Genomic DNA, 72,089 nt, shown 5'->3' with positions numbered 1-72,089 from the left:
AAAGAATTCACTAAAACGTACCTAATCACAAGTACAATCAATAAGCATAACACAAATACAATAACTGAGACAGAGAATAGAAACGTACTGGCAACCACATCTGGAGCTGACTTGGCCTCCTCGGCCGTGAGCTGGAAGGCGTGACCCTGAGCCTTCGGAGGCTCCACCTTGACTGGCCTCCCATCTCCAATCCTCGCAGCAGCTGGCGCAGAACCCTGCGCCGGCTTGGCGGCGAGCTGCGGACAGTTGGTCTTCACATGACCAACCTGATGACAATGGTAACAAATCCTCATATCTGCGGGAGGGGCGGACTGACGGAAGTCCCTGGCATAGTGCCCCTCCTTGCCATATTTGTAGCACCCACCTCCTATTCTACAAACTCCCAAATGAACCCTGCCACACTTTCCACAAGTGCGACTCTGCTGACCCCCAGACCGTGTATCAGCTGTCTTAGACCGCTTAGGCGCCGACTGAGACTATGTCGGTGCCTGACACTGCTCCTTCAACTGCAACTCTATTTCCAACTCACGCCGCCTCGCGGCTTCCTGAAGGTCCAGGAGGATATCACATCGCTGTGTAGACACGAACTATCGAATATCAGTCTTGAGGATACTCAGATAGCGAGTCATCTGAGACTACTCTGAAGCAAACTCCAGGCAAAACATAGCCCTCTGCATTAACATACGGGTAATCTCCATCACAGACTCCCCATCCTGTCTTAAGGTCAGAATCTTCTACGCAAGCCGCTCCCGCTCAACGCATGGAACGTAGCGGGTGCGGAACATATCTCTGAACTGCTCCCAAGTAATAGCAGCCCGCTGATCATCAGTATACAACCCAGTCATCAGCCTCCACCAGTCCTTTGCCCCAAGCCTCAGCAGGTTTAGGGCATACCTGACCTTTTGGTCAACAGGACATGAGCACGTGAAGAAACAACCCTCCACGTCAGATAACCACCTCATAGCCCTAATCGCATCCTGTGTACCATCAAACGTCGAGGGCTTCGTATTATCAAAGTCCCGATACTGGAAAGCCCTGCCGGCTCCTCCTCCAACCCTTACCGCAGTTACAACCGAAGTGGCGGCAGCGACATCTGTCTCTACTAGAGCTGCATATCGCTCATCAAAATACTCAACCATCGCGGTCTTAATTGACCTAAACATCTCTGGCAGCTACGCTCGGAACACAGCAGCAATCTCGTCGTGCATGATCTCCCAGATCCTGGCATCCAACTCCTCTGTCCCTATCTGAACCACGGGCTCAGGTGCTACAGGCATCTCCAACCCTTCGTCTCCCGATCCCGATCCTGATCCGGATCCCGAAGCAACACGTCTCGTCACCACCATAATGAAATATATACAAGTCATCAGATAAATAACATAATATCGGGAGACCAAAACCCAAAAACCCTAAGGGTTTTGATTTCCTTGCTACGCATATGGGTCCTGTTCTTTCAGTAGTACGAGCCCATACTACCTTCCACACCTACCCATATTTGTCTCAAGTATCACCACAACGCCCTAACAATATCATCAACATAGGAAATGCGCTTAACCCTCATTTCTAGGGGAATACCAAATACCTCGCATCTACACTCACCACTTATCACAACTCACACATCCATAAAACTTCCATCATCCCATGCAGTGCTAATGCATGCTAGCTGCACATAACGCTGGACCCAATAGACTTTCGAATATCCGATCCTACCCAAAGGCCGAATAAAATTCTTAGGCTATAAGGTCTTTATTATGCACACCCATGATGCATACACTAAACATCTACAATTATGATGTCAATTCCACATACAAGAAACCCTAGGCTAATAGGCATCATGCAATCAGGCAAATCTATCACGTGATTCCTGAAGATCCCTAGCCTAGCACTAGCATAATGTTCTAACATGTCAGAATATCAAATAACTGCATGGTATTTTGGGGTTTACTTGCAGGCTCCGGCTGATCGTACCCTCTACATCCTCCATCCTTTATTTTGAAAACCATTTTAAAACTTACTTCCCGAAAATCTCCTTGATTTGAGACTGGATTCACACGAGTGCTCCTCTAATTCACTCAAACCAAGGCTTTGATACCAACTTGTAACAGCCATAAATTTTACGCCAAATTTAAACTTTTTCAATCATAAATAAAAACCACATAGCATTGTTTACAAAATGTTTTCAAATCATTTTCCATCAGAGTGTCCCAAAAATCATAACATAAGGATGAGGAGCGATACGGTCATGCCTTCGCCTTTCTATGATCTCCTGAAGTACCTGAAACAAAAGACTGAAAATTGTAAGCCCGAGGGCTTAGTGAACTACCCCCAAAATACCAATACCATAACAGTAATAATCAATCAATCAACATGCATACTGGGCCATCTGCCTGACTGGACCGCCCTACCGGGCCTACAGTCTGTCTGAATCTATCCGGAGCCTTCGGTATGACTAGTCCGCCACATGGGCCTACAGTCTCCCTAGTCCGCTCATAGGGTGTATTGGCCTTCAACACAAAGCAGGACTGCCTCAACCCAGCCACAAGCGAATAACCATGTGCGCATACCATCATATACATGCATATACAAACATCAAACATATCTGTCACACTGATCATCAATCACAGAATTCTCTTGTAACTAGAGTACCAACCTAGCAGGTCACTAACACACCAATCTCTACGGATCATAAGAGCATAGTATAGTGTCTACCTCAATTCTGATCTAACAGATCATAACCACATGCAACATACCATAACAATAACAACGAAAGGGGCCAGCCTTGGTACCGTAGACCCTATCAATATAGTGAGGATAACTCACCTTGCAGATGTCGACTCGAAAGGCAAACTCCAACTCTCGGCTCACTTGACACAGGCCCCACCACCTATCGTCATAGCACAACATACTCATAAGTCCTTAACCTTATAAGGTACTCCATAACCCACTAGTCAACCCCTAGTCAAAGTCAAAGTCCTCAGTCAAGGTCAACAGTCCATGTTGACCTTAACTCGCCGAGTACCCTTGGCTACTCGCCGAGTTCTCTAAAGTACATTCCAACTCGCCGAGTCATCGGAGTGACTCGTCGAGTTCCTTTGATTCTCGATCAAACTTAAGGTCACCCATTGAGTTCCCTCCTTGCAACTCGATGGATACACACTCATACATATCCCAGAGAAAACTCATCCAACTCGCCGATTTGTTCTTCAACTCGTTGAGTCTTATGGCGATCTTCATCGGAATCGCCGAGTTGTTCATCAACTCGTCGAGCTCACGACCATCTTCATGTGACTCGCCGAGTCCATTCAGTCCTTTTTCCATACATACTTGATTTGAGCCATGCAACGGCTCTAACTCATAGATCCAAGCTTCTAGGGCATGCTTATCACGTAAAGTTGCAAACTTTACGTGCATGCATGACCATAAAGGCTCTAAATGTCCATTCTAAGTTCTTAATGGAACTTCATGCTTAAGAGGGACCTTAATCACAACCAAGACTGTGACTTTATGCTTCTAGAATCCAAGGAGGGTCCAGATCTGAAGTTACAACTTTAGATCTCGCCCATATCTTATCCTACCAACTTGAAAATCCATAAAAAGCCCAAGAAACTCAACAAAAGGGAAGAAAGGAAGTAAAAATGGCACTTTGATACATCTAAAGGATGCTAGCTGAGGTAAATCCTGTTTCCCACTCCTTCCTTGCTTTAGTTTCCTTTGAACTCTTAGCTTTCTTCCTCCAAGATCCTCTTTTCCAAGCTTCAACACCACACCAAGGCACACACGCACGAATTAGGGTTTTAAGGGGGCTCTCAAAGACTGTAAAGAGGCCAAATGAGGCTAAGGCTCCTTTAAATAGAGGTGAAAACCCCGGGATTTAGGGTTTCCACTGCCAGCTCCTACTCGTCGAGTCCCAGCATGGACTCATCGAGTAGGTCACTTAACACGCGATCCCACCCCGCTACTACTCGATGAGTAGGTCAACAACCTCGTCGAGTAGAGCTGAACCCAATAAATCTTATTTAAGCAATACCTGAGAATCGAGGCGTTACATGAACAAGTTGGTAAATGAAGACAATGCAAATGTGACGGGTGAAGGATTTTATTCAAATCAAAGAACTATCGAAAACGTTTTGAACAAAAATATGAAAGTTTTTCAACATCAAAATAAAACGAAAATGTATTTTGGCAGTAAAAACAGAAAAGTTTGTTATTGTAAATAGAAATAAAGAAAAATTTGTCAAATCTTTGCCTAATGATCTAAAACATCAAAAGGAAAAAACACAAACTTTCAAAAGAGAAGTGGAAAAATTGGCTTCTGAAAAAGGAAATTCGCAATCAAAATCGCAAAATAAAGCGTATTGGAAAATATGAAAAAGTTTTTTCACAATAAAAAGGTTTTTATATAGGAATCTCATGCATCTTAAAGAAGTTTTTGCAAAATGCAAAGAATTTACAAAATAAATATTTCCAAAAGAAAAATGATTTTCGACAAGGTCAAAACTACGGTCAAAATGATTTTCAACAAGGACAAAACCATGTTTAAATTAACCTTTGACAAGGTAACAACAATTTCCAAAAACAAAATAGTTTTCAAGGAAATGTTCAAAATCATGGAAAAAGGGAGCTATGCTTAAAACCGGAAAAATTTTCAACAAGATTCACGTTTTGGTTATCAAAACCGATATCAAAATCATTTTCAACACCAATCTCAAAAATCATCTCCCAGAAGACATTTTGAGAAAATAGAAATCAATGGAGGGGAAAATGTACCTTTTAAACCTAAAAATCCAAAATTTCAAAATCCAGATTCAAAGCAAATGATGAAAGCTTCATTCGTCAAAGGCAGAAATGATATCAAGAATATCAACCATTAGTTTGAAGGAAAGGGAAAACAATACCGATCACAAAAGTACTCTCAAGAGCAAATTTAAAATGCCTATAAGAAGTATTTGAATGAGTCAATGAGTGGAAGCACTTCGTCTCAAGAATCTACACCAAGAGTGGGAAAATGGAAAGAAGTTAAAAGGGGTAAATTGATGTTTCTCAGAAAAAGGTTGAAAAAGAGAAAATCAAAGTTGAAACTTCTTCATTACATGATTATATATCGATATCTAAAGTTGATGAAGTTGAATTAATTGAAAACTTAAAATCAAAAGTTCGTAATTGGGTTTTAAGTTCCTCTTTGCACAATATGCTTCAAACTGATGTCCAAGGACCCAAAAGGTGTTGGAGACCTAAATTTTTCTAACTAACTACAGGTACTATTTGACGAGCAATATAATGAAAATTGGTATATCAATAGTGGATGCTCGTGTCACATGACAGGGAAGAAAGATAATTTAAGAGATTTTCGAAAGTTAAAAAATGTTAGAGTAGTCAAGTTTGGAAATAATCAAAAGTGTAAAGTCAAAGAATATGGAAAAGTGGCGAATGAAAAATTCATAGTGAATCGAGTCGCTTATGTTGAAGGATTGAAACATAATATGATTAGTGTTTCACAACGTGTTGTTAGAACATAAAATTGGGTTCTTTTCGATAAGGAAGGTAGTACAATCTCAAACAAGGAAACGAAGGAGATTTTGTTGAATTCAAAACGAAAGGGAGGCATGTTCACTTTTGACATGAAACCAATAGTGGGCATACCCTATGTGTGTGTAACATCCTTATTTTCAAGGCTAAAAATTTCGTTTTTAATTAAGTAACTTATAAAATAGTTTACCAAAACATTGTCAATATCATATCAATCCATAAAACCATAATAACATGACTCAAAATCATATCATCAAATAGTAATAAAATCATAGTACAATCCTAAGAATCACGTAGTGCAGAAATCTGGTGTGGGTGTGATGTGCAGTTACCGCGTCGGCTCCTTCCCCTTCGTTGAAGAGTTACCTGAAACAAAACTGAAAACTGTAAGCACGAAGCTTAGTGAGTTCCCCCCATCATACCACATACCATACATAACACATATTGCTAGGCATATTTGGGGGCGCGATCTACCCTGCTGAGCATACCAGGGTGCTCAACCTACCCTTACTAGGCATACCGAGGTGCCTAACCTACCCCTGTCAATCATACTGGGGTGTCCAACCTACCCTTCCGGTTTATCTCAACCGGTTACGGGGACTATTTCACCCCTACCACTACCGTATAAAAGCATAACATAACATATTGTCAGGCATACCGAGGTGCCTAACCTACCCCTCAGCTCTAATGTCCAGACACGGGGACTACTCCCCTTGCTTTACTAACACATAGCGTCATATCACATAACATAACAAATAGCGACATACCAGATGATTATCACAAAGACAATCATCTCAACTACAACTCATACTAGTGGGCCGGCCTTGGTGCCTTAGACCCACTTCTACTGGAAGGTAACTCACCTGGATGTCGTGTAGTGTCTGCACTGTCCTCGGTATGGAAATCAATTTGTCTCAACTCCTCGATTCCTACACAACAACCTTCCTTGATTACTATTTCGTACTCATAAACCCTTACAAGGGTTAACCCAAGTCCAAGTCAAAGTCAAGGTAAAAAATGGCACCAAAAGCTCAAAGTTACTCAAAATCGATTAGCGTTTCGTGAGGGTGATTTGAGGGTGCTTGTAACACCTGGTTCCTGGCATGTATTTTAATCTAAGTATTTTTGCATTTTTAGCTGGGACTTGGCGAGTTGTAGGCCCGAATCGCCGAGTAGAGTCGAGATATTGAGCACGTTTAAGTTGGCGACTCGACGAGTCCACCAGTCTGGAAGAAACCCTAGATCTAAGGGTTTTGCATCCTATTTAAACCATGTTATGAGCCCCAAACTCGCCTCCTTCACCCTCAGAACGTCATTTAGCAAACCCTAGCCATTATTTGGACATTTTTAGCATATCTTGTGTATCTTTTGAAGTTTGGAGAAAAGAAAGAAGGAAGGACTAAAAGGGAAGGTGAGAAGCAAAGATCTAGAGTCCAATCCAGAGTTTGTTGAGGTATAATCTGAATCTCTTCTGTTTCTATGTTGATATTCCATTAGAAATCCCATTTAGGCCATTTTTATCCACTTCCTAGCTTGATTGTAGTAGAGAAATCGTATTGAGTTGAATAGCCAGTGGATCTAGCTGGGTTTGAGCTTCAAAAGCTCAGATCTACCACCTTTATCGAGCCATTTTGCATGAAAACCCTAGATCTACTCTTTTAAGTGCTTTTAAGCCTTTAAATCCCTTTTCATGCATATGTACACGTAAAGTTGGAAACTTTACGTGGTAAACAAGCCTTAGAAACCCAGATCTATAAATTGTATGCAGTGGTTTTGAGCATAATCGATTATACAAAAGTTGCATGCAACCGACTCGGCGAGTCGAGTCGCGAGTCCTCGAGTTTTCCCCCTTCTATGTATTATGCCGAGTGGAACCAGTGAGTTTTAGGTGGACTCAGTGAGTCGGAGATCGGACTCATTCATGGAGGGGCTCGGCAATTCAATGCCCTAACTCGGCAAGTCCAAGGCAATCTTCATATCTCAAGAATAGACTCGATGAGTGGTTCATACAACTCGGCGAGTCCCAGTTGGAGTGTTCATATTATGAAGGAAAACTCGACGAGTTGTTCATACAACTCGGCGAGTCGGATGCAGTTTGACTAAGTGTTTGTATCAAAGATGAACTCGTCGAGTCAATGCCAAACTCGACGAGTAGTAGTGCGCAGAATTGTGAAATGTGAGTAGGGACTCGACGAGTTGGTGGCCCAACTCGACGAGTTAGGTCAACTGCATGTTGACTTTGACCAAGAGGTGACTTTGACTAGGGGTAAAATAGTCATTTTACCCTCAGTATAGTTATCAGTATTTGATTGAGTGTACTTATGGAAATTGTAGCCGGGGTGAAGTCGGAGCAGCAGCAGACAGATTCCCGAGCAGTTCATTCAGCAGCTAGACTACGAGGTGAGTTTCCTTCCAGTAAGGATTGGGTCTACGGCCATAATGTCGGCCCGTTTATTTAGCAGTAGTTCCGGACCTCGGACCGATGCGGTAGTTAGATTGCTTGATGTCTTTGTGATTCAAGCATGTTTCTGTTATGTGTTTCGGACTTCGGTCCGATGCAGTATGCAGTATATGTGCTTATGCTAGTTGATATGTTTATGCTATGCCATGTTATGCTCAGTCAGTTCCGGACTTCGGTCCGATGCAGTTAGTTCCGGGCTTCGGTCCGATGCAGGGGACAAGGTCCTAGTTAGTTCCGGAATTCGGTCCGATGCAGTTTCTGGGCTTGGGTCCGATGCAGAGGGCAAGGCCCTGGTTAGTTCCGAACTTTGGTCCAATGCAGTTTCCGGACATCGGTCCGATACAGTGGGCAAGGCCCAGTATGTGTTTATATGTTATTGTATGGTATGTGGTAGTTTGGGGGAGCTCACTAAGCTTCGTGCTTATAGTTTCAGTTTTGGTTTCAGGTACTTCCGCAAGTAAAGGGAAGAGCTCAGGATGATGGCATCGCACACACCACAACTTCAGTTTTGTCCTGGGAGTTGATTTAGTTTTTCATTGACATGATTTGATACAGTCTTGATACAGTTTTCTTGTGATACTTTGTTATGGTTTTGAGATATTGACGTATGGGTTTTATTTTATGGTATTGATCTAATGATTTTAGTAATGATTAAACAAAAAATTTTGGGTCGTATTTTGGGATGTTACAAGTTGGTATCAGAGCCTTGGTTTGAGGGATTCGGATACGCTTTCGGGTGTGTCTGAACTCAAACTAAGGAAAATGGTAAAATATTTTCAAAGGAAAAACATTTTCGAAAAAGATTTTGAAAAAGAACTTAGAAAGAAAAAGAGTTTTGATAAAGAGAAAAAGGTGTGGTGCGTGCGATCAGCCGACCTAAAGTAAGTACTCCCAAATTACCCATACAAGTTTATATTATCAGTTCCAGTTTCAGTAGAACAACATGCTAGTATAGGACTAAGGATCTAGGAGGATACCTTATGTGCCTGTTTTATGTGTTTCAGCTTGATGAGAATTGCATGCTAGTAGTGAGTAGACAGTAGTAGGATAGCCTGTGTAGGTTATGCCTGATAATATGAGCTTAGCATTGTATGCTAGTATAGTTTCTTGACTATGAGAATAGTTTGCATGAGTATGTTTCCTTTATCCGAATGTTGCTTGCTTTGTTCATAGTTGGACTCTGAGTGATGGGAGTTAGCCATTAGGTGAATACATCACATCACATGTGGTCAGGTTTGAATAATCTCAGAGTGTCGGATTTGACCCTATAGCGCAGCTCTCTTTTGAGTCTAACTATTGTAGGGATGAGTCTTTTACTCAAAGGATTATCCGAGCCTTGTTGCATGTGATGGTATTCAGGTGCTGGCTAATTGGAATTACAAGGAGGCCTTTAGCAGTTGAGGACTGGTTTGGGTGGAGTCAAAGGTTTCCCTAGGGCAAGCCTAGGATGTGAGTAGCAGAAGTCAGTAGCAGTAGAGTGACTTGGTGGAGTCGAGGTGGTTCTCTAGGAAAGTATGGATAGATGTGGAAGGTAGTATGGGCCCGTACTACTGAAAGCAGAGGATCCGTACTCAAATCAAGGAAGGATGAGATGTGACCGGAAAGCTTGTAGTAGCAGCGATCCCTTGAGATATTTCAGTGTACTGATGTTTGCCATGATATGTTTTTAGAATGGTGGTTTTGCGACCTAGGCCAGTAGCCGGCAGTTTAGGTACCGGAGAGGGATCAGGATCAGGCTCGGGAGCCGAGCATCTAGATGAGCAGACTAGAGAGCTCTTCACTTCAGCGGTGACCCGTATCATTCTTGAGCAGACTCTAGTGATCTTTGGTTCGATCAAGGAGGGTATAGTAGAGTTGATGGAGGAGAGACAAGGAACATTTCGTGCTGAGGTGGAGGACATGATAGGGTCGCGCACGCTTACATTTAGGGAGTTCCGGGCTTGAGGAGCTCTATATTATCATGGGGCGCGAGACCCCATAGCGAGTACTAGATGGTTGGCAGATGTGGCCAACGCTTTCCGCACGAGCAGATGTCCCGAGGGGGACAAGGTCAGATTGGCATCCTGTCTTCTAAAGGACAGGGAAAGGGATTGGTGGGAGGAGGTAGGACATGTCATTGGAGATGACGCAACTTTGGATGCTATGACCTGGGCTGACTTTACTGCCAGGTTCAAAGCCGAGTTCGCACCGGTTATTGAGGTGCAACAGTTAGCCAGGGAGTTTCAGGATCTCACCCACACTATAGAGACAGTGGCGGAGATTACCACCAAGTTCAAGGAAAGGGCGCTTCTCGTTCCTCAGTACGCAGCTAATGAGGAAATGAAGAAGGCCCGTTATCATGAGATGTTGCAGAGTGACATCCGCCAGTTTGTGAGCCGGTCTAGTTGTAAAATGCTGGATGACATGACTGCTAGGGCGAGAGAGAGAGAGACAGAGAGAGAGAGAGAGAGATTGACCTTGAGATGGAGAGAAAAAGGAAGCCGGAGGCGGCTTCGGGTTCACGGAGTTTGGGAAAAAAGCCCAAGTTTTTAGATCACAGATCCAGGAGTCAGCGGAGCCACGGTCGGTGTGGCAAGTGTGGGAGATTGCACGACAGGGCGTGCAAGGCAGGGAGTTCCGGCTGCTACAAGTGCGGTCAGACTGGGCATATGATCAGAGATTGTATAGCCACTACTACCGCCATTGCGGCAACAAATCTGATTTGCTTCCAGTGCAATTAGAGGGGACATAAAAAGTCCCAGTGTCCGAGTTTAGCTGCTGCAGGAAAGGTGTCAGCACCTGCTCCTGCTACTTTGAGGATTACAGATGGCCGTCAGGGCCGAGTTGAGACGCCGGTGGCGAAGAGTAGGGCTTTTCAGCTGACAACAAAGGAGGCGCGAGCGACTCCTGATGTGGTGACGGGTATATATTTTCCCCTTATCTCTGCTTTTATTATTGATTGTTTCTTATGGTTATATGTTTTGTATAGGGTCGTTTTTGGTGAACGACATTTCAGCCAGAGTATTGTTTAATTCGGGGGCTACCCGATAATTCGTCTCTCTTGCGATTAGCAAGAGGTTTAGCAGAGCTCCTGGGGAGCTAGATTGTCCATTTGAGGTTGAGATAGCAGTTGACAGGACCATTAGGGTGGCGAGAGTACACAGAGGATGTTCTCTACAGTTATTCGATGAGCAGTTTTCGGTGGACTTGGTCCCTATTCCCCTACGAGGGAATAAGGTCATAATAGGCATGGATTGGCTGAGCCCCAATGGGGTGGTGATAGATTGTGAGCTACAGTTAGTGATGGTTCGCACTCCCAGTGGGGGAGAGTTAGTGATTCATTGTGAGAGGCCACAGCGCGAACCACTTATGTGTTCAGCAGCGAGAGCAAGGCGCTATTTCCAGCAGGGTTGCGCCGGTTATGATGCCTATGTTTTAGATGCCTGGGAGAAGGGCAAGAAGATGGTTGACGATGTTCCGATAGTGTGAGACTACCCGGATGTATTTCTAGAGGATTTGCCTGGAATACCACCAGAGAGACAGGTCAAGTTCAGGATTAACCTGGTCCCTGGTGCGGCTCCGATAGCCAAGGCACCGTATCAGTTGGCTCCCCTAGAGATGCAGGAGTTGTCTATGCAGCTACATGAGCTGCTAGACAAGGGTTTTATCAGGCTGAGCAGTTCGCCCTGGGGAGCACCGATTTTTTTCGTGAAGAAGAAGGACGGGTCGCACCGTATGTGTATAGATTATCGAGAGTTGAATAAGGTAACGGTGAAGAACCGTTACCCACTCCCGATGATAGATGATTTGTTTGATCAGCTGTAGGGAGCATCTTGGTTTTCCAAGATCGATTTACGCTTCGGGTATCATCAGATGCGAGTCAGGGATGAGGATGTGCAGAAGACTGCTTTTAGGACCCGATATGGTCATTATAAGTTCGTGGTGATGCCGTTTGGGCTCACCAACGCTCCATCCGCGTTCATAGATCTCATGAACCGCATTTGCCAGCCATTGTTGGATCGGTCGGTGATAGTATTCATTGATGACATCTTGGTTTATTCCAAGACTCAGGAGCAGCATGAGGAGCACCTGAGGGAGGTGCTAGAGATTCTGAGGAGGGAGAGACTTTTCACAAACCTCTCCAAGTGCGAGTTCTGGTTGCACGAGGTGCAGTTCCTTGGGCACCTCGTCAATCAGAAGGGTATTTTGGTAGATCCGGCCAAGATAGAGGCCGTGATGCAATGGGAGGTCCCGAGATCTCCATCTGAGATTCGGAGCTTCCTAGGGTTGGCAGGGTACTATTGGAGATTCATCCAGGATTTCTCCTAGATACCTATACCACTCACCTGAATGACTAAGAAGTCGGTGGTGTTTCGCTGGGGCCTGAACAGCAGGCATCATTTGAGACCCTCAGGCAGAGATTGTGCGAGGCACCGATCCTTACCCTGCCAGAGGGAGTAAAGGATTTTGTAGTCTACTGTGAGGCTTCGATCACAGGTATGGGAGCAGTATTGATGCAGCGAGGCCGTGTGATAGCTTACGCCTTGAGACAGTTGAAGCCTCACGAGGCTAACTATCCTACGCATGATTTAGAGCTGGGGGTAGTGGTGTTTGCTCTCAAGATTTGGAGGCATTACCTTATGGGGTCCATTGTACCATCTACACGGATCATAAGAGTCTGAGGCATCTCATGGATCAACCGGATCTTAACATGAGGTAGCAGCAGTGGTTAGATGTGGTAAAGGATTATGATTGTGAGATCCTTTATCACCTAGGGAAGGCCAACGTAGTGGCCGACGCCCTGAGCCGTAAGGCGGCAGCGGCCCCGATCAGGGACATATGTTTGAGGATGACAGTAATTACTCCATTGTTAGAGCAGATCGGGTAGGGTCAGGTCAAGGGCCTCAAGGAGGAGAGGCAAAAGTGTGAGAGGATTGTGGGCCGAGTAGCTTCCTTCGACTATGATAGTCGAGGATTGTTGACCCTTCATGGGAGAGTTTGGGTACCATACTGGGGCAGAGTACGGCAAGTGCTAATGGACGAGGCTCATAAGTCTCGATTTTCCATCCACCCAGGGGCAACGAAGATGTATAGGGATCTTTGACCCGACTATTGGTGGCCCTGCATGAGGCGGGATGTCGCTTGGTATGTGGAGAGGTGCCTGACCTGCAGGAAGGTTAAGGCGGAACACCATAGGCCTCACGGAAAGATGCAGCCGTTAGACATTCCAGTGTGGAAATGGGAAGACATCACCATGGACTTTATCGCTAAGCTTCCCAGGACCGCACGTGGAGTGGATTCGATTTGGGTTATAGTGGATCGGTTGACGAAAAGTGCTCATTTTATACCGATCCAGGAGAGCATATCGATTGAGAAGCTAGACGATATTTATGTGTGAGAGGTTGTGGCATGACATGGAGTGCCTGTTTCAGTGGTGTCATATCGAGATGTCCATTTTACTTACAGATTCTGGAAGCGGTTTCATGACGAGATGGGTACTTGTCTTCATTTCAGCACCGCTTTCCACCCTCAGACGGACGGGCAGAGCGAAAGGACAATTCAGACTCTTGAGGACATGCTCCAGGCATGTGTCCTAGATTCCGGTGGCAGTTGGGATACGTATCTTCCGTTAGCGGAGTTTTCGTATAACAACAGTTATCATGCGAGTATTGACCGCCCTCCCTTCGAGATGCTCTACGGGTGGAAGTGCAGGACCCCGATTTGTTGGGGCGAGGTCGGTCAGCGTGTCATTGGGAGCACCGAAGTGGTGCTCAAGATGACAGAGTTGATCCAGCAAGTTCGTAGTAGACTACAGACTGCGTAGAGTCGGCATAAAAGTTACGCCGACAGGAGGCGATCAGACTTGGAGTTTCAGGTAGGCGACATGGTCCTCCTGAAGGTATCACCCTGGAAGGGTGTCATCAGGTTTCGGAAGAGCGGCAAGCTGGGCCCCAGGTTCATCGGTCCTTTTAGAGTTTTGGCCCGGGTGGGTCGGGTTGCGTATCGGTTGGATCTTCCGGCAGAGCTTAGCCAGATCCACAACACTTTCCATGTTTCCCAGTTGAGGAAGTGTTTGGTAGATGAGTCAGCAGTTGTACCCTTGGAGGATATTTAGGTTGATAGCAACCTGAATTATATTGAGATACCGATTGCGATTTTGGATCGAAGGACGAAGACCTTGAGGAACAAGGTGGTTCAGCTGGTAAATGTAACATCCCCCTCTGGCACGTATCACAATATTGTCCGCTTTGGGCCACTCGGCACGAGGACTTCCCAGGGGGTCACCCATCCTGGTACTACTCCCGCCCGAGCACGCTTAACTACAGAGTTCTTATGGGATCTGCTGCCCTCACGGCTTTAAAACGCGTTGTGATAGGGAAGGTATCCACACCCCTTATAAGGAATGCTTAGTTCTCCTTCCCAGCCGATGTGGGATCAGATCTAACCCACTTTCACCCCCCATTATAGGGTTCGACGTCCCCGTCGAACACATCGACCCGTGCCCTAGCTCTGATACCATTTGTAACATCCCCCTCTGGCACGTATCACAATATTGTCCGCTTTGGGCCACTCGGCACGAGGACTTCCCAGGGGGTCACCCATCCTGCTACTACTCCCGCCCGAGCACGCTTAACTGCAGAGTTCTTATGGGATCTGCTGCCCTCACGGCTTTAAAACGCGTTGTGATAGGGAAGGTATCCACACCCCTTATAAGGAATGCTTAGTTCTCCTTCCCAGCCGATGTGGGATCAGATCTAACCCACTTTAAGGGCCGAAGTTCGGTCAGAGGTCCGAAGTTATCCGCTGGAAAATTCGTTTTTCGCCCATTTTTGCATATTTTTGCATTTTAAACCCATTTTTAATTATTTTAACATAGGATTTTCACCCAAAACTTTATTTTAAAATATAAGACCCCTAAATTAATGATTTAATCACATTTTAAGGGTAAAATCTTATCCAAATAAGGTTAGGTAAAGTACAAAGGTAGAGTGTTGACTTTACCTTATTTTATGACACAAGCAACCCCATACCCACTCCATGATTAACCCACACTCCTCCCCACCATACCTTGTCACTTCCTTGTACTTTTTACCTTCCTCACAAGCCATCTCCAAGTTTTGAGAGCTGGATATCCATCCTCTCTCCTCATTTTCTCTCATTTGTTCTCATTTCACAAGAAGAGCATACTCCTTTCTCTCTCACTTTCTCTCTCTAGAAATCCGAGATTCAAGGGCTGATCTTGAGAGTTTCCTCCACCTTTGGTAAGCATAATCCATTTCCTTTAAGATTATCTCGATTAATTCCACTCAAATCATGAGTATCTTACACAAACTCCATTAAATTTGTGTTAGAGCTTCGAATCTTCAAGCGATTCTTCAAGTGTTCTTGGGTTGAACACCTCTCTTCTTCAACACTTATCCACTGAAATCACACAACGTGAGTTCATACCCCTACATTTTCATGTTTTCTCAAGTTTTTAGGGGGGGAATACAAGCTAAAACACCAAGAACATAACTAAATTCTTCTAACAGCTTTCATCAGAAAAGTTGGACTCCATTCACGGACTGTTTTGGACCTCTTAAGCATTTTAGTTTTCAAAAATATTTTAGGTGCATGTAGTTCCACTTCTTAGCTTTAAAATGACTACTTGCACACCTCCATACGATTTTTCTACAATTTATGGTGATTTTTACAAAACTGCCTATCATTTCAAACACCAATCCGGACCAGTCTGTGATTATCGACTTTTTCACCTAAGTTACAGGTCATTAAAAATCATGATAAAAATTATGAGTAAACTAGACACATTTTGGGAACTCCCAGAATTTACGGATTTAGTTTTCGACTTCGTATGATTTTTCTATGAATTTTCAAAAACAGGGTAGAAAGGCTGAAAATTTGTTAACAGCTTGTAATTTTTATAACACTTTGTATTATGTTGAGCAAAGTGTATAATGTCAAGTTCTAAATATTGAATGTGTTACCTTGTTAGTCTATCATCATACTGAAGTATAGGCATATATGATAAGATTATTCATTTATTTGGAACAAGTATATTAAACCATAATGAGCATAGTTTATGAATTTATAACATTAAAGTATTCATAGAAGACTTTTTACATATTACAAACGTTTTGGATAAACTATAATAGGTATAGTTTATGTATCATTTACTTCTCAAACTTATTTACCAAAGGTTTTCCGTGTAGTTCACGTAAATCTGTTAATGAATAAATTTGTGAGTCATTTCCTTCGGGTTACTTCCAAAGTAACAAAACCAAAAAGTCCTGTAAATTGTAACCAGAGTCTCTTGTAAGGAGAACGTGATAGTTGTGTATAGATCTATATTGGGTTTGACAAACCCACACCAGAGCTGCTCGCTACAGCTAGACCGGCAGGTCTGTGGTGACAAGTGTCATTTAACGGCGACGCCTGAAGAACGTCGCATTACGGGGCCACCCAAGTCAAGTATGGTTACGATAGCTCACATGTGGTATTAACAATCATAAGATTTACGGGTTCTAACCTTAAATTAGCGAGTTATGTCTATTTAGCTCACTGAAATTACCTTAAGTATAGAAAAATACTTGTACACCTTCATATCAGAAAGGGTTTTATGCCGATTTAAAATCACTTTTATATCTTTAAGTATGACATATAGTTGTTCATTTCCGGTCCTGGTATTTAGGACTACATAACTTTTGTAAGGAAAATATTGGATTTTTCTTGGTATCATACATCTCTTTACAAAGATCGATTTTCAAACTCTTACTGTCAAAAGCTTATGAACTCACCAACCTTTGTGTTGACACTTTTCAAAACTACTTGTATTCTCAGGAATTCAGTGAAACAGGAAATCAACCACGTTTTGAGGATGGGACGATAAATCGTCGAACAGTTCATTTTGTATCATAATGTAAATGATTTGAATCATGTAAACATATACTTTGGTGTAACTTTTTCAATTATATTTATGGTGGTTGTATTTACTTTGAGCACTATTATACTCGTTGTTGTGATACTCTACATGAAGTCCTCCACCCCCGGACGTTTCCGCCATCCTTGGTTTGGGGGTGTGACAGTAAAGGTGCAGTGGCAGCATTGAAAGGGGTCTGAGTGGACATGGGAGGCTGGGGAGGAGATGAGGGAGCACTACCCAGAGTTGTTTCCAGATGCTGCAGCGACAGACTTCGAGGATGAAGTCTAAAATAAGTGGGGGAGAGTTGTAAGACCTGGTTCCTTGTATGTATTTTAATCTAAGTATTTTTGCATGTTTAGCTGGGACTCAGCGAGTTGTAGGCCCGACTCACCGAGTAGATTCGAGATATTGAGCACGTTTAAGTTGGCGACTCGACGAGTCCATATCCTCGACTCGGCGAATCCACCAGTCTGGAAGAAACCCTAGATCCAAGGGTTTTGCATCCTATTTAAACCATGTTATGAGCCCCAAACTCGCCTCCTTCACCCTCAGAACGTCATTTAGCAAACCCTAGCCATTATTTGGACATTTTGAGCATGTCTTGTGTATCTTTTGAAGTTTGGATAAAAGAAAGAAGGAAGGACTAAAAGGGAAGGTGAGAAGCAAAGATCTAGAGTCCAATCCAGAGTTTGTTCAGGTATAATCCGAATCTCTTCTGTTTCTATTCCATTAGAAATCGCATTTAGGCCATTTTTATCCACTTCCTAGCTTGATTGTAGTAGAGAAATCGTATTGAGTTGAATAGCCAGTGGATCTAGCTGGGTTTGAGCTTCAAAAGCTCAGATCTACCACCTTTATGGAGCCATTTTGCATGAAAACCCTAGATCTACTCTTTTAAGTGTCTTTTGAGCCTTTAAATCCCTTTTCATGCATATGTACACGTAAAGTTGGAAACTTTACGTGGTAAACAAGCCTTAGAAACCCATATCTATAAATTGTATGCAGTGGTTTTGAGCATAATCGATTATACAGAAGTTGCATGCAACCGACTCGGCGAGTCGAGTCGCGAGTCCTCGAGTTTTCCTCCTTTTATGTATTATGCCGAGTGGAACCACTGAGTTTTAGGTGGAATCAGTGAGTTGGAGATCGGACTCATTCATGGAGGGACTCGGCGAGTCAATGCCCTGACTCGGCGAGTCCAAGGCAATCTTCATATCTCAAGAATAGACTCGATGAGTGGTTCATACAACTCGGCGAGTCCCAGTTGGAGTGTTCATATTATGAAGGAAAACTCGACGAGTTGTTCATACAACTCGGCGAGTCGGATGCAGTTTGACTAAGTGTTTGTATCAAAGATGAACTCGTCGAGTCAATGCCAAACTCGACGAGTAGTAGCGCGCAAAATTGAGAAATGTGAGTAGGGACTCGACGAGTTAGTGGCCCAACTCGACGAGTCAGGTCAACTTCATGTTGACTTTGACCAAGAGGTGACTTTGACTAGGGGTTAAATAGTCATTTTACCCTCAGTATAGTTATCAGTATTTTATTGAGTGTACTTATGGAAATTGTAGCCGGGGTGAAGCCAGAGCAGCAGCAGACAGATTCCCAAGCAGTTCATTCAATAGCTAGACTACGAGGTGAGTTTCCTTCTAGTAAGGAACGGGTCTACGGCCACAATGCCGGCCCGTTTAGTTAGCAGTAGTTCCGGACCTCGGTCCGATGCAGTAGTTAGATTACTTGATGTCTTTGTGATTCAAGCATGTTTGTGTTATGTGTTCTGGACTTCGGTCCGATGCAGTATGCAGTATGTGTGCTTATGCTAGTTGATATGTTTATGCTATGCTTAGTCAGTTCCAGGCTTCGGTCCGATGCAGTTAGTTCCAAACTTCGGTCCGATGCAGGGGACAAGGTCCCAGTTAGTTCCGGACTTCGGTCTGATGCAATTTCCGGGCTTCGGTCCGATGCAAAGGGCAAGGCCCTGGTTAGTTCCGGACTTCGGTCCAATGTAGTGGGCAAGGCCCAGTATGTGTTTATATGTTATTGTATGGTATGTGGTAGTTTGGGGGAGCTCACTAAGCTTCGTGCTTACAGTTTCAGTTTTGGTTTCAGGTACTTTCACAAGTAAAGGGAAAAGCTCGGGATGATGGCATCGCACACACCACAACTTCAGTTTTGTCCTGGGAGTTGATTTAGTTTTTCATTGACATGATTTGATACAGTTTTCTTGTGATACTTTGTTATGGTTTTGAGATATTGACGTATGGGTTTTATTTTATGGTATTGATCTAATGATTTTAGTAATGATTAAACAAAAAAATTTGGGTCGTATTTTGGGATGTTACAGTGCTGGAGGCTGTAAAGGAAACCAGTTAAGGTGTTTAAATAGGGTGCGAACCCTGAATATTATGGTTTCCTCTAAGCAGTCCTACTTGTCGACTCGGTCTCCTAACTCGTCGTGTAGGTTACTTAAAACACACGACTATAATCCAGTCTACTCGGCGAGTAGGGCCTCCAACTCGTCGAGTCACAATGTAAAACACGCAATTATTTAAATGAAAAATATGTATCGGGAACCTCGTGATAAAGTGTGCTTACTATTGAAAGCATCTCCGGATCTCAGTTGGTTATGGCATTGACGTCTTTCTCATCTTAACTTCTAGAATTTAAATAAACTTGTTCTTAATGATCTTGTTCGCGGTTTACCTGTTTTAAAATTTGACAATGATTCATTATGTGCTGCATGTGAATAAGGAAAACAACATCGTCAGGGTTATCCAATCATAATTGATTCAAAAATCATTAAACCGTTGGAACTTCTTCACATTGATTTTTGTTGACCTTCGACTGTTGAGTCACTCAATAAGAAGAAGTACATACTAGTTATTATTGATGATTTTTTAAGGTTCACTTGGGTTTTCTTTCTTCGACAAAAGTATGAAACTCCTCAAGTGAAGATTGATTTTATCTAGAACATTGAACTGATATTGAAAATAAAAGTTCAAAAGATAAAAAGTGACAATGGAACGGAGTTCAAAAATAGAATTTTAGATTCATTTTTTTACTGAACTGGGAATTTCACACAACTTTTCGTCTCCATACACACCACAACAAAATGGTGTAGTTGCAAGGAGAAATCGTTCCTTGTGTGAAGCGCTAGAACGATGCTCACATATGAAAATATGCCACAATACTTTTGGGAAAAGGTGCTTTCGACTGCTTGCTTTATGCAAAATCATTCTTTCATTCATCGCCATTTCAGTATCACACCTTATGAGATAATAAAGAAAAGGAAACCTAATATTTAAATTTTCCATGTTTTGGGTGCAGATGTTTCTTCATGAATCTCAAGGATAATATTTCATTTTAAATGAAAGTTGATGAGGGATTTTTCCTAGGATATTCTCACAATTCTGTTGCTTATAGGGTGTTAAACAAGCAAACAAATAAGATCGAAGAAACATACAATCTCACGTTTGACGATCATTATCTCAAGAGAATTGAACAAACATTCTTACAGAAACCAATAATTTATTAATCAAATGATGAATATGAGCAAATGCTTACCTACGATGTTGATCTTGATTTAATTTTTGGTATTCCTGACAAGGAAATTAATGCAGAGATCAATGTTAAAGATAATCAAATTCCTAAGACATCAAAACATTCTAACGATTGGACACTTACAAGTGAAGAAAATGATGCACATTCTTCATCAACCTCAAGAGTAAATGTCGAAAGAGTGCAAGTTTCCAGAGATGATCAAGTGGAGGGGGAGCACTTGACATATTTATATCATAATGAAAGACAAGATTTGCATGTTGAGGGGGATGTAACGCCCCATTCCTGGTACGCAATTATTTAATTAATCAAGTATTTATTTTTGAGCTACTCAACATTTTGGTAGCCCTAACTTGTCGAGTAGATGCCAGAAAGGAAGCAAGGTTTAAAGGGTCTACTCGGCGAGTCCAAGAATGGACTTGACGAGTAGGTCTGCCATGAGGAAAGCCTATTTTCAGGGTTTTTCAACCTATTTAAACCAATTAAACCCCCTTTGGGCCTCCCTTACCAGCCTCCCTGTCCTCCATAAACCCTAATCCAATTGAGAGCTTCACCCTTGAGATTTAGAGTGTATTTTTGTGTTATTCAAGATAGTTGGAAGAGCTTGGAGCTAGCAAGCTTGTGGAAGAAGAACAAGATCTAGGAGTACATTCATCTTTAGTATCTTTCAGAGGTAAAAAGGTCTTAGCTTGATAACCCATAGCTTAGATCTCCTTTAATGTTGATTTAGAGGTCTTTTTGACCCTTTTGAGTAGGATAAGTTGCTTCTCATGGGTTGTATGCTAAGCAAGCCCCCTTTCCTGCGATATTTAGCCTCTAAAGTTATAAAAGGAGTCTTGAACCCGTTTTCATCCAATCTTGGTCATGTTCATGGAAGTAGTTTGCTATAACTCGAGTTTGGGTCCATTTGAGGTATGCAAAGCCATCAAGTCTCCAACTTTATAGAAATGGACCATGGAAACGACGTAGATCTGTATTTTGGAGCTGTAGAAGTGCGAAACGATTTAACTTGGTTATATCTACAAGGGACTCGACGAGTTCATAAGGGAACTCGGCGAGTCTGATGAAGGAATCTCGATGATGTTCATAGAACTCGGCGAGTTGATTAAGGAACTCGGCGAGCAGGATGATTTTGTCCCTTTTTTGATTATGCCAGGACTCAGCAAGTCTGAGGATGACTCGACGAGTCAATTCGACCAGTCGTGATGATAAGCAGCTTAGGAACTTGACGAGTCGCGATTCCAGGGTTCTGAGTTCTATGACTCAACGAGTCACAAGGCTAACTCGACGAGTTTAGTCAACTTGGAAGGTTAACTTTGACTAGGATGTTGACTTTGACCAGGATGTTGACTATAACCAGGGGTAAAATGATCATTTTACCCTAAGAATAGTTATTAGTTTTTGACTAAGTATCATTATGGAATTTATAGCCGAAGAGTCGCCAGAGCAGTAGACAGGGATTCCTCACCCAGATTTTAGCAGTCAGTTATATCAGGTAAGTTTCCTTTCAGTAGGGATGGATCGAAGGCACCAAGGCCGACCCATCTACATGATATGTTAGTAGTTGAGTGTGGGCAGGGCCCTAATCTCATAGCAGTCTAGTATGGGTGGGGCTCAATTCTCTTAGTATTACTTAGCATAGATATATGATTGTATGTTAGATATACTTGTTGTCTGTGTGATACTTGTATGTATGTTAGTAGTGGAGTGTGGGCAGGGCCCGAATCTCCTAGAAAGCGGAGTGTGGGCGGGGCCCGAATCTCCTAGACAGTAGAGTGTAGGCAGGGCCCGAATCTCCATGAGAGTGGGCGAGGCCCGTATCTCCTAGTTGCATGATATTTGTATGTTATGCGGTAGTTTGGGGAGACTCACTAAACTTCGTGCTTACAGTTTCAGTTTTGGTTTCAGGTATTTCCGGGAGAAAAGGGAGGGGCTCGGGGTGATTACATGTCACACACCACAACATTCAGCCTGTGATTGTGCTGATACTCTGATAGTTTATCATATGTTTTGTCACAATACTTAATTTGACGTTTTGAGATACATGATGTATGGTTTTCTTTATGGTTATGGATGACATGTGGTTTTATAATAATTTTTCAAAATGAAATTTTTGGACCGTGTTTTTGGGATGTTTCTAGTTGGTATCAAAGCCTTGGTTTGAGGGATTTGGACACACTTTCGGGTGTGTCTGGACTCAAACTAAGGAAGTGGTATAAAATTTTCAAAAGAAAATCATTTTTCAAAAATTATTTTGAAAATAGAAAGAGATTTTGAAAAGAGAAAAGGGTGTGGTTCATGCAATCAGCCGAGCTCAAGTAAGTACACCCAAACTACCCATACAAGTTTATGTTATGATATGTTTTTCAGCTTTATGAGAACAACATGCTAGATTAGGACTAAGGATCTAGGAAGGATGCCTTATATGCGTATTATATGTTTATCAACTTTATGAACTGCATGCTAGTACAGATTAGACAGTATGATAGCTGGGTAGTATATGCTTGATTGTGTGTACTCAATGTCTGAATGCTGCTTGCTTCTTGCTTTTAGGAGTTCTAGTTGTTTTTCACTAACTAGGAAATGAATATGTTACGTTCCATATTGCAAGGACTAAATAATTTAAGAAGGTTAGTTCTAGATCTATTTTGCAGCTCTTGTTTGACTCTAACCATTATAGGGTAGGATCTTTCATTCGAAGAATTATCTAGTCTGAGTAATATGTAATAGTATTCGTGAGTTAGTTAGGGAAAGATAGTAGGGACTTCTTATGCAGGTGATGACAAAGAGTGGGATGGTGATTACCCTAGGGCAAGCCTAGGAAGAGAGTAGCGTGTGAAGAACAGTAGAAGGGACCTGGTGGAGTCAAGGCAGTTCTTAAGGAAAGTACGGATAGATGTGGAAGGTAGTATGGGCACGTACTACTGAAAGTAGAGGATCCGTACTCGAATCAAGGAAGGATGAGATTAAGCCAGGGAACTTGTAGTGTTAGAGATCTCCAGTTATGATTAGTATTCTGATGTTTGTTATGATGTGTTTTTTAGAATTGTGGTTTTACGCCCTACACCAACAGATGGCAGTTCAGGTGTCGGGGAGGGATCGGGCTCGGGATCTAGAGCTGGACAGTTAGATGAGTAGACCACGGAGTTCATCTCCTTGGAGATTACATGCATCATACTTGAGCAGACTCCTGTGATCTTCGGTACGGTCAAGGAGGGTATTATGGAGCTTATGGAGGAGAGATTTAGTGCTTTCCGTACTAATGGCGGCCATGATGGGGTCACGCACAGTCACTTTTTGGGAGTTCAGGGCATGTGGGGCTCCTAACTATCATGGGGAGATGGACCCCATTACGAGTACCGGATGGTTGGCAGATGTCGCCAACACGTTCCGCACCAACAGATGTCCCTAGGGGGACAAGGTTAGGCTTACGTCAGTCTTCTAAAGGACATTGAACATGACTGGTGGGAGGGGGTTGGGAGAGCCATTGGTGATGATACTGTGTTGGATGCGATGACCTGAGGTGATTTCATGACCGGTTTTAGGGTCGAGTTCGCACCTATTATTGAGGTGCAGTAGCTTGCGAGGTATTTCTAGGACCTCCAGCAGACAAAAGAGACAGTGGCGGAGATTACCGCCAAGTTTTGGGAGATGGCCCTTCTCGTTTTGCAGTATGTGGCGGACGAGGAGATGAAAAAGGCCCGATATCATGAGATGTTGTGGAGTGATATCCGCCAGTTTGTGAGCCGCTCCAGCTGCAAGACACTGGAGGATATGATTGCAAGGGCTCGTGAGAGGGAGATTGATTTGCAGATGGAGAGGAAAAGGAAGCTAGAGTCGGTATCTGGTGTAGAGGGTTCAGGAAAAAAGCCCAAGACAGATTCTCGAGGGAAGGGCCAGCAGGTCCGAGGCCGCTGTGGCAAGTGCGGCAGGGGATATGAGGGGCCATGTAGGGCGGGTACTTCGGGTTGCTTCAAGTACGGCCAAACTGGACATGTTAGCAGGGACTGTACAACTACTACCACCATCACCACAATATCTGATCTGATTTGCTTTCATTGCAATAAGAGGGGACAAAAGAAGTCCCAGTGTCCGAGTCTAGCATCAGTAGGGCAGGTGGTGGCACCCGCTCCTACCACTTTGAGGATTACAGATGGCCGTCAGGGCCGGGCTGAGGCGCCAGTAGCGAAGAGCGGAGCCTTCCAGCTAACACCAGATGAGGGACAAGCAGCCCCTGATGTGGTTGTGGGTATTTGAAAGTATATTAGGTCCAACGTTATGTATGGTTAGCATACATGAGTGCTGTAGGGTTGGTGGAAGTTTCATGGATAGGTTATTGGAATGAGTCTGCCATATATGAGATATCTAGCATTCCTCTAAGACTGAGGATTGAGTGCATGCCATGCTTGTGTATAGTTTTGAGGTGTTGTGATGATACTTGAGACAAATATGGGCAAATGTGGAAGGTAGTATGGGCTCGTACTACTGAAAGCACAGGACCCATACGTGTAGCAAGGAAGTCACAACCCCTAGGGTTTTGTTGGGGGTTGTTTCTCGGATTATTATATGGAATATCTGATATCTTCCTAGTATGTTCTTTAGGATGGTGGTTACTTGACGAGCTAGGACTGGATCCAGTTCAGGATAAAGGGACGGCAGACAGGAGGCACCCCTAGTTCCCAAGACTATCGGCCAGATGGGGCCCGACGAGAAGGAAGCGAGGATCCGGGAGATCCTACATAATGAGGTGGCTGTTATGTTCCGAGCTCAGTTACCGGAGATGTTTGGGTCTATCAAGACCGCCATGGTGGAGAATTTCGATGATCGCTATGCAGCCCTCACTGAGGCGGCTGCTGCAGCAGCCACAACGGCTGTAACGATGGTAGGGGTAGGAGCCAATCGGGCTTTTCAGTATCAAGACTTCAATAACATGAATCCCCCTAATTTTTATGGGACTCAGGACCCCATCAAAGCCATGAGGTGTCTATATGATGTGGAGGGTGTTTCTTCATGTGTTCATGTCCTACAGACCAGAAGGTCAGATGTGCCATGAACCCGTTGAGGTCTGGGCAAAGGACTGATGAAGATTGATGACTGGATCATATTCGGATGATCAGATTGCTGCAATTACTTGGTAGCAGCTTTGGGATATGTTTCAAGATCGCTACATTCCACGGGTCGAGCGGGAGCGAGTAGCTCAGGATTTTTGTGGATTTAAGATAGGATGGTGAGATGGTGACGAAGATCACCCGCATGTTCATGGAGAGGGTGATGTTCTGCCCTAAGTTTGCTTCTGAGCAAGATCAGATGAAACATTATCTGAGCATGCTCAAGAATGATATCCACCAGTTTGTGGCTACTCAGCGGTGTGACACTTTGCTTAAGTTACAGGAGACCGCTAGGCGGCATGAGTTAAAGATTGAGCTACAGTTGAAGGAGCAGCGGCAGTCCCCGACACAGTCACAGCCGGAACCAAAGTGGTCTAAGATCGTTGATTCCAGGTCAGGGGGATAGCAGGGTTGCACTTGTGATAAGTGCGGGAAGGGCCATTCGGGGGTTTGTAGATAGAGCAGTGTGTGCTGCAAATACGGAAAGGAGGTGCATTTCACAAAGCAGTGCTGCCAGGTAGCCCCGGTTCAGGATATGAGTATCTGCTACCACTTCCATCAGGTTAGTCATGTGAAGACCAACTTTTCGTAACTCGCTGCCAGGCCGGCACAGGCTCCAACGCCGGCTACACTGAGGATTACCAATGGGAGGCAGGGTAGAGTGGAGCCCCCGAGGGCACAGGGACGCGCCTTCCAGCTCACAACAGAGGAGGCCAGGACAGCACCAGACGTGGTTGCTGGTAGGTTTCTATCCCTTATCTTACTCATTATATATGTTTTATGCTTATATGTTTGTGCCTGTGAGTAGGTATGTTTTGAGTGAACTTCTTACCTGGTTTGATATTATTTGACTCGGGGGTGAGTCGGTCGTTTGTTTCTCAGTCATTCAGTAGGGAGTTCGGGTTGACAGTGGGAGAGCTAAAGTGTTTGTTACAAGTATCAATCTCCAACGAACACGGATTCTAATTCCTATGGGGGATGTACGTGTGATCGTTGGCATGGATTGGCTCGGTCGCTTTGGTGCCATGATTGACTGTGAGAGTCAGCGGGGGGTGGTTTGAACCCCAAGTGGGGGAGAACTGATTGTCTATGGCGAGGGTACTAGATTGGGATCAAGGTTTTGTTCAGCTGCCAGTGCTCGGTAGTACATTCAGCATGGGTGTGTGGGTTATCTAGCGTATGTGGTGGATATGCGGGTTAGAGATCAGATTTTAATTTCAGAGGTTCCAATGGTCAGGGAGTTTACTGACGTGTTCCCGGAGGAGTTACCAGGAGTGTCTCCGAAGAGGCAGGCCGAGTTTAGGATCGACCTAGTGCCAAGTGCCGACCCTATTGCCATGGTGCCATACTGATTGGCACCACCAAAGATGCAGGAGCTGTCATAACAACTGCAGGAACTGCTGGGTAAGCAGTTCATTCGTCCGAGCAGTTCTCCAAGGGGAGCACCAATTCTCTTCGTTAGGAAGAAGGATGGTTCACACCAAATGTGCATTGATTACCGGGAGTTGAACAAGCTGACGGTGAAGAACCGTTATCTACTCCCGAGGATAGATGATCTCTTTGATCAGTTTCTTGGAGCATCTTGGTTCTCCAAGATAGACATAAGGACCGGGTACCATCAGGTCAGGGTTAGGGAGGAGGACATGGAGAAGACCATTCCGGACTCGTTACAAACATTACGAGTTCGTGGTGATTCCGTTTAGGCTCACCAACGCGCCTAAGGTATTTATGGACCTGATGAACTGGGTCTGCAGACCGATGCTCGATCGCTCGGTCATTGTATTCATAGACGATATCTTGGTATACTCCAAGACTCGAGAGCAACATGAGGAGCACCTTCGGAAGTTATTAAGAGTTTTGAGGCGGGAACGGCTTTATGCCAAGTTATCGAAGTGCGAGTTTTGGCTACGAGAGGTTCAATTCCTTGGATACCTCGTTAACCGGGAGGGGATTTTGGTTGATCTAGCCAAAATCGAGGCGATTATGCAGTGGGAGGTTCCGAAATCTCCCTCGGATATCAGGAGCTTTCTGGGATTGGAAGGGTATTATCGGAGATTCATACAGGATTTCTCCAAGATCGCAGTACCCCTCACTCGTCTGACAAGGAAGAGGGTGGATTTCTGGTGGGGCCCCGAGCAGCAGAGGGTGTTTGAGACCCTTCGACAGCATTTATGCGAGGATCCAATATTTACTCTATTGTAGGGAGTCGAGGATTTTGTGGTGTTCTGTGATGCATCCATCACGGGACTAGGAGCGGTCCTCATGCAGAGAGGACTGGTGATAGCCTATGCATCTAGGCAGCCAAAGCCACACGAGACGAGATACCCTACTCATGATTTGGAGTTGGGAGTAGTGGTATTCGCTCTCAAGATTTGGATACACTATCTCTACGGGGTTGGTTGTACCATATACACGGATCACAAGAGCCTAAGACACATTATGGATCAGCCGAACCTGGACATGAGACAACGTATGTGGCTGGATGTAGTTAAGGACTATGACTATGAGATCCTTTACCACCCAGGTAAAGCGAACGTGGTTGTGGACGCTTTGAGCCGGAAATCAGTTGCGTCTTCTACCCCAGTGGCATGCATAAGGATATCAGTGGATTCTCCACTTGTGATCTTGACCAGGGAAGCTTAGGCAGAGGGTATGCGTCAGGAGAACTGGAGACTTGAGAAGATTAGGGGTGAGAACACCCGGTTTGTGCAGGATAGCCGGGGATTATTGACCCACTATGGTCGGGTCTGGGTTCAGACAGATTGTTTCGGAGGAGGCTCATAAGTCTCGCTTCTCTATTCACCCGAGGGCCACCAAGATGTACCGATATTTGTGTTTAAGTTATTGGTGGCCAGGCATGAAGGGGGAGATCGCATGGTATATTGAGAGGTGCTTGACCTGCCAGATAGTCAAGGCCGAGCATCAGAGACTGCATGGTCAGCTACATACCTTGGAGATTCCCATGTGGAAGTGGGAACAGATCACGATAGATTTCATCACTAAGCTTCTAAGGACGGTGAGGTGATTCGATGCTATTAGGGACATTGTGGATCGATTGACCAAGAGCGCCCACTTTTTGGCAATACGGGAGAGTTCATCGGCTGAGAAACTGGCTGACGTGTATATCCGCGAGATTGTTGCTCGCCATGGGGTGTCAGTCTCTATTGTTTTAGACTACGATGTTCAGTTCGCTTCCCGTTTCTAGAAGAAGTTCCACGAGGAACTAGGCACGCGTCTACATTTCAGCACAACCTATCATCCGCAGACCGACGGCCAGAGTGAGCGGACCATACAGACTCTCGAGGATATGCTAAGAGCTTGCGTTATTGACTTCGGTGGGAGATGGGACTCCTGCCTTCCCCTCGTCGAGTTCTCCTACAACAACAACTTTCATTCCAGTATTGGTGCCCTACCATATGAGTTGTTGTATGGACAGAGATGTCACACCCCAGTTTGTTAGGGTGAGATCGTTCACAGGGTGATGGGACGGACCGATGTAGTCCTGCAGACTACCAAGAGGATTCACCAGATCAGACAGTGGCTGCAGACTGCATAGAGTCGGTAGAAGAGTTATGCTGACATGCGCCGATCTAAGTTGGAGTTTCAGGTGATTGACATGGTACTCCTGAAGGTCTTTCCCTAGAAGAGTGTGACCCGCTTCAGGAAGAGGGAAAAATTGGGACCCCGATACATCGAGATAGGATCATTACCAGGGTTGGCAAGGTGGCATATAGACTAGAGTTACCGGATGAGCTTAGACAGATCCACAACACTTTCCACATGTCACAGTTGCGAAAGTGCGTATTAGATGAGGAGGCGGTGGTGTCCATGGATGACATACAATTCGACGAGTGCCTGAATTACGTAGAGAGGTCGATAGTCGTTCTTGAGAGGAAGGTAAAGGTTCTGCGAAACAAGGAAGTACCTCTAATAAAGGTACAATGGGAGCACAGGAGAGGATTCGAGTGGACATGGGAGCCGGAGGCTGAGATGCGGGAGCATTATCCGGAGTTGTTCACCGCAGCAGACTTCGAGGACGAAGTCTAGTTCAAGTGGGGGAGAATTGTAACACCCCGACTCCCAGGTATAAACTTCACAGTCTTATATTTCCATTCTGAAAGGTCGACTCGACAAGTTGGATGCCCTGACTCGTCGAGTAGGAACGAATTTGGCCATGTGTTTTAATTAACCAACTCAACAAGGCGGAGCACACGACTTGACGAGTTGGAGCTGGAGGATGAAACCCTAACTTCTGGGGTTTTTCACCCTATTTAAAGGATCATATGCCCCTTAGCCTCCCTTACAACCCCCTTTTGAGTCCAAAAACCCTAAATCGTTGTTTACTCTCCATTTTGTGTGATATTAAGCTTTGAAGGTGGATTGTGGTGAGAAAAGCTTGAAGTACTAGAGCTTGGAACAAAAAGAGGTTGTGGATCCGAGTCCTACTTCATCTTAGCAACGTTTTGAAGGTAACAAGTTGTTACCTTGACCTTCTTCTAACTAGATCTATTCATGTTTGATATTAGGGCCATTTTAGCAATATTGATGATTCATTTCGAGTATTGGGTATGATCTGAAGTTTCAACTTCAGGTCTAGCCTCATCTTGGCTCTTATGGTAATAAAGCTTCAACCTTTAGCAAGATAATGCCTTTCTCCATCCATTGAACTCCTTATCTACATTGGTTTTGATGAGTGGTGCCATGCATGCACGTAAAGTTTGCAACCTTACGTGACAAACGTGCCCTAGGAGGCTAAATCTATTGTTTGGAGCATTGGAGTAGCTTAGAATCACCTGGACATGGGATGGATTACATGAACTCGGCGAGTCGGATAATCCAATTCAACGAGTTGGGGAGGGTTTTTCCCATTACTGCTTCTGCATGAACTCGACGAGTCGTCATGTCGACTCGACGAGTCAGTTAGGGTTTCCCGATAATTGGACACATATGGAGGTGACGAGTTGTCTGGAAAATCGACAAGTCAGTGATTTGCACTCGACGATTCGTGTCAACATGGACTATTGACCTTGATTGTTGACTTTTCCTTTGACCAAGGGTTGACAAGTTTGACTTTAGGGGTATTTTGGTAATTTGGGAATTTATGGAATTGGATCATTGATGGGTGTAGCTGTTGGTGTTGGAGCTGTACTTAGAGGAGGTTGATATTATCATTTCCGAACTACTTAAGAGGTGGGTTGTCCTCACTATACTAATAGGGTCAAAGGCACCAATGCCAACGCTTTACGGATTTGTGTTTGGGTTATTGCATGATATTCTTATTGATTCATATGTTGGTAGTTCGGATGGTGATATTCTTAGTGACCTGGTTAGGTCAGTATCCTGGTATATAGGTTGATGCTATGTTAGTGATCGGTTAGGTCTGTATCCTAGTTATAGGATGTTGCTATGATTAGTGATCTGTTAGATCGGTTTGACTGTTATATATGCTAGCATATGATATTTATGTGCAAATGTTCGTTTGATTGAGGGTTGGGTCGAGGCGGTCCTGCTTTGTATTGAAGGCCAACATACCCAGGGCGGTCTGTATAAACTAAAGGTCCTGCAAAGGTATTCAGTCAGGCTGAAGGCCCGACGAGCGTTCCGGATAGGTTGTAGGCCCTTCGAGGCGATCCAGATGTGTCGAACACTCGGAGAGCGGTCCAGATAGGCTAAAGGACTGCGAGGCGGTCGAGTCAGGCTGAAGGCTCATTATGCATGTTTTTGATTATATGTTATTTATATGTTTTATGGAGTTGGTATTTTGGGGGTAACTCACTAAGCCTTCGAGCTTACATTTATCGATTATTGTTTCAGGTACCTCTGATGATCGCGGGAAGGCGAAGGCGTGATCGTACAGCTCCTCATATTTCATGATTTTTATGATTGATTATGGGATACTCTGACATTATACTATTGTGGAAACATGTTTTGTAATAATCATTGGTTTTGAAAATGTTTTAAAAAGTTTAATTTTGGCATGATTTTTATTGATGCTACAAATGTTGATGTCGAATGATGGAGATTTGATATTCAAAGGAGTTAATTTGGACATCGAAGGTCTAATTGGTTTGGAATTGCTTCCTGATGTCGAAGGCTACAACATGGTTTTTGTTCAATACCTAAATACATTTTGGAAATCAGATGCTTTCTAATTGATTTTGAAATCAGGGAGTTTTGATTGGAGGCTGCATGATATTCGATGTTCGAGTTTGTTACGAGTTATCGGTTTGATTATCGATTTTGGGTTGTCAACCAGTCGAATGGTTGAGATCAGATCGTATGCTGAAGTTTTGACAACGAAGGACTTGCAATTGACTATGTCTCGTGACTTGTATTTGTTTTGAATCATAATTGTTGGTTTCGAAATTGGATAGTCATTCTCACAATCAACTGATGATGTGTGCTCTTTACTATTGTTTGGATAACGAAGGAGAAAAAGAGGAGAATTGAATCCGACATCAAGGTCTATGGAAAATTTTAATTAGAACGAGTTGTGATGACAGGTTCACAAATGGGTCTTGGAATTACAATTAAAGTTTGAAACAGATGGAGTTTAATGTCGAATGCTCCGGGCCACTTCGATGTATAGATAGGGATTTCGATATATGAATGGCAAGTTTGATTTGTGAATTGAGATCGCATCTGAGAACGAATGTTTTGGGTTTAAAGACTTCTCTATGATTTGGTTTAAGATGTCGAAGGTACCTTTTTTATTGGTGAATTTGGTTTGGATGTCGAATGACCTTCGATATGGTCGAGCGTTGTTTGATAGAGAAGTCGATACAACGTAACTTGATAGCGAATACATAGAAGAAGAAACATAAAGTGTCTATTCGAATACCTCAACTTTCAACGAATTGATATTTTTCACTCAGTTTCGACATGGGAGCAATAATGATGTTAAAAGCTGAATTTTAATTTCAAATCCCTACAGTTTATACGAAAATGGCACAATTTACCCAGTTTCGACATTGGGCTAAAAATTCTGAGAAATGAGAATATATTTGTAACATCTCCCTACATCTAACGTGAATTAACATTTTATGCGCAGTTTCGCAATTGGGGTAAAGTTTCACATCTGAGACTATTTTGGGTGCACAGGGTCACTGCAGATTTCGAAATTGACAGTTTCTACCCATATTTTTGAAAATTCGTCAAAGGCGGTTCGTGAACGAATTCGAAAAATTAAGATATATTTTGGATTTTACGGATTTATGCAAAAATGTTTATGCCATGTGTTAAATGGGAGTTTTGTATAGAAAATTCCGAATTGAGCGCTTTCTCATTTGAAACGAACCAAAAATCAAGGGTAAAAATTTTATTTTTATTATAGTCAAAACACATATATCTTCTAAATCCAAGCATTCAAAAAACATGGTTAATTAAAAACATTTATCAGAGTTCGTCCAAAAATCATATATTATGGAAACACGGGTGTGTGCGCTGCGATCAAGCCGGGTCCTTCCTTTAGAAACCAATGATACCTAAAACCATAAACAAAACTATAAGCACGAAGCTTAGTGAGTTCCCCATAACATACCCCACACAATCCACATAATCACATAAATCATATCAACCATACAAGCCATGCATACAACATATATGGAATGTCATGCGCTCCCCCACATGGTCTGATATCTAACTGCCACGGGCTCTTCCATGCAAATATCACAAAGACAACTAGCATATCACATATCTTATAAACAACTAACGTACCATATGTCACATAATCAACTAGCATACACAAGCCAAGCATATAAACATATAAGGATGCCATGGGCTACCCCCAAGGTCTTACTCCAGGATGTTGTGGGCTCCCCCACATGGTCTGACATCTATGTGTCATGGGCTCCCCCATGGTCTTTACATGAAAATCCACCCCCCCCCAAATGTTCTTACATTCAAGTGCCATGGGGTCCCCCATGGTCTTTACCTGAAAAGACATGGGCTCCCCCACATGGTCTTACATTCAAGTGCCATGGGCTCCCCCTATGGTCTTTCATGAAAATATCACATAAACAACTAGCATAACACATAGCATATAACCAACTAGTATACCAAATATCACTACATCAACTAGTGTACCACATATCACAAAATGGACCGGCGTTGGTGCCTTCGACCCATTGGTATGGTGCGGAGACTCACCTCGCACTGCTGAAGTCCCGTGGGTAAAACTCTAGCTGTTGGATGACAAATTCCCGAACTGTCAACATCAAAACAATACCCAATTAATAATTGGGTTCCAATACATAAACATAAATCCATGTTTAGGGTGAAAAGACTATTTTACCCTTAAACTAACTTGGTCCAAAACAAGGTCCAAACACACACTCTGAAAGCCTAAAAACCAATCAATGAACCAAGGCCTAACATATGGCCTAATTTTCCAAAGTGGGCCCAAACCTCTACATGGACTTATCTTATGGCCCAACCATTATTCTATTCCAAACACTTAGCATTCCAATGGTCCAATATCTCATAATCATTAAGGCCTAATTATTGCCCACCTATGGCCTAATTTTCCAAATTGGGCCTAAGCCTCTCCAATGGGCCTTATTCTAAAGCCCAACAATTTCCTTAATCCATAAACATGTTCCCCATTTGGCCCACGAAGGCCCACAACAAGTTAGTCCAAGAAATGGCCCAACAAGAACCCAAACCTAATTAGGGTTTTTCACATAAAATGACGATTAGGGTTCAATGTTCTTACTTAACCGATTAATGACTTAATCCATTAAGTCCATTACTCCACTAGACTAAACATACAAAGTAATCGCGCGTAATTCAAAATTCAAAATCCAACGGTCCAACGTGGGTCCCGATAAATCGAAAACTTACATTCCCAAAATTAGGGTTTTCTAAACCCTAAATAGGGTTTCCCAACCAAATCACAAATCAATTAATCTAATAGTTAAATTTTTACATTAATTAAAGTGTAACAAGTCGGGTACCACCTACTACCACCTCGGGCAGTGGTGGTTGGTGGTGGTTCATGGCGGCAACGACCACTTCACGGTGGTGGTTGTTATAATCCTAGGCCCAATCAACACTCAAAATCCCTCCAAACATCAATCCAAATGCACCCAAAAGCCCACAACCACTGGAGATGGTGGGTAGCAGTGGAGGAACGGCGGCAACAGGTGGTGGTGATGAGTTTCATTCGGTTTCCTGGCCAAGAGAAAACCATATAACATTAAACTTATGAAATACGTTCATACACACTAATTTTCAAGCACACAGCCACCTCTTTAGTGTGGCTGGTGGAGGTAGAAGAAGGCAACATGGCGACAACCACCATGGTTGGCAGCCATGATGGTTTTTTTCGGGTTTTCTAGCCAAACGAGCACTCACAACCCGTTCACTGTTCTAATATCATCACTTATATATTCAAGACACGAGACCACAGCTCCCAACCACCTACTAGGCGGCTGAGGACGTTGGAACAAGCGGAAACGGCGACCATAGGGCCACTGACGGTAACTACCTACATTACCGACGTCAAACCACCGAGAAGAGCGGAGGAGAGGATAGAGGGAGATCATAGATGGACTTACCAGAAGTTTTCCGGTCATTCACGACCCACGCAGCAACAAACTCAGCTCAGTCGTCGGCCTTTAGCGGTCATCCCAGTTGTTCCCGTCATTTCCGGTAGCAGAGATGCGGTGGTGGCGTTCATCGACAAAGTAGCGGCGGATGATGGTGTTCGAAGGTAGTCGCGACTGAGGATGCATTAGGTTTAGGGTTAGGGTGTTGCAACGGGATGGAAAGGAGGAATGGGGTTTAAGTCCCGCTCCATTCAAACTTATGTACACTTTACACATTTGGTCCCTCCCCATGAGATCTTTTTCAAATTAAGGCTACAATTTACTAAGTAGCCCCAAACATCCAAGATTCATAACAATTCAAGTCCCAGAAGTTACCATTTAACACTCAACATTCCAAAATCCTTTCAATCTAAGTCCAATAATTATCAAACACCACCTGACTTTTGAAAATCTTTATAAAATAAATCCCTGAAATACACTTTAATGCCCGAAAATCCAAATTATAACATTTGGCTCCCCGAAACCTTGATTTTGGCTACAATAATATAAAATAATAACAAAAATTACATCTCGGGGTTTTAGAGTTTATTATTTATTTAATTTCAAATGGGATGTTACATCATTTCTTTTGATCATATTAGCGATTTAAACTAGTATGGAATGTAATATATTTTTTTATATGAATTTCATTGATGTAGTTGTTTGCCATTTTTTTTTTGCTAGATATATATTAAGAACCCTTAGAACTAGTCCAGAATCATATCCAAATGTCCAAAACATAGAGAATATATCATAAATAGGAATTTTATGTCTAGAACATAAGATCATGTATGGAACATGATGCTAATATTTTAAAATTTTCCAGTATGATTGTGTATACGATGCAATGCTCACTTCAAATTGCAAACCATGGTTCGTGACCTTATGGCTATGCTACAATATTTTCCAAAATGCTTTTCACGACGTCGTTTTTTGGTTGGTGGGTTGATGTACATGTAGGTGTAAAAGACCACCCTTTATTATGTCATTACTTGTTCTTACAAAGAGACATTGGTCAATCAACGGTCCGTTGTGGATGTGTTATTATATATGTTAGGTGATTACCAACTCTATTTTGACAAGAGAGCATTCCGCCTAACAACGGATTTGTGTTTCACTTAGTATTTCACCGAGCATCGATCGAAGTGTAAAGTGTAAGGAAGATGTTGGAACAAGAACATGTAATTGACGTTAGTTGGTTAGATTCTAATGATAAAGTATCTAAAATTCAGGATAAGTTAGATCTGGACAAATAGATGTTTCTTAAGATTTTTCTTAAGATTCTTGATGCTTTAAAGAGAATGCCAAAGATGAACCCCAAAGATAGACAATAATCAATATATTCCATATTATTTTGAGCATAAATTTTCACAACTTCATGAATTTTATTGTTTTTTTTATTGTGTTACTCTTGTGAATCTAAGTATATATGAATATTAGATTGGACATCATACAACTTTGTGGATTTGACTATGACTATACCATGATACATTACTCTCTTATCTTACACAACTTGATTTACGATATAGGCAAACAAGGCTTAGTAAATGAGGTTTGTATTATGACCATTACATATGCTTTAGGGCATATTCTTACTAAATTGCATAGGATCTTAGGAATCTCATGACCGGACTTGAAAATATCGAGTACCCCATGCCTTCTGCAAGAGATGCTTGAACGGCTTAATATGTAACTTTGGTAGGTGTATTAAGCACCCTAAACTAAGGTGTTGTTTGTTTTTTCTGAGGCAAAATGTCTGCAGTTTGCGGACCACATCTGTAGACCTCTTCAGTAGAAGATGTGGACCAAACGTCTGCAGTCTGAAAAAAGAAGATTGTTTGTTTTTTTAACATCTGCGGGCTATTAAAATAAACTGAAATCTAAATAAACTGATTTTTTTAAACTTCAAAGTGATTTTTTAATATTTTTATGACTTTGTTATAAATAATCAACGAATCTATATCAACTTTTATGTATTATTGTATAAAAAATAAAAATAAAAATGATATAAATTAACGTATATATTTTATAAAAACCAACAACTTTGGTTGCAAAGTTATAAGTAAACATTATAATTAGTGATCAAAAAATTTGATACATAAATGGATGCAAATAAAATTTGATTTTTTCAATTAAATCCATTAAAAAGTACAATAAATATTTTCTCGAGAAATTGACGATATTGTATTAAATAATGTTTTACAAAATTTGACAAAAAAATATAAGAATATATTATGATTTTTTTGTCATATTTATATAAACAACTTCAATGACTATTATTATAATAAATTTTTATTTATAAATTTGTCAAAAATATAATGTTTGTATCGTAGAACGTTTTTTTAAGTTTTGTAATTTTTTTTTCAAATTGTTCATCATTAATAAAGTTGGAAAAAATATAAATTTAAAAAAAATAAAAAAAAAAACTTGAAAAAAATAAAGATATATATGTTTTTTTAGGCTAGAAGATATCTGAAGATGTTAGAAGACTCTGGTCCATGTCTGCGCCAAGAAGAGGGCGCGCATACATTTTTAGGTCTGCAGTCTTCAAAAAAACAAACAGTCTGTGAAGGCTAATGTCTGCGCGTGGTCTGTGCGGCGTAGACAGAAGAGGTCACGCAGATCTGCAGACAAAAAAAAAACACTACCTAAGTCTAAATATACAAAAAATAAAAAAGCAACCTTTGACATGACGACTTATATAGATTCCTTCCCGGGAACATTTTAGATACCTTCTATGAGTATTCCTCACACTTTTTAGATCCCTTTTATTAGTTACCTCTATAATAATTTGTTTAATACACACAAATTATAATTATTTTAATATTATATTTTAATACCGCCATAAACTCATAAACATCCTACTCAACATTCAAATCGCAATGCAACACTAGGCTTGCACAAAAAAACCGGTTCAGGATCCGAATCGGTAAACCGGTCCACTATGAACCGAACCGATGCAAGAACAGAATCGTCGGTTTGAATCCGTGAGATTTTAGACATTGAAATCAGTTTAGAATCGGTTTAATAACCATGAACCGGTTTAGAACCGGTAGTCAAACCGATCAAACCGGTTTAGAACTGATGTAACCAGTTTAGATAGGTTCGACTTTAATAATAATGGAACCAATTTAAACCGGTTTTAGTATTCAAGAATCGGAACCGAACCGAACCGGTTCGGTTATAAAAAAACGGTTTGCTCACAAGCGGTATCAAAACCAATGGCCCATGGTCTAAGATCCAATAATTTTGCCCAAACAAACCTACTAGGTTTAGGAAGGCCTATACAGAAAAGAAAACCTTGTACAAAGCCCAAATATTCTTTCACAGTTCTTCAAATTTCCAAAATTTCAATTTCAACCATATCGAAATTCGAAAGCAATCAAACAAGGGGTTTAGGGTTTTTGGGCTCAATCAAATTCCAAGCTTGATGCTAAAACCTCTATGCTCAAAAGCAGCAATGAGCGCACAAATGACGGCCTTTACAACTAGTCTTCACAACCTTCCTTCCACCGTAGCTCCGCCGTCAAACCGTCGACCCTTCTCCATCCGCAGTGTAAATCATTCAAAATTTGAATTCTAGTTATTACAATTTGTTTAATTTTACAATTTTGACTCTCGCATTATGTCTATGTAGATTTCTCGTTCATCTTCAGTATGGAACAAAGCTTCGTTTCGGATCCAAAGGGCGCCAAATGGTATTTGATTCTTCATTCTAATTTTGATAATAGAATCATAAATCCCTTTCTTTAACAAGAAAATATGCAGTTTATTTGAAACGGAAGAAAACGCAAGAAACTGCATATAGACAATGAACCAAATCCTCACTCCTTTCTAATTTACGAACTCCATTTGAATTCTGTAGAATTTGAGAAACTCTGATAACTGCATCAATCTAAGTATTTGAGAAAATGATGAAACACTAACTAGAATTTTGTGTAGTCTTTTTTGTGGGTGATTCAAAGAGGAGAAAGACCAAAGAGCCCTCAAGTAGAGGAGGGTATCTCATGTGTGCAATTAATGATGCAAAATTAAAGGTCACAGATCAAAATGTTAGTGATATCAATGGAGTCGAACCATTCAGAGGTAAATCAGGATCTGTTTCATTCATTGGGTTGACTCACCAATTGATTGAAGAAGGCAAATTGGTGTCAACACCATTCAAAGAAAATCGGTCTTTGCTTTGGGTTGTGGGCCCTATAGCTTTGATCTCATCCATTTTGATCCCACAATTTTTCGGCTTATTCAGTGAGGAGCTTCTTAAAGATGTGGTTCTAACAGGTATCATATTGCAATGCATCAATTTTAGTGTTTTATATATTTTTGTTTATTCTAGCTTAGTGGTTTTAGTAAAAAGAACTTAACAATTTTCACCAATTGTTTTTTTTTTTTTTTTTTTCATTCAGAGATTGTGTTCACAGCTGCTTCAGAAATCATGTTTTACATTGGTTTAGCAACGTTTCTCCTTGTTACTGACAAAGTACAAAAACCCTATTTGCAATATAGCATGAAGAGATGGAGCTTAATAACGGGATTTAGAGGATACTTATCATCGGCTTTTTTTGTGATGGGGTTTAAAGTTATCGCACCTCTATTTGCTGCATTTGTCACTTGGCCTTTACTTGGTTTGGCTGGAGTGGTTTCTGTCACTCCTTACTTAGTCGGATGTTTTGTCCAATTTATATTCGAAAAAGTTCTTGAAAAACGTCAATCGTCGTGTTGGCCTCTCGTCCCTATTGTGTTCGAGGTTTGTAGTTTTCAAATGTTTATAGATTTTGATTTACTTAAGACGGTTACACCCTCTTTGTTACTTAGAATGTTGTACTGTGTTTGACATGCATCAGACTCGGCCGATGCAAATGACACAAAAATTACAAATTTTTGTCCTACCCATAAAGGCAGTACAAGGTGTGACGGGAACTCACTCTCGATCTCTCGTCCATGCAAAAAGACGTAAATGTCCTCATCTTCATCATCGAAAGTAGGCCTTGAAAGCTTGTCTTGGCCCGTCCTGTCCTGTGTAACAAATGCAGCCTGCGGCTGCATTCTTACATGGGACGAGACTGGACAAGCTTTCTAGGGCTATTTTCGATGATGAAGATAAGGAGGGCATTTTCGTCTTTTTGCAGAGACGAGAGATCAAGAGTGAGTCCCCATCACACCTTGTACCGCGTTTATGGATAGGAAAAAAATTTGTAATTTTTGTTTCATTGATATCGGTCCCGGTCCGATGTATGTCAAAAACAGTACAACATTGTTATGTACAGAAATGGGGGGCAAGTTTTGTAATTATTTGAATGGTTTTGGGCAGGTTTATAGGCTGTACCAGTTGAACAAAGCTATGCATTTCATTGAGAAGTTGATGTTCACGATGAGGGGCCTACCAAAGTCGCCGGAATTGATGGAGAAGGGCGGTGCATTGGCGGCAATGATAGTGACTTTTGAAGTTCTTGCGGTGGTTTGCATCTGGTCTTTTTTGACTTTTGTACAAAGGCTTTTTCCTTCTAGACCTGTTGCTGAGAACTATTGAGCTGATTTTTGTAAAGGTTGTTGTCACCTGTGTTTTGTTATATTTTTCTGAACCTCCAAACTTTACGTTATTATTATATTTTCATACGTAACTTTTTTACATCATAGATCAATAGTAGCTTAACCACCGGTAAACATGATTCACCAACTGAAAAAACCACTTAACTGGCTTTTTTATTTTTGTTAAGTGGTTAACCAGTTAACTGTTCGCTAATTAACAAATTCTTCGAAATTAATAAAACTCTCGTTGTTAGCTAAATTTTGACTCTGTTTCATGAGTTATCAATTAACTATGGGATTCAGAAATTAATAATAAATTACGAAAAGACGACCACTCCATCTGGTAAGATAATGATAAGAAGAAACTAAACAGATAAAAAAATCGCAACAAAACGAGACTGATACAAAAATCAACGGTGAAGTTTTTAATTTGACAAAAATCAAAGTCGGTGCAATGTTGCTTTACTCTAGAAACGACTCTTAAAAACTGAAACAAACCCCTATAATTATGTGTTGAAATTCTGTTATGTTATTATGGATGTTTAAGATTCTTGTTTATTGTTATAGATGTTTAAGACTATTTTTTATTTTTTTTAAATGTTGAATCAAAATAGCCAAGAGTATGTGTTATGATTGTGTATCTGGACCAAGACTATGATTTCACCTAAATTGATTGCTAATGCGTGTTGGGTAAATAGCTTAATGCTAAAATTTTAATACAAATGCTTCACTTTCATTGTGCAGTTTTAAACCAAAACTACACCACTAAAAGAATGGCAAAACTACATGTAAAACAGGTATTAGATAGATTACTACGTTTTCAAATGTTGTATAGATTAGATCCAATCAGATAGGATCTGATCATTATCTCTATCTTATAAATGTAATATATATATATATATATATATATATATATATATATATATATATATATATAGAGAGAGAGAGAGAGAGAGAGAGAGAGAGAGAGAGATAAGGGAAGGATCATTTGAGAACTCAAAGTTTCCCGAGAACCCGAGAACTAAAGGTGGAACGTTGGATCAAAAAAGAGAAGGGTCGAGATGCAAAGTGACGTTTTTGTAAATAAGTAGATAAAAAAGGAGGGGTATCTTAATTAATTCATTCAGGGGTATTATAGAAATAAAAATACAATTAAATGATTTCTTAAATCTAATATCTGATAAAATAAATTTTCATCTCTCTCTCCCCCCCCCCCCCCCCCCCCCAATTTTCCTCTCTCGCTCAAACCTACGATCCATCCTCCGACGACTCACCTTTGTTGAATTGTCTTCAATCCTTCATCTAATTCCATTCTTTCGATTCTGAAATTGCTTCTACTCACACGAATACGATGAAGATAAATGACGAACCACATTTATCGTCGATTTCCAGATCCCAATCGATCAAACTATCATCATTGATCATCAATCTACATGAAATATGAAATCCCCCAACGATCGAAGTTTCATTGTTGCTGAACTCCTTGATCTCACGTTCTTCATAGAAAAAAACTCCAGTGAAGATGCTATAATTTTGAATCGTGTTATCCTCCATCAATTCATTCCCCAGAGTACACTGTAATCACCGACTTCATCTCAGCCTCCACTGTGGATTGAAGACTTGAACGAAGAAGATGATCCCTTGTCGATCAAAATTTAGGTATCATTTGTTTCTATTGTTGACTGCTGGCCTTTGTTTTACCTTTATGAATTGTTTTTGCCTAATTGTTAAGTTGAACCAGTTTAATCAATATGTTTTCAAAAAGAGTTGAATCATTGTGTTGATTGTAGGTATAAAAATAGACACATGTGTTATTGAAAAATATAGATATTTGTTTACACTCAACATGTTCGATGAAATGCCTCAATGAGAAATATCACATGTTAACTTCATTTTGACTTAATGAATGATGAACCAATTCCAATTTAGGATTGTGTCCAGGTTAACATCGGAAATGTCGACGAGCTCGTTGTCAATAAAGCCATCACACAGGTACTAACTATATCATTCTACCTAAAGTGGATGAAATTTGAGTTATTGGTTTTTTTTATAGTGCTGTATGACTGGATAAATCTTCATGATATTCATCAAATATGTTAAAAGGTTAGTGTCTTGAAACATTAATCCTAGATTTTTTGTACAATTCCTAATCAGATCAGATATACTGTTTTGTTTTTACAGGATTTGCCTCAGACTTTTCCAGGTCACCCTGCTCTAGATGAAGGTGGTAGAAATGTTTTGAGACGTTTACTCACCGCATATGCTCGCCATAACCCCTTTGTTGGTTACTGCCAAGTCAGCATTTAACTCATTTGACAACTAATATTGTATATTTTTTTTAGATATTCTTATAGATTATGTAAAATGTAATGAAATTGCTTAATGATGCTAATATGTTGTATTACATTCAGGCCATGAAATTTTTTGCTGGCTTATTACTTCTTCTAATGCCTGAAGAAATTATTGCCAACAATTTTTCTCAATGTTTAGATTTCTAGGTACTGAACATTTCTCTAACTTTTAATTCCTATAATTAATTAGTTTTGTGGATTTTTGAGTTTAATTTTCTAAAATTTTCATTGAAATAAGTCATCTTATGACAATTGACATATTATGCATATGATATATTTGTTAATTTTTGAGTTTTTATGAACAAGTAACTAAAAATGATGTTGTTGATGTGTTTGATTGTTATAACTGTTAGTTTTCTTTTTGTCTTTCTTATGACAATTGACATATTATGCATATCATATATTTGTTAATTTTTGAGTTTTTATGAACAGGTAACTGAAAAGTATGTTGTTGATGTGTTTGATTGTTATAACTGTTAGTTTTCTTTTTGCATTTCTTATAACAATTGACATATTATGCATATGATATATTTGTTAATTTTTGAGTTTTCATGGACAAGTAACTGAAAATGATGTTGTTGAACTTGCAATCAAATACCACACATAGGATCTTACTAGTAGAGCTATGTGTTTGAGTGCTTTGTTGAAACTATCATCCCGTTTCCCTGTGAGCACAAAGTTACTTGTTTGATCATCTTTAAAAACACTCAAGTTTAGTTTATATGTAAATCATACGTGAATCACATAGGAATTACATGTCATTCACATGTAAATTACATGTAATTCACATATGAATCACATGTAAATCATGGGTGAAACACATGAATTACATGTGATTCACATGTAAATCACATGTAATTCACATATGAATCACATGTGATTCACATGTAAAAGTGAAACACATATGAATTACATGTGATTCACTTGTAATTCACATGAATTACATGTGATGCACAATTAATTTACATATGAATCAGACGTGATTCACATGTAAATCAAGAGTCATATGAATTACATGTGATTCACATGTAAATAACATATAATTCACATATGAATTACATATGATTCACATGTAAATCAAGAGTGAAACATATATGAATTACATGTGATTCATATGTAAATAACATGTAATTCACATATGAAGTACATGTGATTCACATGTAATTCACATATGAATAACATGCGATTCACATGTAAATCACGATTGAAACACATATGAATTACATGTGATTCACATGTAATTCACATATGAATCACATGTAATTCACATATGAATCCATGCAAATCACATATCAATTACATGTGATTCACATGTAAAACACAAGTGAATAACATATGAATTACATGTGATTCACATTTAAATCACAAGTGAATCACATATGAATTACATCTAGATGTACACATACTTTTGTGTGAGTGTTCTTCGTTAATTATTTTTAAAAATTTTCTTGCCAATTTCACTTTTGAATCTTAAAATATACAATCACATGTGAATATCACATCATATAATCAATATGTGAATCTTACATGATATAATCACATGTGAATCTTACATGATATATATACATGTGTATTTTTGTGAGTGTTCTTGCATTAATCATTTTTTTTTAAATTTTATTGTAGATTTTGAAAAATTTGTGGAAAATATTGAAGATGTGAAAAGTGATACATTGAAGAAAATATGAAAAATTTGATATGAAGAAATGACAACACTGTAAATCTTTGTAGCATTTTTTATACCTAAAACGTTGATTTTTTTGGTTAAAAAATTTAAGGTTTTTTTTTTTTTTTTTTTTTTTTTTTTTTTTTTTTTTAATTTACTGACTTTTAAATATTTACTATTTCTATTTTAAAAAAAATGCAGTTTTTTTTATAAAAAAATACTGTTTTTCGGAAAAAAGTAGCAGTTTTTTTGAAAAAATTGCAGCTTTTTTTGGAAAAAATACAGTTTAAAAATAAAGGTGTTTATTTAAAAAAAATTGCAGTTTTTTTAAGTTCATGTTTTCTGAAAAAAGTAAAAAATCTCCATTTAAAAAAAAAACGAAAAAAAAAACTGAACTTTGATTTATTATGTTAGTTTTTAAAACATTTTATTAACATTTCCAATAACAAAAAAAAAATTAAACATTAAATGAGATCGGTAAGATGATGATGATGCCCTTAATGAGTTAATTTTGATCTAACGCTCTACTTTTAGTTCTCGAGTTCTCAGAAAACTATTAGTTCTCAACCGATTTCAACCATATATATATATATATATATATATATATATATATATATATATATATATATATATATATCAAGGTTGCAGAAAACGTTAGACGTTAGCTAGTCGATGGATTGGGGTCAAGAGATTAATCGGGTATATATATATATATATATATATATATATATATATATATATATATATATATATATATATATATATATCAAGGTTGCAGAAAACGTTAGACGTTAGCTAGTCGGTGGATTGGGGTCAAGAGATTAATCGACTAGGCGGGGATTAATCAGATGATTAATCGGGGATATATATATATATATATATATATATATATATATATATATATATATATATATATCAAGGTTGCAGAAAACGTTAGACGTTAGCTAGTCGGTGGATTGGGGTCAAGAGATTAATCGACTAGGCGGGGATTAATCAGATGATTAATCGGGGACCAATAATTATTAATAAATTTTTTCAAAATTTTATAAATCTAACTTTAATCGTAAGAATATAAATAAATAAGCATAAAAGTTTAATAATAAGTTTAACAAGCACAACAATTTATCATCCAATTAATAAGAAAAAGTTATTCAAATTTTAATATATCTTAAGAACAAATAAATTTGGGTATTTGTATATTTGAGAACATAGAAATTGTGAAAATTTCGGAGAATAACTTTAAATTTTATTTTTATATATTAGTTGACCATTGAAATACTATGAACTTTTGAAATTTTGAAAATTTTGGTTTAATATTTAAAAATTTAAAAATTTGAAAATTTGGCCGATTAGGCCGCCTAGGACCGATTAGAACCGTCTAGCTTCGACTTTGACCCCCTTTGACCAAAACTGATTAAGCCGACCGATTAGCCTTAATCCTATTCGGTTGAAAACCGCCTAGCGATTAATCGGCCACCTACACCGATTTTTACAACACTGATATATATATATATATATATATATATATAAAACAAAAAAACCTTAAAAAATCTTTAAAAATCATAAAAATACATATAAAAAATACTTAAAAATAACAAATCTTTTTTTGGACTTTATATTCTTAAAAATCACAGTTTTTTTATATAGATTCACTGAAAAAAAATAAAAAAAAATCAATTTTTTAATTTTTTGTTTTTTTTTTTCAAATTTTTTTTCCAGCGAAATTATATAAAAACTTGCAATTTTTAAAAATATAAAGTAAAAAAAAAGATTTGTGATCTCTAAGTATTTTTTTTATGTATTTTTATGTTTTTTAGGGTATTTTTGTTTTCCGTAAAACCTAAACACGCAAGCGCGCGCGCGCACACACACACACACACACACACACACATATATATATATATATATATATATATATATATAATCGAATATCTCTATGGGGCTTGTTTCACCAATTATTCTTTTCAACTTGGTATTAGAGACAATCCTAGGGCTTCGATTTATTCATCTTCACCTTCGGTATTCTGGTCTCCTTCCAGTGTCACCTTCACCATGACTTCATTCACCAACTCTTCAAAAATAGCTACAACCAAGTCCTGCATGTTAACCAGAACTAACTTTCTTCTATGGAAGGCTCAAGTTGTTCCAATCCTACAAGGCGTTCAACTTTTCGGCTACCCCGATGGCACTAAGTCTGCCCCATAGCAAAACTAAACACAGGAACAAGTGCAGAAGCTAGGGAGATCACGAACCCAGAGCATGATGCGTGGGTCGTTCAAGATCAAGCGATCATTGGTGGTCTCCTGTCGTCTATGATAGAAGATGTTCTTGCACAACTTACCCGATGCACCAACACATCCCATGAGTTGTGGACCTGTCTTCATTTGATGTTCTCATCTCAGCATTAAAGGAACTCCATCTAAATACACACTCAACTTTCAACTGAAAGAAAGGGAGATCTAAGTGCATCAGAGTTCTTCCACAAGATGACTGGTCTTGTTGACACAATGGCAAATAATGGCTATCCTATGAAAGATGAGGAGGTAATCGGCTACATTCTAGCCAGTTTAGGACCTGGTTATAGTGACCTTTTCACTGCCATCATAGTTTTGAGTGACCAACGTGACATAACCTTAATGAAGTTTTACTCTTACCTAATTGCTCACTAAGCATAAGCCACTATAATCAACAACATTACTGAATTTGCATCATCCGCCAACAATGTTACACGTCAAGATTCTAATCCCTCTAGGCGAAACAACAACTACAACAATAATGCTTCCCAGAACAACTATCGAAACAACAATCATAGCGGAAGTCGCGGTCGAGGCCGTGGGCGTGGCAGAAACAATGGAGGTTCTCGATGTCAGGTATGCGGTATACCTGGTCACACTGCATTAAACTGCAGAAGCAGATTCAATTATGCTTATCAGGAAGAGGAATATCGTGGGGCAAAAATAGTGCCACTACAAGAAGCTACAATAATGACATTAATTGGTACATTGACACAGGCGCAACAGATCACCTCACTAGTGATCTTCATTACCTCACTGTTCAAGAGAGATATCAAGACAAGGATCAGGTTCAAGTGGCAAATGGAATAGGTTTACATATTTCTCATATTGGTCAATCTAAAATTTCTGGTTTAGGAAAATCTATTGTTCTCAAAAATATTTTGCACGTTCCAAAAATTAGTTGGGATCTTCTCTTTGCCCATATACTTGTTTATGATAATGATGTGTTTATTAAAATTCACAATGATGTTTTCTTTGTTAAGGAAAAGGTCATGAAGAAAAGTCTTCTAGTTGGTACAAGCTACGAGGTATCTATCCGGTACCAATCAACCGTGTGTCAAGAATTTCACGTCAAGCTTTGTCAAATGTTAAAGTGTCACCATCTCAATGGTGTCAACGTCTTGGCCATCCTACTTCCGCAATCGTTAAGTCTATTTTAATGTCAACTAAATTATGTATTTCTTTAGATAATAAGCTATCTGTGTGTGATGCTTTTCAACGTGCTAAGAGTCATCAACTTTCTTATAATAAATCTGTTCATGTTACTTCTTTCCATCTTGAACTTGTTCATACTAATGTTTGGGGACCTGCTCATCTATCAAGTGGTGGTTTTAAATATTATGTTAGTTTTTGGATGATTATAGTAGATGTACATGAATCCACCTTATCAAAAACAAATATAATGTTGAACAAACCTTTTACAACTTTCAAAATCATGTTGAATGGATGTTAAATGATAAAATTCATATCGTCCAATCTGATTGAGAGAAGAGAATACCACAAGCTTCATCAATACTTCCATGGTAGTGGCATCTCCCACCATGTCATGTGTCCTCACACATCTCAACAAAATGGAATGGATGAATGCAAACATCGCCATATTGTTGAAACTGGTCTTGCATTGTTAGCTCATTCCTCTCTTCCTCTTCGGTTTTGGGATGACGCCTTCTTGACTGCTTGTTCTCTTATAAATCGCATGCCCAGTCGTACTATAAGTAACTTTACACCTATCACAAAGCTTCTAAATATAACTCTTGATTATTCCTTTTTACGCAATTTTGGGCGTGCATACTGGCCAAGTCTTCGCAAATACAATACTCATAAACTTGCATTCCTCTCTAAATTGTGTGTCTTTGTGGGTTATAGCTCAATGCACAAAGTATAAGAATTTCAGATGTCAATACTGGGTGTATTTACATATCTCAGGATGAAACTTTTTGACAAGTCTCGATTCCCCTTTTCCAATTCATCCATCTATACGCCACACATTCTTCACAGTCAAATGTTGTATCATTCCCTCAATCTGAACCGACAATTGTAAATGACCATATGGGGAATTATGATTTATCTATCGTTCTATCTAATTACTTTAATACAACTGCAACTCCTGTGGCACCTGTTCAACGGTTTTGCACAACATATAATAGTAACTCTAGTACAACACAATCTATGCAGGTATTGTTCGCACTAACTCAATCAGAAACACCAAGTAATCAACCAGATACAGAGACTATATCAGCCGATGTAGCAACTCCCACATCTCCTATGATGGCAGTGAAAAGTTTATGAGTATTCCCTCAATCTGAACCGACAATTGTAAATGACCATATGGGGAATTATGATTTATCTATCGTTCTATCTAATTACTTTAATACAACTGCAACTCCTGTGGCACTTGTTCAACGGTTTTGCACAACATATAATAGTAACTCTAGTACAACACAATCTATGCAGGTATTGTTCGCACTAACTCAACCAGAAACACCAAGTAATCAACCAGATACAGAGACTATACCAGCCGATGTAGCAACTCCCACATCTCCTATCATCACAATGACTCCATCTTCAGGCGACACCACAACCACCGCCACCGGTAGCACAAGATCCTCTGCCGATAATGTTTCTTTGATGGCCTTTCCTTCGTCTCCACTAGGTGTCACTACTCGTGGTTGTGTCGGAAAAGACTTCCCTCGAAAATATACCAATTTAATAGTCACTTATAATCCTAGCAAACGTGCCTTCCTTGTTGTACCCACTTCTCATCGACTAGCACTTTCTGAACCATCATGGCATAAAGCCATGAAGGTGGAATTCGATGCTCTTCAGCAAAATAATACATGGGTTCTCGTTCCTTGGTCATCTAGTGTTAATTTGGTTGGGTGCAAACGGATTTTCAAACTCAAACAACATCCAGTTGGGTCTATTAACAAGCATAAGGCACAGTTAGTTGCTCGCGGTTTTTCGTGAGAGAAAACTCATATACAAAGAGGACAATGGGAGTATTATTGATCTTGAAGAAATTCAAGAGTCAAATGATGAAGGAACCTCTAATTCTAGCGCTCAACCTAAGGAAGAAATTCCAGTTGAACTAATTGACGAGTCATTGCCTCTTAGGCGTACTAGTAGAGTTAGTGTTCTGCCTGTGTTGTATGGTTTTCATATAACGACAAAAGATGATACATTTATCAGCGATAATACGCTGTTAAATTTAGATGAGCCTACTAACTACAAGGAAGCAATGGCGCGCCCTGAGTCTTCCAAGTGGAAAGAGGCAATGGACAGTGAGATCAAGCCCTTCTATGACAACCAAGTTTGGAATTTGGTTGACAATGTACCGGGTCATAAGACTGTTAGGTGCAAATGGATCTTCAAGAAGAAGATCGACATGGATGGAAAGATACACACTTTCAAAGCTCGACTAATTGCTAAGAGCTTTGCTCAAACCCCAGGGGTTGACTATAATGAGACCTTCTCACCAGTAGCTAAGATTAAATCTATTAGGGTAATACTAGCCATAGTTGCATTTAATGACTATGAAATTTGGTAGATGGATGCCAAAAGCACTTTCCTTAATAGGAAGTTGGATGAGGATGTTTACATGAGTTAGCCAGAGGGTTTTGTAGATGCAGATTATCCCAATAGAGTGTGTAAGCTTGAGAAATAAATCTATAGATTTAAACAAGCTTCTCGCAGATGTAATCTTTGCTTTTGATGAGAAGGTCAAAGAATTTGTCTTCTCTAGAAGTGAAGATGAATCTTATGTATATGTCAAAGCTAGTGGGAGTATAGTAACCATCCAAGTATTGTATGTCGATGACATACTTCTTATAGGAAACGACATTCCAACTTTGCAACATGTTAAGTCTAATCTTGGAAAGTGTTTCGCTATGAAGGATCTACGAGAGGCTGCTTATATTCTGGGGATAAGGATTTTGAGATACATGAGTAAAATACTAATTGGACTTAGTCAAAGTACGTATTTAGATAAGGTGCTAAAAAATTTAGCATGGAGAATTCCAAGAAAAGAGAGTTGCCTATCCAGAGTAATACCAAACTGAGTAAGACTCAATGTCTAAGTACTGATGCAGAGATAGCAGAAATAAGTTGAGTTCCTTATGTTTCTGCTGTTGGATCGATCATGTATGCTATGACATGTACTCTCCGTGACGTGGCTTTTGCTTTAAGCATGTTTAGTCGATATCAGGGAAATGTGAGTAGAGCTCATTGGATAGAAGTAAAGAACATTCTCAAGTATCTACGAAGAACTAAGGACTCAGTCCTTATGCTTGGTGGTAGTGACGACTTGAGAGTTACTAGGTATAGTGACGCCAACTTTCAGACAGATAGAGACACCTTCCGTTCTCAATCTGGATGGGTATTTACCCTTAATGGAGGAGCGATAACTTGGAAAAGTTCCAAACAGGAAACAATGGTTGATTCTACCTATGAATCAGAGTACATTGCAGCAAGCGAAGCATCGAAGGAGGCTATATGCTTGAAGAACTTCATCGGAGACCTTGGGGTTGTGCCAACCATAAAGGAGCCAATTGGGATCTTCTGTGATAATGAAGGAGCGGTTGCCTAGACAAAGGAACCGAGAGATCATGGTAGATCAAGACACATCGACAGAAAATACCATTTTATCGGACAGACATAGGGTAGAAGAAGGACTTCTCGTTGTAAATAGGGTATCATCAGAAGAGAATCCTGTAGATCCCCTCACAAAGGGTCTGAGTATGGTCAAGCACCTTCAACATGCTAGAAGCAGTGGTTTGAAGGATGATATTAGTTTTAGTGGTTAGATAGATATTTGGAAACTTGTAACAAAATAAATATAATTGACTTTTGATGATTAAATAATGGACATTTATTTATGAGTATTGTTTACTATCTTTTGTCAATTGTTTACTATTGTCTTTCATTTTACATGTTTTACTTCCAGAATAATTGGATTATTCAAATATCCAAAGTCGATCATACTTTTGGAAGTAAGTAGTGAATAAAGATTGTCATGAATTGGACTGTAGATTGTCTAAGGGTTTAGACATAGCAATAGCTTGCTGCAGTATTCATGAGTAATTTGAAATGGAAAATTTAAGTATTGGATGAACCCACACTTAGAGAATTAGTTCATGGAATTTATCACGAGTAATTTAGAGACAATAATATCTTATAATCGTTAAACGAAGACATATGAGTTGTTTACAAGTTGGTTGTGCATTGATGATACGTAAACGCATCAATAACTTGATGTTATAAAATTTATTTTTTTGCATGATTTGATGGGTAAATTGTTAGGGTGCAAAGTCATGCTTGGATGTGGAGTGTAAATGGGTTGAGTATTTTCTATAATTAAGAAGTGAGTGACTCCCATTATGTAAGGAACCATTTGGAGGGCATTAGTTTTAGTAAGAGAAACTAGCATACCCATTTTTACTCTTTCTAATTCATACTAATGAGAGCTTAAAAGATTTATTTACTCCATGTGTTCTTGAACTTGTATGATGATTCATTAGATCTTTTCTAACTCCGCACATACCATCATAATCAATACCACTACAATTAGTATCAGAGCATGTATTCTTGATTTGATCAAGAATTGATCCTTGATGGCTTTCTAGATTTGGTGATTCTTATTTTAATCTTTGATCTTCATGTTTTAGAGAGTTTGGATTCTAGAAATCGAATTCATCTGTGATTCTATTCATAATTCGATTTTCTTCACTAGAATTCAAGTGATTCTTACTTTCTCTCTCTAGTAAACCCATTCAAAATCACTTTCTCTCTCTAGAAATTTTCAAGTTCTTGTGATCATGGTGGATTTGACGTATGATTTTTTGATTGTGATCGTTGAAGATATCAAATACAAAGTCAACGAAGATCAATTTTATGGGTTGGTGTTAAAGAAATTGATTTCATGGGGTAATATGGTTTCTTATGGAGATTTGAAGGATGATAACGGAAGCTTGATTTTTCTACCACTTTGTAAGATTGTATGGTTGAATAAAATTGCGTTGTCCATATTAGTTCGTAGTAGAAATCAAAAGAAAAGAGAAGAAAGAGATTTGTTTAATAAGAAATACATTTCTTTAATTGAAACCCAAGTGATCTTCATGCCCTTAAGTTTGTTGATGTTCAAGACTATGGAGTTCAATGTGATGTTCTTGATGTTCTTGAAGTTCATGACAAGAAGATTCAAGTTGATTCTCATGAAGATGAAAAAGTTTTTTGCTCGATTGGAGTTCAAACCGATGATATTTTATGTTCTTATGTTTCGTTTGAATGAATGATTCCTTATCGAAAGCCGTTAATCCAAGAAATTCAAAAGTATCAAATTCCAAAAGATTTGATTCAAACTTGCAAAGTTGAAGTTGTCAAGAATGAAGGTGTTCTTGAAATCAAATCTTCAAGATGCAAAAAGATGAGTAAGAAAAAGAAAAAGAAGATTGAGCGCAAAAACAAACGAGTTTACTGATAAAAATCATCAAATGTTGTTATGAAGCAAATTTGGGTTCCAAAGCAACAATCTCCAACTGTTGCATTGAATTTGAAATCAAAACCCAAAAGTGTTGGTGGTTCTTATGAAGATGTTCTTGGATCGTTGAAGAACACGAAAAACACGAAGAAAGAGTTGTACATCACGCATCTTCGGTGGTATAATGGTCAAATTGGAGATTTTCTCGTTCCAACAAAAGAACCAAGATCTTCTAAATTCGATTGGTTCGTTGAAAATGAAACCCGATTCGTCAAAAAGGTATCTCAAATTGTCAAATGGATTCCAAAACGTCCATGATTTCGATTCATATTTTGCGTTTATTTTTATTTTTATTTTTATTTTTGATCGATTTGTCTCATTGGATCAAATTCGTTTCAAATCCTATTGATTGATCCAATTACTTTTGTTTAGATCAAAATCCCAAAAATCAAAATCATCTTCTCTCATTTTTTTTTCTCGTGAGATTCACTGTTCATCGAGTACATCTTGAGAAATCCAAATACTGTTCATCAAGAGCCCAAATCATCATTTGTTACAGTTCATGTTCGTTTAAGCCTAATAATAATTTGAATTCATCCAATCCAAATTCTTTTTTCAATCTTATTCAAATCTCTTTTGTCCGATCTTTCACATGTTGCAATTCATATAATCGATCAATGCAAAAATTTGATTTGTTTTCAGACTTCGCTCATTCTATCAAATTCAAGCTAATCACATCGACATCCAGATCTAATTGCTTATATGATTTATGAATTATGTTTTGAAACAAATTTACAAATCTAGTTCTCGCTCATAAACATTGATTCAATTCCGATTCGTGTTATTTCATTTCTCGATCAGTTCATTGTTAGTCTTTTGGTCCCGAGTTTTTGAAATTGAATTGGTTAATTGGCATTCTTTTGTTCGATTGGGATTAAATTGATGATTGGATTTGTGAATCAAATGTTGTGATCGACTCAATTTGATGAGAAATTTCCAAAAGTGATTGTTGATGATTTCCAGTGAAGAACAAACGATGACTTTGGTTGAAAGTGGGAACTTTCATCTGAGAAGGAATCGTAAGTGGAAAAATTGGTGTTTATTGCAATGAACATTGGACTTCTATGGTTACAAGAACAATTGATGGACGATAATTAACAGATTCGATAGTTGCAGGTGATTGGATGGTCAAAGATGATTTTTTTAAGTCAACGTCGAATGAAAAGGATGATGAACATATTCGACGGGTCGATGGTTGATGTTTGGGATAGAACTGAGAATTCGCTATGATCGATCAATGGTTAATAATGAAGTCAATATAAGAGGACTGAATAACGAAGTGAACTGGGTAAATGGTTTGTTTGATGTCAAATGGGAAGGCTGTTTGAGATCATTCACATCGATTGTTTATGGTTGGAAGTAGTTCGATGTGTACATGGTGATTTCGATTTATGATGAATTCTTTGAAAAGAAATATCGACCTGCGATGCTCATTACTCGCATCTGAACTTGTGTTTTGGATTTGAGTGTCGAAATCAAATAACTTTAGGTCGAATGGTATGGATAGATGGAACTCATTGGAGTCGAGTTAGATTTGGAATAGTTCGAATCAGACTTGTGTTAGGGTAGAAATCGAGTATTCAATGTTGGTATTTTGATTGGGATGTCGAATTCATCGAGTTTGTAATGAAGGTTTGTGGATGCTTAGTCGACACTCGATATTACTTGTTGGGGTTAGTGGGGTCGAACGCTTTGAGGTCGAGGTTCGAACTTAGGGGTGCAAACGAGCTAAGCTACTTGTGAGCTATTCGAGATTGGCTCGGTAAAAGCTCGACTTGAAACCGATTTTAAACGAGCCCGAGCCGAGCTCAAGTTTAGTATTAAGCTCGTTTATTAAATGAGCTCGAGCTCAAGCCTATGTCACTAAGCTCGATTAGGCTCGTGAGCCTAAACGAGCCTATATATAATATAATTTATTATTATTTTTATATATTAAAATAAATAATACTTGGGGAATTAGGGATTTAGGGTATTAGTATACGAGCTTCTTAACGAGCTTGAATCGAGCTTAAGCTCATTTAGGCTCATTTAACCTCATTTAGGCACGTTAGACAAAAAACGAGTCAAGCTCGAGCCAAAGCAGATCTTGTATAATTCTTTACGAGATCGAGCCGAGCTCAGTACAAGAAAGCTCGAAACCAGCCGAGCTTAAGCTCGAGCCTCATATAACTGAAACGAGCCAGAGCCGAGCCAGACCAGGCTCGGGCTCGGCTCAGCTCATTTGCACTCCTAGTCGAACTCATATTCGACAGTTGCTGCTACTGTATAGCATGTTAGAAAAAATGAATTAGGGAAGAAGACATACATGCTATGAATTGGTCCCTGCAAGTTTCGATGGTTTAACAATTTGTAACCATATTCGAAATTAGGAATAATTTTTGACATTTTGGGAGAAAAGGAATATAATTTTTGCAATAAGTCCCTGCATTAATATCGACATTTACAATTTATACCCATATTCGACATTGGGGTATATTTTCGATATTTTGGATGCATGGGAAGTATTTTCGATTCGAGTCCCTAAAGAATATGCGAAACATACACTTCATACCTAGTTTTTATATTTAGGATATTTTCGATTCCGAAGAGTTTTGGGAAAGATTTTCGCAACGGGTCCCTGCAGAATTCTGAAAGTGACAGTTTTTACTCGGATTTTGGAAAATCTTGCAACTCTCACCAAAAAGTCGAAAATTTTCACAAATTGGGAAATTTTCAAGGGTTTTTTGTGATTGTTTTTCCATGGAAAATTTTCGGTGTTTCATTTTTGTCACACATCAAGGGGGAGTTTTGTGAAGATTAATCCTTGGGTGTTTCTCACCATAAATGGGTTTTATAATAATTTTTTATTATAAAAAGGGGAAGAATGAATAGTGGGTATTCGAAACTTCAGGTATTCACTTGGAGATTTGAAGACCAGTATCATTTCGAGGGGGAGTTTAGTCTTGATTGCGCGAGCTCGTTGGAAATTTAAGCCGGGACATCCAATCCTAACTTTGAGGGGGAAAATGTTAGGGTGCAAAGTCATGCTTGAATGTCGAGTGTTATGGATTACCCTCTTGTATGTGTAAATGGGTTGAATCTTTCCTATAATTAAGAAGTGAGTGACTCCCATTATGTAAGGAACCATTTGGAGAGCATTAGCTTTAGAGAGAGAAACTAGCATACCCATTTGTACTCTTTCTAATTCATACTAATGAGAGCTTACAAGATTTATTTTCTCCATGTGTTCTTGAATTTGTATGATGATTCACTAGATCTTTTCTAATTCCGCACATGCCATTATAATCACATCATTACATAAATAATGCAAGCATATAAGTCAAATTTTATCTGTTCCTTTTTGCCTTAATGGGAAAAAGCAATATCTTGGGCCCCTCGATGATTTGGTGTTGACTTATAGTGTCGGACTCGACCATGACTAAATTGATGTGTTCGATTAGTAGTTCTTTGTCATTACAAATTGGACATTAGGAAACAATGTTTTGGACAATGGGATTGATTCTGTTCCATGTCGTTTGTCCACATGATATCTTGCAGAACGGAGGATTATATGATCACTTACCTTAGGACACGTAACTAACTAGGTTAGAGTTCAACAACGGCTTCATGAGCTACATTTTGCTGACCAATTTTTGAATTTATACTGGAAACTATAGTTATTAGACTTATCCAAGTGGGAGACTGTTGGATTAGGTGTCTAAGCCCATAACTATAATTGGTATATACTTAAATTGATTGTAGCATAGTCCTTTTAGGTTGCCCTTAAAACTAGCAACTGGACAGGATGACTTTTGGAGAGAGAGGCTAAATTTATTATTTTGTTAATAAATTGAAATAAATAGTTTGTTAATATATTATGAGAATAATATATTAATTAGAAATAGTAACATTTAATTAACATTTAATAAGAAGTTATTTTGTAATTGATTTCGCTATTAAAAGAATAATTAAAAGTACAAGGGCTAAAGTCCAATTGTTCAATAGTTGAGCAAGAGGTTCCAGAACCTTCCTAGGAAGGCATGGACTGTTTTCCTACAGATAATCTAGGGTTTCTAGATGTTGGATTAGATGTCTAATCCCATAACTATTATTGGTATGTATTCGACCCGACTTGGCATGATCCATTTGGGTTGCATGACATCAGAACAATTGGATGGACAAAATGAGAAAAAAAGATACTAGTGATTTATATTAATATATTATAAGTTCTAATATACTAATATGAAATCATATTATTTAATTAGTATTGATCAAAATGTAACATCCATAAATTTTACGCCAAATTTAAACTTTTTCAATCATAAGTAAAAACCAAATAGCATTGTTTACAAAATGTTTTCAAATCATTTTTCCATCAGAGTGTCCCAAAATCATAACAAAAGGATGAGGAGCGGTACGGTCACGCCTTTGCCTTTCCATGATCTCCTGAAGTACCTGAAACAATAAACTAAAAACTGTAAGCCTGAGGGCTTAGTGAGCTACACCCAAAATACCAATACCACACTGACAATACTATATCAGTAATAATCAATCAATCATCATGCATACTAGGCCATCGGCCTGACTCGACCGCCCTACCGGGCCTGCTGTTAGTCTGAATCTATCCCGAGCCTTCGGCATGACTGGTCCGCCACGTGGGCCTATAGTCTCCCCGGACTGCTCATAGGGTATATTGGCCTTCAGCACAAAGCAGGACCGCCTCAACCCAACCACACGCAAATAACCATGTGTGCATACCATCATATACAAGCATATACAACATCAAACATATCTATCACACCAATCATAAAGCATAGAATTCTCCTGTAACTAGAGTACTGACCTAGCAGGTCACTAACATACCATTCCCTACGGATCATAAGAGTATACCATACTGTCTACCCCGATCCTGATCTAACAAATCATAACCACATGTATCATACCATAACAATAAAAACTAAAGGGCCAGCCTTGGTGCCGTAGACCCTATCGATATAGTGAGGATAACTCACCTCGCAGATGTCGACACGAAAGGTAACTCCAACTTTCGGATTACTTGACACAGGTTCCACCACCTATCATCATAGCACAACATACTCATATGTCCTTAACCTTATAAGGTACTCCATAACCCACTAGTCAACCCCTAGTCAAAGTCAAAGTCCTCAGTCAAGGTCAACAGTCCATGTTAAACTTAACTCGCCGAGTACCCTTGGCTACTCGCCGAGTTACCTGATGTACAATCCAGTTCGCCAAGTCATCGGAGTAACAAGTCGAGTTCCTTTGATTCTCGATCAAACATAAGGTCACCCGTCGAGTTCCTTCCTTGCAACTCGACGAATACACACACATACATATTCCAGAGAAAACTCATCCGACTCGCCAAGTAGTTCTTCAACTCGTTGAGTCTTATGACGATCTTCATCGGACTCACCGAGTTGTTCATCCAACTCGGCGAGTTAACGACCATCTTTATGTGACTCGCCGAGTCCATTCAGTCCTTTTTCTCAATACAGACATATTTTGAGCCATGCAACGGCTCCAACTCATAGATCCAAGCTTCTAGGGCATGCTTATCATGTAAAGTTGCAAACTTTACGTGCATGCATGACCATAAAGGCTCTAAATGTCTATTCTAAGTTCTTAATGGAAGTTCATGCTCAAGAGGGACCTTAATCACAACCAAGACTGTGACTTTATGCTTCTAGAATCCAAGGAAGGTCCAGATTTGAAGTTACAACTTCAGATCTAGCCCACAGCTCATCATCCAAACTTGAAAATCCATAAAAAGCCCTAGGAACTCAACAAAAGGGAAGAAAAGGAAGTAAGAATGGCACTTTGATACCTCCAAAAGATGCTAGCTGAGGTAAATCCTTCTTCCCACTCCTTCCTTGATTGAATTTCCTTTGCACTCTTAGCTTTCTTCCTCCAAGATCCTCTTTTCCAAGCTTCAAACCCACACCAAGGCACACACACACAAATTAGGGTTTTAAGGGGCTCTCAAATACTGTAAAGAGGCCAAAGGAGGCTAAGGCTCTTTTAAATAGAGGTGCAAACCCCGGGATTTAGGGTTTCTACTGCCAGCTCCTACTTGCCGAGTCCAAACGTGGACTCGTCGAGTAGGTCACTTAAAACATGATCTCATCCAGCTGCTACGCGACGAGTAGGTCAACAAACTCGTCGAGCAGCACTTAACCCAATAATTCTTATTTAGTCCATACCTGAGAATCGGGGCGTTACAACTCTCCCCCACATGAACCAGACTTCATCCTCAAAGTCCGCTGGAATAAATAATGTCGGGTAATGCTAGCGCATCTCCGCCTCTGGCTCCCATGTCCACCGGATCCCTTCCGATGTTCCCACTGTACCTTTACTAAAGGTATTTCCTTGTTCCGCAAAATCTTCTTCTTCCTTTCCAAAATAGCCATAGTCCTCTCCACATAGTTTAGGCGCTCATCGACCTGAATGTCATCCAACGATACCACTGCCTCCTGGTCCATAATGCATTTTCGCAATTGCAAAACATGAAATGTGCTGTGGATCCAGCTAAGCTCCTCCGGAAGCTCTAGCCTATAAGCCACCCTGCCAACCCTGGAAATAATCCTGAACGAACCAATATAACGGGGACCCAATTTTCCCCTCTTCCTGAAACGGATCACACCCTTCCAGGGTGAGACCTTCAGGAGGACCATGTCACCCACTTGAAATTCCAGCTCAGATCGGCATTGGTCGGCATAACTTTTATGTCGACTCTGAGCGGTCTACAGTCGCTGTCTAGTTTGATGTATCATCTCGATGGTTTGTAGAACTACCTCTGTCCAAACCATCACTTTGTGCCCAACCTCGCCCCAGCAGACTGGGGTCCTACACTTCTGCCAATACAACAGCTCGAAAGGCGGGGCGCCAATACTGGAATGATAGCTGTTGTTGTAGGTGAACTCCGCAAGCGGTAGGTGGGAATCCCAACTCCCATCGAAATCAATAACGCACGCCCTCAACATATCCTCGGGGGTCTAAATGGTCCGCTCACTCTGCCCATCAGTCTGCGGATGGAACGCCGTACTAAAATGCAGTCATGTACCCAGTTCCTCATGGAACTTCTGCCAAAAACGGGAAGTAAACCTGACATCTCGATCGGAAATGATAGAAATCGGAACCCCATGACGAGAGACAACCTCTCTGACGTACAGGTCAGCCAACTTCTCTGCCGACTAACTCTCCCGTATGGCTAGGAAATGGGCACTCTTGGTCAATCGATCCACGATGACCCATATAGCATCGAACCCCGTTTCCGTCTTCGGCAACTTCGTGATGAAATCCATCACGATCCATTCCCATTTCCACATGGGAATCTCCAGAGGCTGCAACTTACCATGCGGCCTCTAATGCTCGGCCTTGACCATCCTACAGGTGAAGCACCTCTAAACAAACCAAGCGATATCTCGCTTCGTGCCAGGCCACCAATAACTCGAACTCGAATCACGGTACATCTTGGTGGCTCCCGGGTGAATCAAAAAACAAGACTTATGAGCCTCCTCCATCACTGTCTGCCGGACACCTCCGGACATCGGAACCCAAACCCGACTGTAGCGGGTCAACAATCCGCGACTATCCTGAACAAACCGGGGGCTTTCGCCCTTAAACCTCTCCAACTTCCAGTTCTCTGGTCTCATGCCCTCAATCTGAGCATCCCTGATCAAACTCACCAGTGGGGAATCGACCACTATCCTCATACAATTGGATGGGGTCGAGGACCCAGCTGACTTGTGACTCAGAGCATCCGCAACCACATTCTCTTTACCAGGATGGTAAAGGATCTCGCAATCATAGTCCTTGACCACATCCAGCCACCTGCGCTGCCTCATGTTCAGGTTCGGCTGATCCATGATGTGTCTCAAACTCTTGTGATCCGTGTATATAGTGCAACGGACCCCGTATAGATAGTGCCTCCAAATCTTGAGAGCGAAAACCACTGCTCCCAACTCAAGATCGTGCGCGGGGTACCTCGTCTCATGCAGCTTCAGCTGCCGCGATGCGTAGGCTACCACTCATCCTCTCTGCATGAGGACTACCCCTAAGCCAGTGATGGATGCATCACAAAATACCACAAAATCCTCCACTCCCTCGGGTAGTGTTAACACTGGCGCCTCGCATAAACACTGCTGTAGGGTCTCAAACGCCCTCTGCTGCTCAGGGCCCCACCGGAAATCCACCCCCTTACTCGTTAGACGAGTAAGGGGTACGGAAATCTTGGATAAATCACGAATGAATCTCTGATAATAGCCTGCTAAACCATAGAAACTCTTGATATCTGAGGGAGATTTTGGGGTCTCCCACTGCATAACCGCCTCCACCTTGGCGGGATCGACCTGTATCCCCTCTTGGTTAACGAGTTGGCCGAGGAACTGGACCTCCCGTAACAAAAACTCACATCTCGAGAGCTTGGCATACAACCGTTCTCGCCTCAGAACTTCCAGCAGCTCCCTGAGATGCTCCTCATGCTGCTCTCGAGTCTTGGAGTACACCAAGATATCATCTATAAACACAATGACTGAGTGATCAAGCTTCGGTCTGCATACCCGGTTCATCAGATCCATGAACACTGCTGGCGCGTTGGTGAGTCCAAACGGCATCACCACGAAATCGTAATGACCACAACGAGTCCGAAATGCGGTCTTCTTCATGTCCTCTTTCCTAACCCTGACATGGTGATATCCTGATCTCAAATCAATCTTGGAAAACCAAGATGCACCCTGCAGCTGATAAAAAAGATCGTCTATCCTCGGGAGCGGACAACGGTTCTTCACCGTTAACTTGTTCAGCCCCCTATAGTTAATGCACATCCTGTGCGAACCGTCCTTCTTCCTGACGAAAAGGATCGGTGCTCCCCAGGGTGAACTACTCGGATGAATAAACTGCTTACCCAGCAGTTCCTGCAACTGAGATGAAAACTCCTACATCTCTGGCGGTGCCAGTCGGTACGACGCCTTAGCGATAGGGGCCGCACCTGGCACTAGGTCAATCCTGAACTCAACCTGCCTCTCCGGAGGCACTCCAGGTAACTCCTCTCGAAACACATCAGCAAACTCCCTCACCACCGGAACCTTAGAAACTGAGAGCTGCTCTCCAACCCGTGTATCTACAACATACGCCAAATAACCGGTATACCCGTGCTGAATATACTGCTGAACCCTGGCTTCGGAATAAAACCCTGATCCCAACCTGGTGCCCTCACCATAGACTACAAGTTCTCCCCCACTTGGGGTTCGAACCACCACCCGCTGCCCATCACAGTCGATCATGGCGCCAAAAGGCTAAGCCAATCCATCCCTATAATTACGCATACATCCCTCATGGGAATAGGAATCAAATCTATCGGGAAGGACACCCCGAAAATCTCCAACTGGCATCCCTGGAAGACCGAAAAAGCAGAGACCCCGTGCTCGTTGGCGATCGAAACTCGCAATGGACACTCAAGATCATCTATCGGCACACTGAACCCTCTAGAGAAGGTATGAGATACAAACGATCGACTCGCCCCCGAGTCAAATAATACCAAAGCGGGCAAAGAATTCACTAAAAATGTACCAGCAACCACATCCGGTGCTGACTTGGCCTCCTCGGCCGTGAGCTGGAAGACGCGACCCTGAGCCTTCGAAGGTTCCACCTTGACTGGCCTCCCATCTCCAATCCTCCCAGCAGTTGGCATGGAACCCTGCGCCGGCTTGGCGGCGAGCTGCGGACAGTTGGTCTTCACATGACCAACTTGATGACAATGGTAACAAATCCTCATATCTGCTGGAGGGGCGGACTGACGGCAGTCCCTGGCATAGTGCCCCTCTTTGCCACATTTGTGGCACCCACCTCCTGCTCGACAAACCCCCGAATGAGCCTTGCCACACTTTCCACAAGTGCGGCTCTGATAACCTTCGAACCGTGTATCAGCGGTTTTAGACCGCTTAGGCGTCGGCTGAGACTGTGCCGGTGCCTGACGCTGCTCCTTTAGCTGCAGCTCTATCTCCAACTCACGCCGCCGCCCAACTTCTTGAAGGTCCAGGAGGGTATCACATCGTTGAGTAGACACAAACTACCAAATATCTGTCTTGAGCATAAATAACGAGTCATATGAGACTGCTCTGAAGCAAACTTCGGGCAAAACATAGCCCTCTCCGTAAACATACGGGAAATGTCCATCACAGACTCCCCGTCCTGTCTAATTGTCAAAAACTCCTACGCAAGCCGCTCCCGCTCAACGAGTGGAACGTAGCGGGTGCGAAACATATCTCTGAACTGCTCCCAAGTAACATCAGCCCGCTGATCATCAGTATACAACCCAGTTGTCAGCCTCCACCAGTCCTTTGCCCCAAGCCTCCGCAGGTTCAGGGCACACCTAACCTTTTGGTCGGGAGGACATGAGCACCTGAAGAAACAACCCTCCACGTCTGATAACCACCTCATAGCCCTAATTGCATCCTGTGTACTATCAAACGTCGGGGGCTTCGTATTATCGAAGTCCCAGTACTGGAAAGCCCTGCCCGCTCCTCCTCCAACCCCTGCCGCAGTTACAGCCGAAGTGGCTGCAACGGCAACTGTCTCTGCTAGAGCTGCATATCGCTCATCAAAATACTCCACCGTCACGGTCTTAATTGACCCAAACATCTCTGGCAGCTACGCTCGGAACACGGCAGCAATCTCATCGTGCATGATCTCCCTGATCCTGGCATCCAACTCCTCGGTCCCTATCTGAACCATGGGCTCAGGTGCTACCGGCACCTCCAAACCTTCGTCTCCCAACCCCGATCCTGATCCGGATCCTAAAGCAACACGTCTCGTCACCACCATACTGGAATATATATGCAAGTCATCAGATAAATAACATAATGTCGAGAGACCAAAACCCCCAAAACCCCAGGGGTTTTGATTTCCTTCTTACACGCATGGGTCCTATGCTTTTAGTAGTATGGGCCCATACTACCTTCCACACCTACCCATGTTTGTCTCAAGTATCACCACAATGCCCTAACAATATCATCAACATAAAATACGCCTAACCCTCACTTCTAGGGGAATACCAAATATCTCGCATAAAGTCTCACCACTTACCACAACTCACACATCCATGAAACTTCCATCATCCCCCTGCAGCGACGGTGCACGCTAGCTGGACATAACGCTGAACCCAATAGGCTTTCGAATATCCAATCCTACACTAAGGTCGAATCAGACATTCTCAGGCTATAAGATCTTGCTTATACACAGTCGTGATGCATACACCAAACATCTACAGTTATGATGTCAATTCCATATACAAGAAACCCTAGGCTAATAGGCATCATATAATCAGGCAAGTCTGTCATGCGATTCCTAAAGATCCCTAGCCTAGCACTAGCATGCTGTTCTAACATATCAGAATATCAAATAACTATATGGTATTTTGGGGTTCACTTACAGGCTCTGTGTTGTTAACAAAACTTAGATCGATTAGATCTTTCACAGGTAAAAAAATAAAGATCAAACAAAACAATCACAATAATATGATGAACACAGAATAGAATCAGCGTTGTGCTTATGATTCAAATGTAGTCACGCCTCAGCAGAGCTCGATGAAGAACCTCCACTGTAGAGGCGAGCTAGGGTTTACAAAAACTCTATAAGAAAAAGAATAGTAGCGTTAATTACAAAGACTGCATGCATGCAGCTTAAATACTAAACCCAAGAACAAAACATGCACGGTTGGACAGGCCCAAATCGGCAAACAAAATTGGGCTAAGGACCGAGCCCATGATGCAACACTATTAGCCCAACACTCTGGCTGATCGTACCCTCTGCATCCTCCATCCATATTTTGAAAACCATTTTAAAACTTATGTTCCGAAAATCTCCTTGATTTGAGACTGGATTCACACGAGTGTCCTCCAATTCACTCAAACCAAGGCTCTGATACCAACTTGTAACATCCATAAATTTTACGCCAAATTTAAACTTTTTCAATCATAAGTAAAAACCAAATAGCATTATTTACAAAATGTTTTCAAATCATTTTTCCATCAGAGTGTCCTAAAATCATAACAAAAGGATGAGGAGCGGTACGGTCACGCCTTCGCCTTTCCATGATCTCCTGAAGTACCTGAAATAATAAACTGAAAACTGTAAGCCCGAGGGCTTAGTGAGGTATCCCCAAAATACCAATACCACACTGACAATACCATATCAGTAATAATCAATCAATCATCATGCATACTGGGCCATCGACCTAACTGGACCACCCTTTCGGGCCTGCAGTCTGTCTGAATCTATCCCGAGCCTTCGGCACGACTGGTCCGCCACGTGGGCCTAGAGTCTCCCCGGACCGCTCATAGGGTATATTGGCCTTCAGCACAAAGCAGGACTGCCTCAACCCAACCACACACAAATAACCATGTGCGCATATCATCATATACAGGCATATACCACATCAAACATATCTGTCACACCAATCATAAAGCATAGAATTCTCTTGTAACTAGAGTACTGACCTAGCAGGTCACTAACATACCAATCCCTACGGATCATAAGAGTATAACATACTGGCTACCCCGATTCCGATCTAACAAATCATAACCACATGTATCATACCATAACAATAACAACTAAAGGGCCGACCTTGGTGCCGTAGACCCTATCTGTGACATCCCCATTTTCACGGCCAGAAAAGACCGATTTTTTTGTTTATGCTTTATAAAAATCAGAGTACTTCTTTTCATAAAAATGTTGTGGAATTTGTTCCCAGAAAAATACAATAAATACGTTATCAAAACATTTTCGAAGAAACGTATTTTATTCATTTTAAAATGTTTGGGATGTCATCGTCAATACATAAACATAAGCATAAACGGAACTTACATTTATTTACACTAGTGATCTACATCTCTTTAATCTCTTAGTGTAATGTGACTTCGTATCAACACCTGTGATATAAATAAACTGAGTGGGTCAGGTTGGGAAACCTGGTGAGTACATAGGGTTTTCAACCCACAATAATATAATTATTAGGTTTAATCATCAAACAGTTAACCCAATTACCCATCCCCATTATCTTCTTTATTCATAAGGATCTACCCTAAGAATCAACCATTCCTTGTTCATACATTCCTAAGGATCATCCTAAGGAATCGGCACAAAGTCAATCGTCACTGGGGTTTAGGCATTAAGTCTACATAGTCGCCAAAATTTATACAACATGCACTAAATCTGCATCGTCTGTAGGGTTTAGAGTACACTGAGTGAACACATCGTTCACAACACTTACAGGTTGCGATCTTGCTATTGTTCCACTGGATTGTCTAGAATAGTCCGTGGTTGTCATCCATACTCTGCTGAATGACGGGGCCATCGTTTGGGAAAAGGTTTCTGACATCGTTCACCTCTCACCCTCACCTCGTGGTCTATAACACCTCTCAACTCATCGTCCAACTTATATTCTATCTATTACATCTACCCATGTTTTACCCCAACATTTTTGTAGATATAAAATATGTATATAGTTTAAATCCTTTAAAACGTGTATAAAATCGTTCAACTAGCATAGACAGCAAGTACTCAGATTATACGCACACATAATACATAATTTATATAGAATACTTCATATCTATGTGTAAGATGAAAGGGACCATGCACTCACCTGAAAGGTGGTGACTCAGCACTTGGACAGTGCTTCGATACTCTCAAAACAATTTCCTTCGATAAAACCTAGTATCAACACCACTAGGGTTTAGTCTAACGATAACCGCGACAAATTAGTAGTCTGACTATTATTATTTTTATTATTATTATTATTATTATTATTATTATTATTATTATTATTATTATTATTATATAAGCATTAAATAACAATCAATATTACTCATAATAATAGCCCAAATAATTATTTTAAGAATCTAATAACATTACTATAATTATTTGGAAGCTATATTAAAAATTGCGTAAGCGTAGCTCAGTTACAACGGATTTTAAAGAAAACTGGGCTTTGCTCGGAGCAGCGTTTCCAAAACCGAAAGACCTTTTTTCTCAGGACTCCAGGAGCCTCGGGGTTTCCTTAGGGTGCTAGGGGATTACCTAGTCTTATGGGAGGGTTAAAACCCTTAGAGAGAGAAAGAAACTAGAGAGAGAATGAAAAATGGTGTGAAAAACGCGGAGACCCTCGCCCCCTTTTTATACCCTGCGAGGCTTCGGACTACGCTGGGCGTAATCCTTGGCTACGCGGGGCGTAACTTTGGATAGGGTCCAGCTGCATCCAGCTGTCTCGCACTTCGGAAGAGGATAAGGACCGAGGGTACGCTGGGCGTACTGAACTCCGACACGGGGCGTAAGGTGAAGCGAGGTGACATGGCATGATCCAAAGGGCGCTCTGCGATCGGCGATGGACGACTGCGATGAGGCAACGTCATCCATCTCGCATCAGGTTTCGCAATTTGCACACTCAACTTTAAAAATTCGTAACTTTTGCGTACGAGCTCCGTTTTCGACGTTCTTTATATCCGGCGGGAACGTACTCTACAACTTTTTTTTAGACTTCGTCGGCTAATTTTGACTCAATTTTAAATTTAATATTATTAACAGGCCGGGACAGGATTGGTCCGTTAAATCCTCATAACTTCTTCATCCGACGTCTGTTTTCGCAGATCTTTTTCTTATTACGCTACTCTTAACGAGATCTTCGATTTTCGTTTAGGTCGTGTTGGCTAAAAATCACTCGATCTAATATTCGAATTTCGGGTTGTACACCGCTAATCCGAAACTTCGAAAAATCATAACTTCTTCATACGAAGTCAAATTTGGGCGTTCTTTTTATCGATGTTCTTAGTTTAAAACACTCTACGATTTTCGTTTATATCGGTAAGGCTAAAACTCGATCTATCGTAAATTCACTATTTACGCTTCCCGTTGCCGTGTCGGTTCCGTTGCGAAACTTCGACGGGTCATAACGTCTTCGTTATAACTCGGATTTCGGCGTTATTTATATGTACGGAAACCTTGTGACATATACTACAACTTGGTTCAAATTATTTATTATTGCCTCTAACTTAACTAGCTCGGATCTATGGGCGTTACAATTATCTCCCCATCAGGATGATTACGTCCCGAAATCATCAACGAAATAGGGCTCACATGATGACTCCATACATTATCTCTTCATCCTAAGTAATAACTTCGATGTTTCTTCGAACGAGTATCTAACTCTTAGACTCCTTGACTACAGGAGGTGCTCGATCTTGCATCCGCTCTTTATCTCACGTTAGACTCCAAATTATGACCTTCAAGTCACAATGTCAATCCTCAGTTGATACGAACTTAAGATAAGTTCTTTTATTACTACAATGGAACGATGTGTCATATTCTAATGACCTATCATCGTGTGATGCATTGCTTGGACTCAGGTCGTTTAGAGTCAAATTCCGGAACAGACTATACCTTCCTTCATGTTCTAATCACATCTTAAAAAGTAGCATTTCTAGCAACCGTCGCGATACTTCCACTGATCGCTTTGATTAATTCTTCCGGCTTAAGCCGGTGCTACATCGAACTTGGTTCTCTGAACCACGTAACATACTCATCGTAGTCGGACTCAATTCGATATAACCACTAGGGTCGGAATATCAACAATCTTCTTGGTCATTACCGAAACGATGGTAACAACACACTTGAATAAAACGAAATCAATTACTAGTTTCTTGGTAACCTTGTGACTTTCCCTGATCCAAGAGTGATTCATGTGCTTCCGGTAGTATATGCATCTACTACCTTTCACACCTACTCATACTCGTCCCAAGTATTGTCTCGCAGTTTTCCAAGTCATCATGCAAGAAAATCACATAACAGTTTAACACATCAGATACAAAACGAAGGCTTTATTATTTCTCGAAATTATTACATAGGTGTTCAAGTTCACCCTAGACTATGCCTCTAATAGGCTACACCATACGATACTATGGCTACTGCATAACTTGATCTTCAGATATGAAGTCCTCATCCTTGATTCCTCGCATGGTTTTCTGCTTCGTCGAGGATCATGTGAAATGCCCTTGGCCTCGATGGAGTTTCTGGTCTTGCTGCTTTATTTTTCCCCGGGCATTCCCTAGAAATATGCCCTTCTTTGTTACATCCATAACACACCTTCTCGTTGGACGCACGCTTGCTGGCGTAATGCCCTGTCTTTCCACATTTGTAGCAAGTCACCTCCTCGCCGCATTTCCCGGAGTGCTTCTTTTTGCACTTTTCACACCACTTGGCTTCACCTCCTCCTCCTTCTTTAGTCTTTGAGAATTTCCTTTCTTTGTTGGAATTTGAAGATCCTTCATGCTTCCTTTTCTCGCCAACTTCAGCTCTCTCCAGGCCCTTTTCCCAAATATGGGTTTCAACATTCCTGGCTACCCAGATGGCTCCTTTCAAAGTGGTTGCTTGCTTGACCGTTGGTCCAAAGTCTGCTGGTAATCCATGGGCAAACTTGTTGACCTTGGAGAGCTCAGTTGGAACTAGATAAGGAACAAGCTTCATTTTCTCCGTAAAACTTGCAGCATACTCGATGACACTCATCTTTCCCTTCTTTAGATTTTGAAACTCGTTGTTGATCTCCAGAAGATCCTGCTTAGAGTAGTACTGCATCTTTAACTGCACCCGAAAATCCTACCATGACATCTTGCTCTCTTCTCCTTTGGGCATCGAATCGGCTAGTAGCTTCCACCAGCTTAGTACTCCAGATTTCAACAAAGGAACCGCGAGAGTGGTCTTCTGCCTAATGCTACACTTGCAACTCTCAAACATCGTCTCGATCTCAGAGATCCAGTTGATGACTTCCATTGGCGTCGGGCTTCCAGATAGACTCGGTGGTTTGAACGCCAAGAAATCCTTGTATTTGCATCCACGTCCATCATTTCCTCCATCCTGGTGGTTTTGCCTAACTATCGGTGGGTTGGATTGACCAATAGTCCCACTGTAGTTTCCCTCCTCATTCTGTCCTTCGTTTAACTCGGGCTGTTCAATCTGTATGGTCACTTCCTCTCAATTTTGCTGGAGCAAATGTCTGGTTTCCTCCATTTGGCGATCCAACATCGCCTGGATCATCGCTTGCACTCCGGCCATCGTTATTGGCTCAACAGCGGCCACCACAACCGGTATTTGCTCAATCACTGGGGGCTGATCTCGGTTCCCGTTTGCATTCACGTTTCCGCTATGGGTCCTTGCCATCTTGATCTATACACTGAATAAGGTGAATCTAGATCTTTATTTAGGATTGACGTTTAAATCCTCCTTATCCCTCTGAAACGTTTATATGCTAGTTCTAATATCGTATTCGTACGTTTAGAATCCTAAACACATATGGTTTCCAGATCCGGTCGGCAACAGACCATAGATCCGATCAAACTATAGCATAACAAATCATTTAGCACATAAAAGCAATTTAGGCATCATTCCTAAAATAAGCTAGTGCTCACACCTCACAATCATCGCCTAGCATTCTAAGTTTAAATCTAGAAATAAATCCATATTCCTAGTTCACTTAAACTAATGCTCTGATACCAACTGTGACATCCCCATTTTCACGACCAGAAAAGACCGATTTTTTGTTTATGCTTTATAAAAATCAGAGTACTTCTTTTCATAAAAATGTTGTGGAATTTGTTCCCAGAAAATACAATAAATACGTTATCAAAACATTTTCGAAGAAACGTATTTTATTCATTTAAAAATGTTTGGGATGTCATCGTCAATATAGGAACATAAGCATAAACGGAACTTACATTTATTTACACTAGTGATCTACATCTCTTTAATCTCTTAGTTTAATGTGACTTCGTATCAACACCTGTGATATAAATAAACTGAGTAGGTCTGGTTGGGAAACCTGGTGAGTACATAGGGTTTTCAACCCACAATAATATAATTATTATGTTTAATCATCAAACAGTTACCCCAATTACCCATCCCCATTATCTTCTTTATTCATAAGGATCTACCCTAAGAATCAACCATTCCTCGTTCATACATTCCTAAGGATCATCCTAAGGAATCGGCACGAAGTCAATCGTCACCGGGGTTTAGGCACTAAGTTTGCATAGTCGCCAAATTTATACAACATGCACTAAGTCTGCATAGTCTCCAGGGTTTTGGCACCAAGTCTGCATGATCACCAAGGTTTAGAGTAAATCGAGTGAACACATCGTTCACAACACTTACAGGTTGCGAGCTTGCTAGTGTTCCACTGGACTTTCTAGAATAGTCCGTGGTTGTCATCCATACTCTGCTGAATGACGGGGCCATCGTTTAGGAAAAGGCTTCTCACATCGTTCACCTCTCACCCTCACCTCGTGGTCTATAACACCTCTCAACTCATCGTCCAACTTATATTCCATCTATTACATCTACCCATGTTTTACCCCAACATTTTTGTAGATATAAAATACGTATACAGTTTAAATCCTTTAAAACGTGTATAAAATCGTTCAACTAGCATAGAAAGCAAGTACTCAGATTATACGCACACATAATTCATAATTTATATAAAATACTTCATATCTATGTGTAAGATGAAAGGGACCATGCACTCACCTGAAAGGTGGTGA

The 72,089-nt window shown here is 40.7% G+C and overlaps 1 protein-coding gene across 1 annotated transcript; it reads left to right on the top strand.

Moving 5' to 3' along the window:
- The first annotated feature begins 25,140 nt into the window (after positions 1-25,140).
- On the top strand, positions 25,141-40,768 carry LOC145099222 (tRNA-processing ribonuclease BN). The gene is made up of 6 exons (XM_079036814.1): positions 25,141-25,424; positions 38,470-38,695; positions 38,777-38,837; positions 39,082-39,420; positions 39,546-39,886; positions 40,451-40,768. Exons 1-6 carry the CDS (start codon positions 25,141-25,143, stop codon positions 40,667-40,669), a joined length of 1,470 nt encoding a protein of 489 aa, XP_078892940.1. The 3' UTR covers positions 40,670-40,768.
- The last annotated feature ends 31,321 nt before the right edge of the window (positions 40,769-72,089 follow it).

Source organism: Lactuca serriola, chromosome 4 (genome assembly GCF_051521515.1).
Source record: "Lactuca serriola cultivar US96UC23 chromosome 4, Lser_US96UC23_V15, whole genome shotgun sequence".
NCBI classification, from domain to species: Eukaryota; Viridiplantae; Streptophyta; class Magnoliopsida; order Asterales; family Asteraceae; genus Lactuca; species Lactuca serriola.
This window is presented reverse-complemented; position numbering and strand designations above follow the sequence as displayed.

Coding starts and splice junctions, on each gene's coding strand:
- LOC145099222 (XM_079036814.1), top strand. CDS start 25,141: ATGGGGCCCGACGAGAAGGAAGCGAGGATCCGGGAGATCCTACATAAT. Junction 39,421..39,545: donor TAAAGATGTGGTTCTAACAG/GTATCATATTGC, acceptor TTTTTCATTCAG/AGATTGTGTTCACAGCTGCT. Junction 39,887..40,450: donor TCGTCCCTATTGTGTTCGAG/GTTTGTAGTTTT, acceptor GGTTTTGGGCAG/GTTTATAGGCTGTACCAGTT.